This window comes from Grus americana, chromosome 1 (assembly GCF_028858705.1).
Source record: "Grus americana isolate bGruAme1 chromosome 1, bGruAme1.mat, whole genome shotgun sequence".
In the NCBI taxonomy this organism is placed as follows: Eukaryota; Metazoa; Chordata; class Aves; order Gruiformes; family Gruidae; genus Grus; species Grus americana.
Window position 1 is genome coordinate 49430017 of NC_072852.1, and position 72089 is coordinate 49502105.

Consider the following 72089-nt stretch of genomic DNA (forward strand, 5'->3'; position numbering starts at 1 on the left):
GCAAAGGCACCAGACTAAGGCCATCTCTGAACAGTTTCTTGAAAATACTGAAATGTGAACTCTATTGTGTCCTTGTAATTGGTTACAGAAGTCATGTGTATCATTTTTGTTCCACTGACATAGTGGTGTAACTCTAATAATTACACTACAGTTACAAAGATTTTTTTCTAATTCAGATAAAAAGAATTTGATCATTATTTTTTAGAACATCCTATATGTGAGGATCCATAGCCATTTACAAGTAAACAAAAGAAATGAGGCAGGGACAACTGAAGCCAGGTCTTTTATATTTGCATTTATATAATGTTTGCAGAGATTGCTAGCTAAATATCTAGAGGATGTAACTCATAAAGTGCCACGGCATATTAAGTCAGGTATTACAATGCCTGTGCTGTGTTTTACATACCTGGTTCCCAGAGGGAAATCCCAAACCCAGAGTTGGGCATTTACCTCTTCTGAGCAGCTGACATTCATTAAGACGAATCCCAGCTCTGATTAGGCAGTTAGTTACATAAATACAACCAATTAGAAATTGCACAGAAAAGTGTCTCAACTGACTCCCTTTTCAGAAGTTGAGTTCCCACTTCAGAGCTAACAGCAAGCACCTCCAGCCCCTTGGGATCTGGAACCCACATCTTTTCTCCTACAGATCTCTTTTACAGAGCTGGAGAAAAATCACTCTTTGTGTCTGTCTCCCTGCAGGAGTGTGAGATGAAGATCCCTCATCCCACAGGCTCTCATCTAGGAAGTGGGAAGCTGGGACATCAGTCTCTCCTACTTTGCCACGGCCAAAACCTCACCACTCTGCTCGAGCTCCTTTTTCTCCTCTAGACCCCCAAAAGTTTCCTTTAAAACAGGAAAACAGCTGTGCCACTTGTGCTTTCCGGGAGGTGCAGTCAGGGCATTAAGGCTGGATAGTCCAGGTGCCTGGAGAAGACAGTGGGTACAGGGCTGCTCCTGCCAAGGCTGCTGGGGACAGCCTGCAGGACCAAAGCATCTTCAAAGTCACAAAACCCGAGGGCTTTGTCCTGTAACTTTAAGTGTTAACGCAGGTCACTTGACCTCCTGACACCAAAATGGCAATTTGAGTTTTTTAATTAACACCCTCCTACACTCTAACCAGTCAGAGGGTAACCACTGAATTTGATTCTTTGTTTTGCATCTAATAGGTACTACTGGCAAGGTTTGGGAGGATTTATTTGGGTTGCCATAAAATCTAAGTACTGTGAGAAATTAGGAATATATCTTTATTGCTTCCAGATCAAGCTAAAAATACACAAAATCTTCCCAGTTTGTAAAAAATTATTGCAGGTTTTTCATTTCTTCCTAGCTTAACATAAAAGGAAACACAGTATAAAATCTCTTATGTGCACCATTTTATGCTGCATCATTAAAAAAGACTGAGCAGATTCTGCTCTATTTGAATTATACTAAATTTTTATGCATGTGGTCCAAGCAGATAGATGAATAAATATAAACAGAGTGAATCACACATGCACAAGCCACTATTTTTTTCTAGTCATAAATAAATCTTCCTTTCAGGACTATTATTTTCTTTTATATAAACCTAGTCCCCAAAAATATACAAATTTTCTTTAGGTAATCAGAATGACATGGAGTGAAATCCTGAATGATTTAACAAACTGCATAGAATCATTCAGTCTGATTCTCCATTGTACACTGCAAACGATGTAAAATGAAGGTGAGTGAAATCTTAGCCTGAGTTCTTCACGCTTGGCTTGTGGAGAATGATCATTCAAAGTGAAAAGTCAAAGACATTGGGCTTTTGGCAGAATGAGGAACATGGAAAGGATTTTGCCCATTATGTCCATTATGATATTGGTAAACATATACAATCTCCATGACTTCAGCTGCTGATTGGACCAGAGTTGCAATGAACAATAAAGATGTAATTTTGTGTTATCTGGATCTGCAAGAAATTGCCCATTTAAGGGTCTGGGTTTTTTTAAGTATAGAGTAGGAGAAGGTACACTCCTGTAACGTTTCAAAAGATGAGTTATACACTACATTTCTCTTGTTTCAATGATGATTTCCCACTTAGATCTGCAATATATTTGAGTAATACAGCCACTGTATAATCCTTTAAATTTATAAATATGTACACTTACCTATGTATCTGCCCAGAAATATAAATATGTCTATCTATAGAAGTATCTATCTGTGCATAGACAGATAGGCACAGCATTTACAGAATGGCATGTACACGTGTATCTATCACCAGGCAGGCTTGAACCACACACATCTCCTCAATCATTCACAGAAAACATCAGAAACCTCATTTCCTGGAATCTATGGTGTCCTGGGTTTGGTTGAGATAATTTTCCTTATAGTAGTCAGTATAGTGCTGTGTTTTGGGTTTAGTATGAGAATAATGTTGATGATAGCACACTGATGTTTTTAGTTGTTGCTAGGTAGTTGTAGTGTCTACACCAAGTCAAGGACTTTTCAGCTTCTCACTGTGCCCTGCCAGGTGCAGAAGAAGCTGGGAGAGCACAGCCAGGACAGCTGACCCAGGCTGGCCAGAGGGACATTCCCTGCCGTATAACATCATACTCCATATGTAACTGGGGAAGCAAGCTGAGAGGTGGGATTGCTGCTTGGAAACAGACTGGGCATCGAGTTGTTTGGGGTTTTTTCCCTTCTGCATGTGGTGAAAAATTGCATTTGTGCATCACTTTATTATTATTATTGTTGTTATTACTATTATTACTATTATTATTCTATGTTATTACTATTATTATTCCCTTCCTTTGTCATCCTATTAAACTGTCTTTATCTCAGCACATGAGGTTTTTTCCATTCTCCTCCCCATCCCATTGGGGAGGGAGGGGTGAGCGAGTGACTCTGTGGTGCTTAGTTACTGGCTGGGCTTAAACCACGAAAAATGGGAACGCTCGTCATTTCAAGCTTACCATGTCACCAAAACTTACTCTTCATTTGAAATTATTTCTTTTTATCACAAAATATTTGCCATTTTTAGCAATAGATGTAACACAGTGGCTTTATTGTAATTACTAATTATTCATACTATCTATCTAGTGCAAATACAGTGATAATAACCACAGATTGGCCCGCTTACATCTTACCTTCATCTTGCAAGACACTGGGCACTTCTTAACCTAATAAAGCTGTTATACAATTCTGTATTTCTCACAGATTTATAGGAGCCCAGTAGTACTACCTGATGGCATCATTCTAAGGGCTTGCTGAACCAACTTATTCAAACCCCCATTCACAGTAGTTACTATTAAAAATGCAGTAGGAAAATTTCTGCACTCCTTTTCCTGGGTCTAAATCTTGTTTTCCAGTTTTGCACTTTTGTGAGCATTCAATATTTGTCCTCATTTTTCCTCTGGACCAAAGAAAACAACAGTGATAAATAATATTTAAGGTTTGCTCTTAAAATCTTACACCTCCTTTTCCTGGGTCTAGGAGGGTCCCAGTTTAGCTTAGGCTGTCACAGTGGAGTTACAATGGAGACCCGAGGGAAATAACATCATTTTATAGAAAGGAGTGTTTTTGGAGCAGTGCAGGAGTTGGTTGGTGAGCATCATGCTGCCCAACATGCTGAGTGATGTTCATCCCAGAGGAGGTCCCTTAGGCACGGTTAGTTCCTGCACTGTAGATTAGTGGATCACAGCAGAAATGGTAGGTGATGCACTGTAATCGGTGCCAATAATTTACCACGACTTGAAAGGACTGCCTTCTTTCCTGAAGGAATCAGGAAAGACTTCTGTTGTGACCTGAAATGCTTCCGTGCAACCATAAGCCACCTTCTTCATAACCTGAAAACAGCCTGTATCATGGAAGCTTTTCAGAAGATGGGGTCGTTCACGATGCACTCTGTACTGTCAAAGGCACCAAACCAGTCCTGAGTGGCCAGCTGCATGCCAAAACATGAGCTGCACAGTGCCTTGACTGTAACCTAGAAATTTATGTCAATTATCATGGAGGTTTTTGTTGATTCACACTCAGTCAAGCTGCTCTGTCAGCTCTCAGGTTGTTAGTTCAAATGGGAAAGAAAGGAGGAAAAAAGCATTTAAACTTTATTCAAGTGGCTGCAGCCAAAAGGACTGAAAATGTTTTTATTTTGCAGGCACCACTTGTTAAGTGCATGCTTTGGTGGCCCTTTGGTCTCAGAAGACAGGGCTGTAGCGGAGAGACATCAGATGGCTGTGTACTGTTACACCAGGGGCTCAGAGGAAACACACAATTGCTATGCTCCCCCTCAAAAAATAAAACCCTCCCCAAAAAGCCCTTTGCAAGCACAGAACTTAGAGATACAATAGAGACCGTCACAAGGAAAATCATACCCACTGTTCGGTGCCACTAAACCAAAGCCAGGTCTATGCCTGCCAGACCACATCTTTACAGATCTCCCTTCTCTTTGTACAACCCTTCTATCCATCGTGTCCCTCCTCTGTACCTCCCCACTGTCCCCTTTTCCCAGTTTGATTCTTGAGGATTTTCCACTAATCTCTCTCCTCAATTTCAACTTCAATGCAATTTTCTGTAATACTTCAGTTCCTCTCTTGGGTCACCTGGCAATAGCAAACACAGAGACACCAGACTTGTGAATCATTGTGGAGACGTGCGGAGTGCTATATACCTGCTCTGCTAATCTAGTTCTTTCTAAAAGCAGGCTGAGATAGTGATACTAATAAGGATTCGAACATCTGAATCATCTGAAGATTAGAAGCTGTGCATAATTCAGTGTTCACCTCTGAAGAAAGACGAAAGGAATTGCAGGGTTATGTCCTGACATGCACATTCACACCCACACATCACACATCTCATCCATCTAATTTCAGATTTAAGAGATTAAAAGGGCAGTATTTAGCTTGAGAGATGCAAAATTGGCCTCTATTTCAAGTACCAGCATAAGGTATTGCAAAAATGAGTGAGTGTAATTGGGATGGAGGAGATTTTCCTCTAAGAGAATATGCTTGTGTTATTGTTTTTCTATGATTAATGACAAATCTGTCAACTTGGCTTCTTAAGCAGCTAGTAATAGCAAGTCAGCATTCATATGTGATACTGGACAAAATAAAATTCAGCAAGGAACCAGAGGATTTTTCCTGTTTCTAAGTGGAAAATTATTTCAAACATTCTGGAAAGTACTTTTACGTTTTCCTTTTCATTTGCTTTGACTGATTTTGAGACTTTCATTCTCCTAATGATGACCAGAGGCAAAAGCAGATGACAGAAGATTCTCATGTCAAGCAGAGCAGGTTCTGCTGATCACAGAAGAGAGACTTAATTAAAGCCCTGTCACTAGAATGGTGCGGTTATTTGTCACACAGGAGAGATTCCTCTACACAGAAATATTTGCACAGTCCGCTGGTGGAAGTTCAGGGACAAACACTCAGCCCTGCATCTGCAGGCAGTTTTCACAGCAACTGTTGATGTCAGTTCATTGTGAAATTTGAATGCACCAATCAATGAAGGAACAAATTCAAGTCAGACTATTGTTCCCAGCAGAGAGAAATTTCTGGCTTGAAGGAAGATAAATATTATAAATCCAAGATAATCTGATCCTGGAAATATTTTTATAACATGCCTGTGAGGCTTTTAACTCAGGTTATCATTTTCTGATGGAGAATGAGATAGTTCCCACTCTCTGAAGCGTGAATTTTAAGTTGATTCTTGAACTTAAGTAATCCTGCAATCAGTTTTAACTCTTCTTTGAATTTTAAAAGTTTATTCCCAGTGATGTATTTGACACCAATTTTGAGTAGCCAGTTCAGAGCCTGGAACAGTCAAAAGTTTCTGCCTTTGGAGCGGTGGAATACTACATTTATAAGAATTGCATATTAAGTCTGTGTAATACATTGTTCTAGTTACCATGACTACCTCTAATAAATGTTTGTATACCTCAGCAGTGTCTACATCCAGTTAAAAATCCTTTATTGACATTCACTTCCTGCTGCATTTGGCACAATCAACTGAAGCCAGGAACAATTATGATTTTAAAGGAAACAGATATCGCGTGTTCACACTTTCAAACCTGTTTTTTCAAAATCCCAGGTGGTTAGAGTAGCACATACACAATTAGAGCATGCACAATGATTTCAGTCATTTATGGAGCAGCCAGTAGGAGGGCTGATGCCTGATTTGTGCATACAAACACATGCTCAGGCAAGCTTTAATACCCAGCTCGGCTGTGTTAGTTGTACAGATTCCTGTGCAACCTGGAGCATGAAAGGTTTTACAAGTCCTACTTCATGTCTAATTTCATTTTGCCTGAAAATATCACAGGCAATGGATACAAGTTGAGACTGAACTACAACAAAAACCTCTTCACAAGAAGGGCAGTGCAGCACCAGGGCGAGACTGTCCAGAGGAAAATGGGATCTCCATCCTTGGAGGTTTTCAGGACTTGGCTAGGCAAAGTCATGGTTGACCTGATCTGGTGGTGGCTACAGACAACCATTTGGTGTGGGAGGCAGTACACATTGACCACCAAAGTTTCTTCTAAACAGTATTTTAATGACTTCTGTCTGATTTTGAAAGTTAAGAGCCTCTATATGAACTGGATGCTGTAAGTTTAATATTCCCATACATTTACATGCACACATACAGCAATTGCAAGTAAAAATACAACCTGTACCTTAAGAACACTAAATATGCACACATTTTCATTGATACCTCTGCAGACAAGTAAGTTCCAAAACAGGACTTCTAAATATCTGCTTGACATATGTGTGGGTATTATTTTTGCTCAGATTGTGGTTGTGGCCTCCGTTGGGGTTTGCAAGATGATTCACGGAAGGGAAGGATTGCAAAACGTAGAGTGCAGCTGTCAGCAGCAGCTCAGGTCCTCCAGGGTGGAGGCATGAGTGTGAACAGCTGCTGCAGACATTTTAGCTGGTTCTTACTCTCCTGCCCAGGAGGAACTGAACATCTGCTGGCTCAGGAGATGGCACAAAGATAAGATGGAAGTCTATCACATTTTCTAGGAGTTTGAGAGTTACTGATGTTATCTGCCTCTTGCAGTGCAAAACTTCTGAGTTTTAAGGTTAGATGCATTGGCCAGGTTTGTTAGCATTAGAGTCCAAGCCTCCATAAGGGTAGGCTGGTTTTGACAACTAGACCAGGCTATGAGTAAGGTGTGTTCAAAGTGAAGCAGCTCTTTTGAGCAACCTCAATAAATCTTTGGGTATCTGGAATGCAATGAGAAGGGGAGTACACCTCTGTGGAACAAGGCCAATCTTCCATTAAGTGAATTTTGCTGTGCTGGACTGATGCTAATTTTCAGTGTACATTTTGATGGGAAGAAGCCATCATTTTAATTGAAGAATTGGTTTCACTCTAAGTCTTTCAGGCACTGCAATGCCACTTGCAGAAAAAATAACCTTTAGGCCCCAACGTCTTGTACTTTAGTCAAAAGTAAATACTTCTAGAAGTTTGATAAAATTTAGTTTAAGAAGCACATAGAACAGGCATTTTATCTGCTTTCAGAAATACTTACTAGCCTCAAAAGACACTTAAATTGTAGATTAAATCACCTGTGTATAAAGTTCACAGGAAAGGAAACAAATCCTGCAGATCTGTTTAGCCTACTCACTACCCACAAGACTGGTGGCCAATGTGTCTCTTTAAGGATCTGGTTTAGAGTTTCCTTATGTAGAAATCTTCCAGCAGCCAAGTAAGAAGCAGTGGCAATGCAGCATAAAAATTGTTCCAACACTGACTAGCATTTGCTTTTACGACTGAACTGCAGTACTGGATAGAAATATATTGTTAATATATTTATAAAATTCAAAATTTACTTACTATTAGTGTTGTCATTCTAAAAACTATTTGCTCCCATCTCTAAATCCTTCCTCACAAATCCTTCTGTTTCCTGTCCTCTATTCTCAGCCAAAACACCCCTTTGCAAAAGTGAGCTTGGACCGTCCGTTGCACACCAAATCACACACCTTTTCATTCACCTCTCCCTGATCCCTGATATTTCTGGCTCAGTGCAGTTCTTCCTCTTTCCCAGACCTTAATTTTCCAATACATCCCACTTACCTCAGCTGGTTTTTGGCAGAAGGGGGACAGTGGGAACTGGCAGCTGGCAAGCAGCAGCTCCCAGCAGATGCACAGCACAGGGAAGGAAGGAAATTCTGCAGCAAATGGTGCAGATGGAGCCTGACCCTATTGTGTTCATTTGGCCCTGCCATTCAATGAACAAATCCTTTCCTTAGCTCTGAGCAGCTTTTGGTGGCTGCTGCAAACCCAAGGCTAGTCAACAACTCATTACACAACCAGAGGCTAAGAGTTTGCTTTCTTAAATGTTGGACTTGCCACAGGTTTAAACTCTCATGAGGAACAATAGCTTCTGCACGTATGAAGAAGTAACCCTTAGAAACAGTAAAATAATGGGAAATTGCTAAGAGTTACTTTAACAAGGTGTTAGGTAGGAGGCATTCCAGATGAAAATACCTGAACAATTTTTTTTTTTTTTTTTTTTATAAACACAGATATGGCCACAGATTCCTGGCAAGCAAGGCGCACAAGCGTATATTACACATAATATGCAACAAGCTGTGATAGCAAGCAAAAAGTAAACCAAAAAGTGTAAAATCTATCTTCAAAAAATACTAGAAGAGAGCTTTTATATTAAATTGTAGTGTTACACCCTCATAAAACTCCCTCTAAAACAATTTCTTAAATGATGTTTTCTATTCAGCCTTAACCTACAGCTTCCTGTTTACTTGCAATTGTATTATGTGGTTTATTTTCAGTCTTGTGTTTGTTTTCCTTTCTTTTCTTTTTTTTTCCAAATTATTTCAATGACTTGTAACGGCTGATAGGGAAGTTCATTCCAAGAACGAAGTTAATGAAGGCAGCAGATCTTGATTCCATACAGAGTTAGAAAACTGTGTCCATGGAAACAAAAAGAGAAGTAAAACCTGAGATTCCCCTTTTCTTCTCTGCTGTATGACGTGATGAGAAATAATCGGTGTAGTGATATCTGAGGACAAATATTTTGTTGTAGCAACTCCAAGACATGATGTGCCAGGAAACTAGCATCAGACAAGCTCCAAATGATGACACATACTAAAAGGTAACACCTGCCATTTCCCCAACTACCGTGTTCTGGCATGCAGCTTTGCCATGAGTATCCCTAAGCTATTGGTCTGTGAGTTTGTATTGGCTTTGTACCTATTGGTTCTGTATAAAAACAGAAATTAGTTTTGCTGCTGGCCCATGGAAATATGTCACAACAGCTCTTTAAACCACAAGTTAATGCATTACCATAACTTTCATCTTGCTAATGCCCCAAACACGGTTCAGGAGATTATCTCCCTCACACAGCTACTTACGTTTTATTTGTTATTGTAATCTAGAAGGTTACAGCACATTTTGTGATGATATGTCAGCAAGTCTGATCTGGGGTGGCTTTTGGCTCCAACTATGTTTTTTATCTTCCCAGATTTTTTCATTTTCTATTGAGAACTGTGTGCACATACTAGTTCTCTCTCTCAGGAGAACGCTATTTATAGTACATATTTTTTAAATCCTTCTTTAAAGAAACACCATCTTAACAGGGTAATTCCCCTCTCTTATTTCCCTCTGACATGACTCCCAACAGCCTTTTAACCTCTTCCTTACCCTTCATTTAGAAATGTGGGCCTCCCATCCTTTTACTTCCCCAGAGAATACAGACCTGCTTTCCCTACTCTTTTCTAATAGGCTGGTTTTTTTCTGTATTGCTCTTGGAGCAGTCTACTGAATCTTCTCTGTTGCTACAGATATAAGTTAACTGCCTCTACTTTAATAACTTGTAGCAGCCCTTTCATTTTTAAACCTAGGAAGGCTTATATCCATTTGGGAAATTTGGAGGAAGAATTTAGCAAACATAGTCACAGCTATGAAACATGAGTCACATTGAGGTAAAATACACACACACCCCCCACACACACGCATACTGGTCACGAACAGAGCAGTTTAGTTTAATTTTAGTGACCAAAAGCTAAGCCTCATCACCTTCTCCAGGTAGAGTTTTGCTCTCAAAATTTTCAATTTTTCCAAAATGAGATCGCAGGGACAAAAGGCCCGAACTACATTTTGACCAGTAGCAAGAAACTAAATGCTCGGACTCCACAAGACTACTACAGAGCTACTGTTTTTCTCTTTTTCAGCTAGTCAACACAGTCTAGCCATTCCTTCCTTCCTTCCTTCCTTCCTTCCTTCCTTCAGCTGTCTTTGTACCTCCTATAACAGCAACCCTGCTCGTTTAAAATGCAGAGCCCATTTATCCAGCTGTACTCCCTGATTGCCACCCCAGTAGTGATCTGAAGCTTGACTCTATGTGAGAATAATCTGAATGACTAAATGAAGTACAAGCCCAGCAAATGGTCAGCACAGGAACATCAGTAAGGTCTTCTCTGATTTAAAAGTCAGTCTGTTCTCATTCATCTGCCCAACTGACTAGAACTGAGCAAGAGACACGGAGCTATAGCAAAAGCGATGGTAATTTTCCATTAAATTATGCCGGGTAGCTTGCACTAACTAACTTAGTTGGAAAAATGCCCTGTTACTTCGTCCTAGTCTGAAAAAATCCCTAAAGCTGAGTCTAGAATTGGCAAGGCTTCAGAAGTATCTTCTAAGTGCACCAAAAAACCCTGTCTACTCCATGGCAGTGATTAATTTCCTTTGCGTAGACTTCAGCATACATCTTCTCCTGAAACAAATGAGACATATACTTATGCTGTAGCAAAAGCATATCTGGCTAAAAATGGTCCATAATCATATCTCTTTCAACTCTGAGCAACTTCATCTTTTAGATGTCTTTGGGATATCTTCTGCGGGAAGGTTGATATCTGTCCTTTAATGGAGATTATTCAAACACTTCTTCACACCATTTGAACATATTTCATTTCTAATCTCAGAGGGTCATTGCCTTCATTGCAATGTCAGAGATAACCAGAGTGGGTACTAAACAAATATCTCCCAAACTGGAAGCAGTATTACTTATGCTACTGTAATGCTCACTAATTAGCCCTGATTCAGGGGCACAACACTGTGCTAACAGCTGTGCTGGTCCAGGGTCTCCAGATAACTCACACGCAGAACTAGCTCACATACCTGTGCTGTCTAGACAAATCCACAATGTGGTTTTTTCACTTGCACTCAATAGAAAACTTTTCAGAAGTCCAGGATTATGAAGTCCTTGGCTTCCCTTTAAAATTCTTTCTGGCAATTCCTCCAATTAGTCATGCGTGACTTCATATTTAATAGCTATAATTAAATCATAATTTATCCTGTGCTTTAACTGCGATCTACATGAACAGCTTTGCTTTCCCTAATAGGATAGCTACTCAAGTCAATAGTTTCCTGGCTAGTCCATAGAAGCGACTCACATGGTAAAAGCAAGATTAACTTCTGGAGAGTGCTGAAACATCCCTCATTTCAAAGGACGGTTAAAGCATTTGAACTTGTTTCTTTGCCTGGGGACAACAACAAGAATTCTTCCCAGCACAAGAGCTTTAACATTCCTCCTAATTTTTGCTTTTTTCAGCTTGCTTCTGGTAACATATCAATTTCTTTGAGAAATTCTGCTTCCTATGGAGGAAAGAAATCTGCTGTATCTATTCCTTTTCTTTACCTTATATGGTGAAAATTACTGTAATGTTTTAGCAATGTCTTTGCAAACAAATTGCCACCTTTTGGAAGTCTGATAGCCTCTTTCAGATGTTTCCTGTTTTTCCTGTGCTAAAAGTGACTGATTTGCTACTGGTTTCTGTGCAGTCTTGCTTTCTGTTAGTACCACCTGCTTTACAGCTATGCCACCACGTCACTGTTAAGGTGACACTCCGCTTAGGCTGACTGTGGGAAGGAGAGACTGGTCCTGCCTCAAGAAGTGCAAAGAGACCACACACATGGCGTACCAAAGGCCAAACACACTGAAGACTTGACTGTGACTACTCAGAAAAGCCCACTCAGAGCAAAGGGAGTGGAGCCGTGTCTCAAAGCATACCTAATACCTTAACCTATAGATCAATCTTTCATCGTACTATTGCATTTTTTTTTCCCATTTTGCTATCTTTAAGGTCATTCCAGACAAGTTCCAATGCTTCCCTTTATCCTTTGACATTTGAGCCCTGAATTACACCAATCTGAAAACCAACTTTCAAACCTATCATTATTAATAATTTTCAGCAAATGTACCAAGCACATGGAACACAGAGTAAATACAAGAAAATATGAGTATTCTTGGGCTTTATTCTTGGTTTTTTTGTTTTGTTTTGTTTTGTTTTTTAAATCTTGCTGGCCTTTTAAAATTAATCTCAAATTACTCATCTGTCTCTCCCCTGGCTGCTGGAAATGAGTCTTCTCCTAATTTTTTCCCTCCCTGCCCAGTTCTGCTGCTTTTAGAATTCTCTTTCATCTTGTTTTCCTCATCCTTGAACAGAATAGTTAACACTATTAAGTTAGAGATTTGCTTAGGCATGATTATCCACTATAATCTTGGTTTACTGGGATACTCTTGATCAAGGTCCATATTTTTAACTTTCCTGCTGACTTCCCTAATATCCCTTTATCTATCTAACTGTTTAGAATTCATCATGATGAAAAAATTATCAGTTCAAATGACACTTATTTCCTAGTTTGTCATAAGTTCTTTATTTCGAGACTGCATCTTTCACTTTTCAGTCTGCCTTTTTCTACATTTTCTTTGCGAGCTATAAAAACATCCAGTTGAAATTGTTTCTTTGGCAGGCAAGAAGCAGAACATTAAAGTATAAGAACTAATGTACTTTAGTTGACCTAAACTCTATCTAGCCCAATCTACCAATTTTGATAATGGCTAGTAAAAGTTGTTTAAAGAATAGCAGAAACATATGCAATTAACATGGTGATCTTTCCCTGAGGTATCCAACCTGCTTCTGACAGTCAGCTTACGGACTTCCTGAGCCAGAGGTTCCATCCAAAATAGTTGGCAAGGGCTGTTCTTGCAAGAATTTGTCTGATCCCTTTTTGAACACATGTAAACTTTTGGCTTCCAGAATATCCTGTGGCAATGAGTTCCGCTATGTATGTATGTGCTGCTTGAAAACAATTCCTTTTTTGTGGGGGTTTTAAACCAAATCACTTCATTGGGTATGCTTTCATTTCCAAATTGCTATAAATAGTGAATCATGGTTCTGAATTTTCCTTCCCTTCACCATACATGATATTAGAAGTTCTTTCATAGGCCCCAGCTCTTTTTTAAGCTCAAATCCTCATCTATTTTATCTTTCTTTATCTGGAAGGAGGTGAATAATGATTTCCAAAAAGCATCCAGGAACGCTTTGAGCAGACCCGCAGAGTATTTGATTTGGGGACCAACGCTCATGTTCCAAGCACAGCCTCTCAGTTGTAAGACAGGTGGTGGTGCTCTGCATCACTCTCCAGCCATCTGTGTGGCTCACTTTTGGACTAATTACAGTGGCTTTAAAGTCTGAAAAGTGTGGGGTCGCTTTGCAGCCTACCCTGTCAGAGGAGACTTGCAGCTGTAAGCTGTGCATCAGAGTCATTTAGCAAAAATTTGTAAAGGGAGAGCATGGCACAGCATGGCAAGATCCTTCAGATCCAGCACATCTGAAGCTGAAATGAGCTTTTGGGACATACAGGTAAGCAGCCAGGCAAGCACCTACTTAGTACTCAGCCATCTCTCTGTTACCACATTGCTTAAGAAAAATGTGTAATTACTCCAGCAAGCAGTTTTACATGATATGTAGGCAGACTGTCTGTGCTACGCTTTAACAGCCTCTAGCTATAAATAACATTATTAGGAAAGCACATTGCCTTAGATGGAGAGAACAGAGATAATCACCTTTCTGACTGTCTAGAAATATATTTAGATTTCATGTTTAAAGATTAAAAATAGACTCAACAAATGCATTCAGTTTTAGACATTGGGTTAAGCTTCTTACCCAAATGATACAATTGACACAATAATGCCAACAGTTTATTAAGAGGTTTTTAACTCATTAAAACGCTGGTCAAAAATCAGAGACCTTAAAAGGCTCTTTAATTGAAAGGTGAAAATTAGGGCTGTGACAGATTCATTCCAGTAGGTAAAACACAGGTGGTCAACACAACTACCCCCCAGCTGTGTACATGTACCACCCTCCCGATGGACACCACTGCCCTGAACCTGGGACAGCTGAACCACCACAGATTTCAGCATGGGTTTCCACCCAGTACTGAGGCTGGCTTATGTAAAATGTCAGCCTGCAAATTCTGGCTGGTTTTGAGGACAACATTCTGCATGACTCCTTGCCATGACAGGAATGATACGGGTTAAAGCCGTGTCCCTGCTGTCCCTGTCCCAGGATCAGATGGTGGGGCTACTTGGCATGTCCTCCACTGTCCTCTTCCTGGAGCAAAATAGAAAAGCAGTGGCTGCAGCCTATTGCTCATGTATGTCTTGTTCTCATACCTTTGACTCCTCCTTCTTTATGTGGTGGGAAGACCCTGAGCTCTGTGCCTCTGTTTCTGCTGTTACACCACTGTGCCCATTCCCCACTTCAAGCACCACCAGCCCATAGACGTGCTGGCCTGCTGAAAAGGCTGAGTGTCCCATCTGGCAGAGCCTAACCTGGAGATCCTGAGAGCCATTTGCCCAGTGAGCATCTCCCCAGGAAGCTGTGTAACCACACAGCACACAGCTCCCTAAGGGTAGCCACTTTAGCATACTTTCTGACCCAACAAAGTGGATATAACTTTGTGGTAAACTAAATGAGCAAGTTTTCACTTAAGCCAGATTAACCCAGGCACCCTGCCCTCTTGCATTGTGTGGATGTTGATGCCACAGCTTTCACGAGCATTGTGAGGATGCACAGAAAGGTCTGCGCTGGGTGTCTGTGGTGGACACCATCGGGACCATTAAAGCCCTGTACATTGTTTCTTTCAGTTTGGTCCACTGAAGGTCCGAGCAGCCTCAGAAACAGCATCATTGCTCTGAAGCCTGCCAGCCTGACCTGTGACCAGTTGTAACCAACAGCAGGTGGCCAGGTGGAGTTTCACCAAGTGGATATGCATATCTCTGTGGAAAAAATTAATTGTCCAGACTTATTGAACTAGTGAACTACCTATCAAACTAGGCTAACTAGGTTGGACTTCCACTTTCTGTTTGTAAAGATGCAAAATAAATACATGCATACACTGAACGACAGCACCTTAGCAAATGAGCGGAGGACATAATTGGCCTGCAGCCCATACAGGATATTCATTCACGTAGGATACCTGCTCTGAACACTCCTTGCTATAAATTTTGTTTTGGTTCTTTTCTTGACAGAAGGGCAATCCCACACCCAGGCACTCCCCCTGTGTTCTCAGCAAAGTTGTAAAACAAGCTTTCTGAGTCAGGAGTTACACATTGTGGGTAAATACACCTGATAACGACCCACAGCCTCCCCAAAGGCTTACGTTCTACAAGGGTATCTGATGTGGGAATTCATTGGCACGCATGATCTTGTGTTAGTGCCAAATCCAGATGAGATCTCCCATGTGGAATAAATTATTTTTAAGTTTATGAAGAGTATAAATAAGGTAAAAAAAAAAAATCTGTATTTTTGTCTTCATCACTTGGTTCATCTGAAATCAAATATTTGCGCCTTCTGTTGATTATCACATACTTGCCTCTGGTCATTATCTGTTTAACCTAGCCAGAATGACTGGTCCTTGATCTTCATGTCTTTCCAAACTTCATAGTAGCTGGCTTATTATGGTTGTTCATCTCAATTATTTCTTGAGAAGGAGAGAATGACCACAAATAGAGATGTATCTTAAAATAGAAACACCAAAGACATAAAAACCACCTTTATGTTAATAGTTATATCACGTGTATACAATATTAACTGAGTATCTGAGAATACAAGTGACATCCAAGTTGAAAACAAACAGCTTCATTATAAGCTGGGCAGTAAACAGACAGCTGGTTTCTAAAGGATATTCTACTTCCTGCTGCTTTCCACATACGTAATGTTTGTTTTACATTTCAGCAGGCTTATGCGAACTGGACAGCTCCACAAACTTCTGATTAGATTGTTTAACTTTCTGATGAATGAGTGGTACAAATCCCTCTTTGTGACAAAATCCAGCAGTCAAACATCTTGCAGACTCTTGCCATAGAGATTTGGCTCCTTAATTCGAACTGCAGCAGCTCAAGACCCTGGTGTGATGGTGAAGAAAGAACGATCATCCTTGCTTACACAAAACATTCAGCCAATGGATAATATTTGATATGTGAAACTTTTGTTTGTTTGATTCTCAAAACATCCACTTTGCAATTGCTAAACAGGGAAATTAGAAGTTTCATAATGAGATCTTTCTTTAGTTAAAGCAATTTCTCCCCAGATGATGAGTCTGTTACCACACATTTTGATCAAACACAGTGCTTCTAAAGCAAGGTGAGTTAAATAGTCTTTTTGTATAAGCATTTCTTATAGAATTATTTTAGATTAGTTTTAGTTGCTATTAATTCCCATGAATATTCCTGATCTAATCACCTGTCCCACTAGAGGAATGACCCAGCTCTTAGCAAAAAAGACAGGAACCTTTCCATTAATTTCAGTGGGAACTAAAATGATCCCTAAAGATCAATTAGTGGATCATTGTTTAGTTATGTACAAAGCTCTGCTAGGGATGGATTTTACAACTATTTTGTAAAGGAGCCACCCAGAAAGTGGAAGTTTGTTTCCTGTAATTCATGACCCCACTGGACAATACAGTAGAATGCATTATGAGTGCTAATGTGAGCACCAATATCTAGACAAATATCTCATTTATTCACTGCCATGAGGGCTCTTGAAAAGAACCATAAATTCTTAATGATAAGTACCTAAAATAAGTGTCACTGAGACATACTGGATCAGAGCAGAAAACAAACAAGGTATCATATTCTGAGATCTTTTTAGTAGTGTTTAATTATTACACCTGAAGAGAGTACTGTCCTTCTTTTTGAAAGAAGTATTTTTCTAAAGATGACATTTACATAGATCATAAAATTAAGTCTCCCAATTAGAGCAGATGTGGGGAAATCAATGCAAGAAAAAGGTTCTCACTGTTTTGTATTGTCTCCCAGCTTAGAGAGTTAAAAACAGATTTCAATTTCCAGATAATCCGCCGTTGTCCAGAATGAAATACCAACACCTCTTGGGTTTTTTGTTAAATCAGTAACACTATCTAAATAACATTTTGAAGAAATATTAGTTAGAGATGTGGAAAAAAATGAAGAAATCAAATAAAGTGCAGCATGTGTTTACCATGCCAGGCTATCCAGATATCTTCCTGTGATAACTGTCTTTCAGGACAAATGAAAGGTGGGTAAGTCATTTGAGGAGCATCACTGGGAAATTATTAATACAACAAAGAGGTTTATTGCAAATATAGGAGAATAACGAAGAGAAGACAATGGGTAATGTTGAAAGGAGAACTTCTGGCTAGAGGAAGACTAGCAAAGGAGTTTCTAAAAGATCAGTCAGGGGCCATCCTGTTCAATACTGTCACCAGAGAAATTGGCACAGAAATAGAAATGAGCTAATGAAAGCTGGTGACAATTCCTACTTGAAAATATTTGTCATCACAATGAGAGAGCAGGCTATTTTAAAGGAAGAACAGGAAAACTTTGAGGTTTAGAGTAACAGAAATGGCATAAAATGCAACATTATGTTGGACTGGATAATCTTAAAGGTCTTTTGCAACCTAAATGATCCTATGTTTCTATGATTATGATTGCAAAGTCTCTCAGTTACTAATAAGAAGATTTTTTTTTTTTTGCTAGAACACACTGGTTGGAAATAAATGAGAGGGAGAAATAACTGAGAGCATCAGTTGCTCACAGGATTATTATGTTCCATCAATGTGATCTGTCTGTGAAGAAGGCAACTGCATTCCCCATAAATCCTTTTTCCAGGAGAGAAAAGAAACTATTAATGTCATTGTAATTGTGAAAACTCCTCTGTATATAGTTCTGATTGCTTGTGTTCAAGAAAGATGAATGCAAGCTGAAAGAAATATAGTGAACAAAGTAATGACAAGCAACTGAAAGCACTTACCTTGTCTAGCAAAACAAGAACTGTGAGGTGATATGTTTGCTGCACCTCAGGGGTAAAACAGAGGAGAGAGAAAAAATAGTAGAGCTAAAGGACAATGTCAGGATGATTAAGACCAAGTGTAAACTGGCCAAGGGTCAACATAACCTAGAACTTAGGAAAAATTTTGTAACCATCAGAACGTTATGACCTGGAACAGCTTTTCTCCTACAAGTGTGAGGCCATACTTTTTCAGTGGACCTTCATGAGTTTGTAAAGAACAGAATATAACATGGCCACCTGAGATAGCAAAGATTTGCACTTCCATGCTAAAGTTTTATATACATTGATTTCAGTCATCACTTCACTTAAAATCTCTTGGGGTAAAGAAGTAGATAGGTGAATCTGGGTCATTCAGGGGCACAGCTGTAGTTTTGCCACCAGACCTTGAGGCTGATGACTGATTATAGCAAGTTCAAGAAGAGATTAGCAATCAGACTATGAACCAGAGCTAGGATGGATGTAATCTTTGCCAGAATATTTTCCCTTGCTGCGGCACCACACGGTATGAAGTGCATTGAAGAGATGGAACAAATTCTTTTTTCGTTATCTTCCCCTTCACCCCCTATTTACCTTCATAAATGTAGCCCGCTACACTGACTGATGCATAAATATTCCCAAAGGAGAGAATTCAGGTAATTCATATTCTTGACATTCCTGCTAACAGTTGAACCCAGGATTATTTTCTGTGAACATTTAAAAAGCTTTCCACAGGTAGAAACGATAGTGGTAACAGTGTTTCTTCAATAAACACTTCTTGGTATCACCAAGATTTCTGTTCAGATCTATAATTCTTCTAGGCATCTGTGTGGCTTAATAGTAAAAGCAAGAACTGTCTCAGGTTGTTGGAAGAATTCAGATACCAGCAGTAATTTTTGTATGGTTTACTTTCATTAGCAGTCTTCCGTTTTGCTGAAGGAAAGTCATGTGCTAACCTTCACGGTGTTGTGTGAAGTGCTGTTACCTTTGTTTTACACATGAAGACCTGAGAGACTATATGACTCACTGAAAAAAAAAGTGTAGAAATGCTGTGAAGAGATCACAATCCAGATCTCCCAAGGCCTGGCATAGAATTCCAGTGATTGAATAACCCTTCTTTTTCACCCTAGAAAACTTCAGCTGAGGTTACCAGGGGTTCCTGCATGTGAAAGGCCAATGGGATTCATGCCTGGAATAGAAAATACACAGTGAAGCCACATATATTTCTAGTCTGTGCAGCTGAAATGACAAACAAAAAGCCATCAATACTTCCTACAACATAGAAGAGATGACACTACAGAAGGACTCTTGGCACTTAAGCCCGTCAATTTTGGCTCTCTGAATAAAGGGTTGTGCTGTCCTGCAAAAAAAGGCATTCTGTTTCTGTTGTAAAAGGGGCCATGTAAGAACGGAGACAGGCAAATACACAAGAGAGCTTAAAGAAGGAAATCTCTGACGCACTATGTGTTTCAGATCTTTATCATTGATTTAACTTGTCCGTGGCAAGGAGCTGTTGTTTATAGACCTCGTGTTCCTCTCTGACGAGTGATTTGGGCTGTGTTGATTTATAGAGTGAATGGTCTGACTATGTTTTTAAGTTATCTGTTTTGCCTACTTGCCGTGTAGAAGCCACCAAGAAGTTTTTGCAGTGAGATACTCTCTGTGGCTTCTCAAATTTTGGCCTATGTCTTCTGTTCAGGCCTAAGCACCTATTAGAAATACAGGATAAAGTTACACTCGTACTGCTTTACTTTTAGGGATATGAGTCTGTCAGACACCTGAACATCCAGTACCAGCTGCTAGTTACACACCTCAGACAGGTAATCTAAACAGCCCACTTACTGAGGCAGTCATTTAGAGTTAGTCAATAAGAAACACTAAGATTAGGGTTGTGTTTGAAATCACTTTTCTCTTTGAGAGTTAAGGTCTCTGAGAGACATCTGCAAGGAAAGGTCTTGCAATATCCTTGAGGTCCAAACTCCCAGATTCTCATCTCTGGAAAGGGTGAATCTGCACTTTTTCCTTACATGGTATCCATAGAGAAGGAACCAACCTTTTCTATTACATCCTAGTGGTTGTAGTGTCTTTCTTTTGCCTGCAGAGGATTAGAGCCATATCTCCCCTGTAAAGTGGGATTACATGGATAGGCAGGTTATTGATTAGCCTGGAACTGAGGAGACTCTTCTATCCCTCTGCTAAAGTATGAAGCAAAGAGGTAAAGACTGGTGAGAAAGAGAAGGAGTGACTCCATGGTCCTAGCCGTCAGCCTGTCCCTTATAGGTGAGCTCTACAAAGCGACTGCTACTAAGGCATTGCAGTCCTGGCCCCTTGTTGAACAGTGGCATTACTGACAAAATAGATGGGTCTTCCTGTGAGCTGGGTTTGAAATCTCTCATGCTGAGAAGGGCTTCTAGAGAAGAAATATAAGCCATTACACAAAAGTTGGACTCCTAAATCCCTAGCTTTTCAAAAGAAAGTGTCCAGCACTACTTTTCTGAGAGGCTTTATGCTACCAGCCTATATTAAGGATGCTCTGAGCATGAAATGTCTCCCAAGGAACTTAGATGATGGAATAGCTACTGCTGGTCTCAGATGAGACCTGCACATCCTTTTGCTCAAAAGAGATCTCTGTGACAAAGCACAGACATATAACTCTAGGCACCAGGAAAATTTCAAGTTAAAGAGTAAGCATATACTGAGGTTAGCAGCTTTTTCTACAAACAAGGTTTTCTATCATGGTTTTAGATTTAGGCTCCTCAGAAACACCTTCATTCCTGCTTTTGGATTAAAATCCTCTGCAGTATATAGCCCTTGGTTGAGTTACATGTGTTAGCTGTAAAGTCCAAAAGCAAAAATTAGCATGAATTGCCAGACAAAAATACTCACCAAGAGTGCAAACATAAAAGGTCTCTGGAGGCTGTTACTCTGGATATGCACTGTGTCAGATTTTGGACCCTGCTGATTTCAGAGGCACATAACAGAGCAGATCTTCACAATCTGTATCCAAATGGCTTTGCTTTATATGCATTATCATCAGTTAACTCATCTCAGGTGACTTATGTATTGAAGGTGTAAGTGAAGCTAAAGTGGTAAAATAATGTGTAACACTGCTTTGTTACATAGCCAAAAAGCCTCTCGGCTTGTTTTAACTCTGCCTATTGGTATTAGTGATATTGTGGTATTGGTGTCTCCCAGACATTGCAGTGACATTCCGTGTGAATACAGCAACCTGGCAAGAAGGCATAAGGAAATCACATTTAGAGGAACTTCCTTTTCACTCTGGTCACACTATGTTTTGAGAAAAACTGGTAGAAACTGGTAGAAACCAGCTTTGAGGAACAGCTTTGCCCTGCTTGGCAGCTGCGTTCTCTGTGCCGGCTGCTGGTGGAGCTCCAAGGTGATTTCACCATCACCTTCTCTTTAAGCCTCATTTCCGGAGGAACCTGAACTTCTTTATTCATGCTGTCTTTCCATTTGAATCTCAGTTTGTCTGCTATTCACCTCCTACCTGAGTAGCTTTTAAATCCGACAGCTGCTAACAATCATGTCAGACAAAAAGGGAGAATTTCCGATGGGAGATGAGTTCCTACAAGCCTTGTGAAAATCAACAGGTGGGCAAAGGAAAGCAACTAATGCAAATTAGAGAAAAGAGAAACAGAGAAAAGTTTCAGTAAAACCTTCTGGCTGGACAATCACCATGCATCTCTGTTTTCTGATCAGCATGCATATGGGTCACAGCATCTGGAGCACTGTGCTACCTCAGCCGCAGTTAAGGGACACGGAGGTGAAATGAGGTGAAGAAAAAATGGGAAATTAGAGGAAATAGGAGTGAGTAAGGATTAATGTGCGGATGTGTAGCAGACCTGAGGGGACTGGGGAAGTCTTACAGACTTTTGAGAGAAACTGTGATTATTGTGGGAAGGTCAGATGAAAATCCATAGGAAGTTGGGCTTCCTTGTTCTGCTTCTCATGAAACAGGATATGTGACATATTTAAAACTGAACCAGCTCAAAGTATAGTGGCAAAAATGCAGGCCTTCAGACTACAGACAAGGTACAATTTCATTAGATACTGTCTTCATTCCAGATTAGGCCAAATTTGACAACAGATGTAGCTGCACCTGTGCGGTAACCGTATTCAGAGTGAAAGGGGACTTGCAGCTAAGCTTTCGATAAAGGCCTTTGCTGTGTAGCTCTGCTGCTGCAAACTGAGTATCTGAGTTTAAATGAAGAAAACATTGGCCGCATCAAGTACTAAATGCGGGTTATTTTCAAGCATAAACGATACCCTTGCCATGGATGAAACAGGCCCCCATCAAAGATCAACAGACGTCTCCACTGTCACATACTTCAGCTTCCTGTTTGCTGCCAGCATCTGATCCTCTCATCATTCATGCTGCATATATGCTCTCTCACTCCCAGGCTCCCTTCAGAAGCAAAATGACTAGTTTCCTTGGAGAGGAAGCCTGGACGCAGTTGACAGAATAGTTTGCTCTAGGCTCTGCTCCAGACAGACAAAATGGACTTGGACTGCAGCAAGTTTAACTCCCTCAGCCCATGACAGTTGTCTGATGTTATTCCAATAGGCCTTGTGTCCTCAAATCCCCTACGTGCTGTCATGGCACACCACAAGCAGGCAGTACATTCTTTGAATTAGTAAATCACAAATGCTTAATAATAAGTTCTCAGGGCCGTATGGGACCAGAGGAGACCTGGGCCAAGCACTATCCCGAATCTGGCCACACTGCCCTAAAGAGAGCAGTTACTCCTGAGCAACATGGATGGGAGTCATCTTGCACCACTTGGCCTGGGGTCAGAGACTACCCTTGGGGCAGCTGCCCTGGTAGCACAGACACAGCCCTGGAGAAGCCAGGGCAGACTCCGGAGCTTCCAACAGGAGGACTTTGCTGGGCTCGAGTCAGGCTTACGGCTGGAATTTGAACTATTCACACTGATAGGTGCCACCCCTCGCCGCCAGTTTTCACTGGGGAGGCTGGGGCGGCCCCTCCAGCCCTTCTCCTCAGAGGCCAGTTAAAGTATTCTCTCAAAATAGATAATGAGGTAATAATTTTATTTTCCTAGTTGCTTAAGGAGAGTGTTAGAAGAGTTAATCCAGGGATCAAAGGTCTTTGTTAGCAGAGAGTCTTTTGAATCCCATGTGTGCTGATCACAAAAATAACACAGAAAGTGTACAGATCTGAAAATGACAGCCAGGATGGAAACCAAATCAGCTGCTAAGTTCTAATGGCATTTAGTGTGTTTTAAATGTTTGGGTCAAGTCTGATTTCACTGGTTTATGTAATTTGTTGTGGGATTTAGCCAGCTGCCGAATATTTTCATGCAAGTAAAACTTTCCAAAAGGGCCTTAAACTCCAGTGACTAGTACAGTTATTTGTATGTCAACTGCAGCTTCTATTTATAGGATGATGAAAATATCCCCCAATCAGTAACTCTCTAAGAGACAAGCATTTCATAAAAATAGATTAAAAAACAAACAAAGAAGCAAGCATGTTTTAGGTTAACAAAACCATCGATAGTCCAAACTCTCCTCATAACCCTTATATTTAACACATTGGTAAATGCAGATAGTAAACCCATTCAGACACAAACACACCAACTTCACATAGGATAAGGAATCCTGGTATTCAGGGAAAAGGAATATTAATATATCCTATGGTGAATGAACACAAAAATAAGCGGAGGTTTTTAATAACTTACATAAAATTAAATTATTCACTTTCTGTGATACCCAGTAGAGCTTGCATGAAGGCACTTACCAGAGGTGTATGTGCTTTTAAAGGGTGTTGATTTAAGACCTGATTTGTTTGAAGATTGACTTGAAAGAATTTCAAAGGATGTAGCTTAATTAAAAATATTCCAAACTTTGCATTCCTCACAAAACCTTTTGACCTCTCATGACATTTAATGCTTGAAGGTGAGGAGTTGACTGACTGCTTCTCACTTCACCAAAGGCACTCCTGATCCTTCCCCCCCGCCCCACCCCCGTGCAACAACCATCATTAATTGTTGATAGGTGCTCATTACACCGACCTAAAACGAGCGTCTAGAGAAGTAGCAGGTTAGCAGGCACCTACTGCTCCAGGGGTACTTTTTCCAGCTGTGAGTTAAACATGGCTCATCCTTTCAAAGACCCCAAGAGCAGAGCGTGCACACGAAGGTCTGCGCATTGCAGCTATCGCAAAGCCTGGCATTCCCACCAACGGAGGAATCAAATGGAGCTATCCATTAACAGGCCAGCGAGGAGTCATTAGAAGGACTCCTCTGACCCCCGCTGCCTCCCGTGACGGATGGCCTGCTGTCACCCCCTCCGAGGGGGCCTCTCACCATGCAGGCTGTTTGCATTCAGTCAACACTTTGCTTTTATAGGCCTGTGGAGCCAAAGATTGCTAGACTTTTGAACCCCAGGCTAACTTCTGTCTGGCTACAGCCTCATTTTCTGGAGCCAAAATCTTTTTTAACAACTACACAATAACAAGTAATTAGGGTAAAGTCTGCTAATCTTCTCCTTTGGGCCTAGAGGTTGTGTATTCAGAATCCGTTGGGGTGAAGGTAGAATTACTGCCATCAAAGCCTGAGGTTACTTTGTAAAAGGGGTTGAACTCTAGGTCAAGGAAATGTTAACTGGACAAAGAGAGATCAGGGCAGATAGTGTTAAAATTAAAACTGTCCTACTGAGATAATGCAGAATTGACTGCTTTTGCTCTGGAAACTAGCTGAATGCAAGAAGCGAAGGGAAGGCTAGAGCATTTATTTCAAAAGGTGAAAGCATACTTAGCAATAAAGGATCTATTGACTTACTTTCATTTGGGAATTTATTTTTAGCCTCTTTATTCAGTAAGGCAAAAGTAAAAGATCTTGGTTTTTATGTCACCTGGTATTTGGGCCACCCTGTTTCCTAAAGCTGTTTGATTTACTAAATTAAATAATCTATTTCTTAAATATCTTCTCTCTCTCCCAAAGCCCCAGTGCAAAATTCATTAGAAATAGAGAGGTTTCTGCTCTTGGCTTACGAGTCCTGAGGACAAATGGGACTTGCTGGGTGGCTGGACGGATAAACAAGCCCAGACTCACACGTACAGTGGAGGAAACGTGCTCCAGAAGAGAGTGGTGTCCGTGCAGTGTCCTGGATATAGCACAAGGCTGGTTTTCGTGCCTCTGCTGCTTGCACATAGCATAGGTCAAGGAGAGATTCCAGTTTTTCAAGGGATTAGAGCCTAACCACTGAAAATCTTTAAACATTCAAAATAAGATCACAGATTTTGCCTGGAAACCCATCACGGAGCAGGGCAGCCCTCATTCCACAGCATGGAGTCACTCCAAAATTAATTCGGCTCACTGCTGTCAAGGATAACAAATACGCTGCTACCCCCTCGCCGCTATCAAAGCTGACAGCTCCGACAGGATCGGCGGCACTTTGTTCTCCCTCGTCGCTGTGAGCAGGCCTTTGCCTGCTGCTGCCAGTGGATTTTGAGTCCCTATATGGGAGCGGAAGAGTGGAAATGTTGAGGCCAGCTATTTCCCATGCCAGGTCCCTCTGGGCTCTGCCATGGCACCCTGGCCACCTCCCTCACTTTTGGGAAATGGATGGAAATGCTTCAGCTGAACCTAGGCAAGGGGTATCTTTGGAAATCCTCAGTATGTGATGGCAATTAGCACAGCAGTGGAATTGCCTCGCACTTCAATTCTCAGGGCAAAAATACATTTAATGCTGCTGCAACTGCCAACTGGATTAAGCCAAGCACAGTAAAGCATATACGGCTTTGTGCTTCCAAGCTGAGCTGTCAGAAGCATCTTCTCATGGGTCCTCTGCAAAGCTGAAGGCTCCCAGAGTCGCTAGTACAGGTACCATCATGGCACAATAAGTGTTTTGTACAAGCCTAATGGTAACAAGAACAACTCTCAGCTCTCTGTGGTGGGACACTTGGGAGCACAGGGATGGATGTCTCCAGCCCCACACCTTCCTCCCGAGGAGGTGGCATCCTAGAGCTCCCCCCTGGGCTGTGGATAGAAGGAGACTTTCCAGTCTCTCCAGAAGAAAAGGCAATAGCCAGTCTTCTTTAGTTCCCTGTCATTTTGTTGGCATTTCCCAGGGGTTTTAGGAACCCCAGACTGGCAGTACCTTCATGAAAACGTAAACTTTCTCCATACATGAGCTAAATGAAACAGGTCTCATTAGTAACAGCTTTCTTTTGTGATGGGTAGGTTTTGAATATATTTTCTTTTAATTATATCAGAGTAAAATAAATTACTGGAGATGACTAATCATGGACACAAAGCTTTTTTTTTTTCTTTTGAAGCATTCTTCTGACATGGAGATAGAAAATGACAAGTGCATTTTTATGTTAATTATGGCCATGTGAATTATCCTGGATGGATGGCACAAAAACTCTGCTAAAATCCACCGAAGTGAAGGGTGCCTTCTTTTCTGAAACCTAGGAGCACTGCCCATGGTACAACAGACACTGGGATATGTTTCTTCAAGGATCAAATTAGAAGTAACTGCTCTCTGCTACACGAGCAGCAACACGAAATCTGTTTAACTTTTGTCTGGTTTAAATGCCTCACAGGTTAAACCAACCAGTGTAACTGTACCATGAAGCAATTCTGTATTTGTGTGAATATAACAAATTGGTCTTTATTCAGATACCTCTCAGACTGAAATGCAAACCTGTCTCCTAATTCAAATGCCTCCATCCATACTCTTTTCTGTTTTAACTCTGCAAAATGGTATTTTGTGGCTGTCGGTGAAAACTGCCCATCAAAACACCACACAATACTTCTTCAATTAGAATAGCTTTTGATTTTAGAATATGATCTAAAAGTACATGTGGCTGTTACACAAAGGTCTGTTCAAAATGGGAAGAAAAAGTAGACAGAAAATGATGCTGCAGAATAAAAGCTTTCTTCCTTGAGGAACTCGCAGTTTTGCACGTGGGTGTTACCCTGTTGGGCAGATAGCAAGCCAGTCTGGGGATCTTGCAGGCTTGTTGCCTTTAGGAGAGAAATCAAGTATGTGAGTCTAGTGTGCCCTCTGGTACCATCCCATTTTAATTCTTGAAGACTTTTTCCATGAACCTAACAGAAGCAGACATCAGGAGGCATTTTCCTTGTCCAGAAACCCCCCAGCCTGTCTTTCCTATTAATTCTAAGCCCAGACACTGGGGTCATAGTTGGATTTTATAGCTAAGGCAATCTCATATCAAGCTAATGCCAAAAGATTCAGTTCTGTCTGTCCCTCTATTGCCATTAATTGCATCCTCTGATTCCCAGCATTTCATTGTGTCTGATGCTTTTCTGACTTCATGGTGTGCTACATCGGGGCTAGATCACCAGAAGAAATATTGGTAAGTTTTGCAAAGTTTTACAGACAGGCAAGTGCTTTTGACAGCAAAGGAAGAAAGAAGAGGACCCAACTGAAAACTGAGAAGAAGGAGAAAGGGAATAGACTGCCTTTTCAGAGGCATCTGATCATCTGATTGCCTGGCCTAGCATCAGATTGTACCCTGCACCCTGACTGTCTGCTCCATCTCAATTTGATGACCATGACTGCTTCCCTTATAGTCTGGTGACTTTTTTCTTTTCTGTACAAACAACAGCTTGCCCATCATATTCTTGTTCTTGCACACACAGACCAAGCAGTTTAGTACTGCTCAAGCTTTGTCATGCTCTCCTTGCCTTGGGCCATAACCCACGTCTGCTTCCTACCATCTTTGTATAAAAGAGCATTTATTAAACTCTCTCTGGTACTGAGTCTGAAAGAAGCAAACCCACTGTATTTAGCCACATCTGTGATTACCAACAGATCAAAGACCTGCCTGACAACAACTGTGACTTCTAGGCAGACACCCAAGATATGAAAACAGCTAGAAACTTCTACAGGGAATGAATCAATCGTCGTCATCACTGTAGGTAGAAGGTACAAGGAACAGAATCATTTGACATTCACTTTGGAACAATACAGGTTCCTTTCTATGTTTCTTCAATAACAGTAAGTCACATTTACAAGAATACATTAGAAAGTCTGTTTTTCCTTTTTTCCCTTCAAGTAATGGCACTCACACGCACAGCTCCTGGGCCTGATTCATCACTGTATTACTTCAGCTTTATTTCAAGGGCTCCATTTATAGAGCTGCAACAACATGAACTATGTGTCCTGTCTGTGATGCTCTCAAAAGGAAAAGGGTAGGATGGACTTTTAAGTGGCTTGTGACTTAGGACTGAGTTGCCTAAGTTCCCTGTTTGATGGTCCTCTGTGGGACTAGCTCCCCAGGGTGTGAGGGCTCTGTATTTCCCAAACAAACTGTTTCTTCCTCCTTTATGCTGAGCAGCCAAAACACAAGGGCGTTTAGCTCATTAGTTAATTCAGAAAATTCTAGTAATGTGAGAAATTGCCCTGTGCAGGAATTCCTGGCTTCTTCAATCATTAGTCGATATTATCAATTATTATGCAGCCTGCAGTGTGCAATGTATTTTCACAGCCAAAAGAATGCCCCAGTGTCTGATTTAGCCAATAGTTAAGCATGTGAATAACTTCACTGACAGGAATAAGCTTATTGAACTCTGTAATAAGACTCAGCAATCCAAGGATGTAGATAAGAACTGTCATTCTGGAATATAGCAATATGCACATTATTTAAGTCAACCTACCCACTGTACCTGGCTGTGCAGGACTCAGGAAAAAGGGAAATTTTCTTTTGACCACAGATAACTATCGTATTTATTAATAACATCACAATAATGCCCCATAGCTCTAACCAGCTCTCATTAGCCAAGGTACTGTATAAACAGACCAGATGATTAAATCCTTGCCAAAGGAAGCTTACATACACTTTGAAGCATAAAAAATGAGAGTCCTATTAATTTTATTCCACCATAATTGACAGGGTCTTTTAAAACCTTAACACTGTAATAACAAACTGAAGGCTTGAGTGTGATCTCCGCTACTCTTGTGTAAAGCCATAGGAATGCCATTCATTTAGATCTTGTCAGAGAGGTTGAAATATGTATTGCTGGCATGAAGTAAAAAACACTATTAGAAGAATATTATTAAGGTTGCAATGTCAAGCACTTTGAAGCTTACAGAAGAACTTGTGCACCTAGCTGCCACCTGAGATGCCTCAAAGCATACAAAGTTTAACTGCCGATGAACCCCCAAAAAAGCTACATTTTCTCATCTCTTGCCTTTTCAGCAACATCACCATGGTACCCTGCTTTCTGTCAGCTGACATGCATTTTCTCCTCTCTCTAACCCCCAAACTCTTCTTAGATGACTGATCTCACCCATACTTTGCCGGGGGAAAACAGGGATGTAAAGAGTATTTATACTGCACAGAGCGGAGGCACTCGAGCTAGCTATGATCGGTACTGCTCAGGTACAGAAACAGCATAGCTGTGCAATCAAACTTACCAATTTGGGGGCAGACTTACTGCACAATCCTCTACCCCACTGACAGAACATCACACATCTCTTCCCTCCTCCCAGGGTGCTGTGTTGCAGAGGCAGCAATGACTGGGGAGTCGTGTCCCCCCCCCCCCGGCGCTGCCCCCCGGTGCCCTCGCTGCTGCTCGGTGGGGCTGGCATTTCCGCAGGCTGCTCCACACCAGGAGCCAGCTCAGCTAAATTTTATCGCTGCTAACTTATAAAGAAAGTTCAAAATGCAGTTGCTTGGCATGTGCAAATCACCATCTTCCAACTGCTCACATCTTGGGCAAACTGAGCTTTTCAGGGAAGCAGTGCCAGGCACATTCCCGACACACCCTGCCAGATTTGGTGTCCCTTCCTCCAGGCACAGAGTGCCGAAGCTGTTCAAAGAAACAGTAACAGATTTTGTTACACAGACAAAAAACAAGGCATTTTCTTTAGGAAAAGGGGCCAAGTCTTTTAGGATGACATTTTCAGAGGGATATTCTTTTCTTTTCATCTTTATGGATCAGCCTAAGGCATTTATATTCGAGTCCAAACAAAATCTAGCAAGTTGTAAACATCTGAAAAGAAAGTCCTTTTAGAAGAGGAAGCATTGGTCCACCTTAATAATAGACATTGCTGTCTGCTCTGCTGGTAATTTGCAAATATTAAAAAGCTTTTGTTCACATACAGTAGCCTGCAAAATTTCACTTAAAACAAAAAAATTGGGCAAGGGATTGTAAAGGTGTGTGTGTGAAAGACTAATTTGTTGTTCCTGTTTCGTATTCCCAGAAATCAGACACATTTTGTCTGTATTTGTAACAAAAACATCCTGTAGAGGTTCTGAGCATTACTGAATTCCTAATGCTTAAATGGAATATCAGCTCAGTGCTGGGCTTCAGCATGGGCTGAGTCTCAGCCCAGATGAGAGGAGATGCGCTACATTTCTCCACAGAGAGCAAGGTTGGCCTAGAAACCTCTCAAACGAATGTGAAAGAAATACTGACACAGAAAATGCAATTTAGATTCGAATCAATCAAGCTGAACTCTCACTGATTCTGAATTATTATTTTTTTATGTGTTAGTAGGTCCCCAGGACACTAAAATTATCATTTTTAAAAATAAGGAGAAAAGTTCTCTCTCACTGCATTGAGATGTTTTGACTTTCTAGCTCTATGCCTAGTTCAGAATCCTATAATATTACTGTATGCAGGATAAAAGGATCTACAAAAATCAATAATGTCCACAATGGTATCTATACAGAGGCAGATAATGTCTTCAAGGGGTTCAAGACAACTAGTCTGTGGTGGAGTCTGCACTGGTAGTCTCTGCTGCTATGCTGACTGACATCATTTGAGTATTCAGCCCACCAACTGAACAATTAACGTGTTTTCAGAAATGCTAAATACTAGTGCTTCCAGTCTGTTTTTGTAAGGACATCATTTCCCAGCAAAGGGGAAAAATGCCACCTTTAAATGATAAAGAACTTTTGCCCTGAGTAAACCAAGTGTCAGCCATCAGTCTGTTTTTCAGATGGCTTCACTTGCAGATGGGAATTTATTTCCTACAGAGTTGAGGTCAGCAGGAAAAAAAGATGAAAAAAGAGACTTCCGTAATGCCCCAAAACATGGCTTTAACAGAAAAACAGAGAAGTTCATTAAAATAAAAGTCTTGGAGTTAAGCAAGGACATTGCCCATTTGGGAAGGTGGAAGTTCTCGGCACCAGGACTTTCCAAAACACTTGTGCCTCTGGCAAAATGAGCAAAGTGCTTCACCATGGTCTCCACATTATGGTAAACAGACCTCCCACGTAGTATCATTTTATGTCGCTGGTATCTGCAGTGCTGGAACAGCCTAGGGATGGGAGAGTGCCAGCATTTCTGCGTGCTTCCTGCGTCCTGGGGATCACAGCTGTGAAATAGAGCAGGGCGCACTTTCCGTTGCATCTCTCAAATATAGTCCTGAATGCAACTTCTGTCATTAAGAAATATTTCCTAAACAGACTCCATACCCCCACTTTCCATCTGATAATCATCTCCTTGTGTTTCTGGTAAGTCAACATCCTTCATCTTTGCCTTATGAGGAAAAGCTATGGCTGTGAGCACTCCAAAATTCCCTCAGCGCTTGCAGATCCCTATGATAACAAACAACAGAAAGCATCTAACATGCTTTTTTCCTTTCCTTACACAGACAAGCACTTTACTCAAAAGAGCGCAGCAACTCCCATACCAGTTTTCTGCCTGTGCTATCTACTGACTTACAGCACATGCTTATCTCTCAATTTGGCAATGAAGACAGAAGACGCATGATGCAGCGCCATCCATTTCTGGCTGTTGGTGGGGGGAGGAAAGGGCAGAGTTCGTACACGCCAGTGTCACCACACGCCATGAGAAGACACCAGTGGGCAGCCTTTATTTCCTTTTGGCTGCGAGGTGTTTGGAGCAAACTCAGCCACCCTCCTTGAATGCAGCATCTCACTGGAGGCCCAGGAGTCACTCATATGCACCGCTGCGTGATGGAGGGGTCTGGCCCCATACTTGTGTTCCTGGGGTAACTGAGCAATGCTGAACACGCACACTCAAGGTCCAGGGGGGCACTGAACTGAGCTTAGCAATTTGTTCCACCACCTTCACTCAGGCAAAGCCTTTGGTGATTTATAGCAGTGTGGAGAGAGGACCTAAGCCATAGCCTTGTTTAAATGTTCACATGCAATTATTTTTCCTAGAGCTCTGAATAAAGTGTCATCATGCTTCTCAAATGGGAAAAAATTTTGGATAAAGTTTTCAGAGAAGCTGACGAAATGCTCTCCAAACACAATTGTTAAGCCCGGATTCAGTTTTGCTAGCAGAGCTGCCTTTGGGGGTCACATTCACAGTTTCTCCCCACTTTCCTCGCCAGTCCCCGCTTGTCAGAGGGAGTCAGTGCCCTGTGACGCTGGACGGGCCCCGAGGAAAGGCTGCTTCCTCATGCCCGCCTTCCCCGTTAGCAGTAGCAGAGTGGTGGGTGCTATATAGAGGACTCAGGGAAGCCATGTGGAGCCAAAGCTACACAGCGACAGGCAACGGAGATGGGGAATAAGGTCATCTGCTAGGAAGTGTCAAGAGGACAGCAGTGGTATTCTCTTACGTCTTCCTCTCATATACATCTTTCCTATAGCTCACTACAACTGACCAAGTCCATGAGACTCATCCTGTTTTTCACTGTGAAAACAAAGGGGAGCAGGGAGGGTTCAGGCTGGGAGAAAGTGGAGTTGATTTAGGAAACATGAGATTGACAGTGAGACAGTAACGGGGAAAAGAAAGAGGGTAAGAAAACAAAAGAGAAGTAAGAAAGGACCAGGGAGCTTAGGAAAAGGCCCGTGGAGGAACAGAAGGCATAGGGGAAAGAGGAGCATTAAAAAAGGACAAGAAAGAGAACGGGTAAAGAGAGAATTATGGCTGCAACAACAACAAAAAACAGAAAGAGTTGGAAGACGTTTCGAAGGTGGCCATAGAATGGTTTGAAAGGGTGTGAGTGGGAAAGAGGAAATACAAGAAGGGGAACCAGAACAATGAGCTACACAATGTAATTGCACAGAAAATGGAAAGCAAAGTGCTAATGCACACCCAAACACTGAGGGGAACCTTGGCCTTACCAGAGCAAAGGGGATTTGGATGCCACGGGACACAATTTCACCCTTTGTGTTAAAGGCACAGATGGGTCGTGTGAGAAAGTTCTGATCACTCCTGAGGGTACGGTTTTCCTTCCTAATATCTCCATAGCTTCTGAAGGAATTCAGTACCTCACACTCCTACATTATACTATGAAGCAGGTTGTGATTTTTAGCTGCAAAGGGGGAATATTCCCCCCCTTTCCTCTATACACATCGGGCCTGTCCCTACAGGCACAAAGGATTTATTCTTCCCTTTACAAATTACTTTACCAGCTGAGGAACTGCAATAGCTGCCAAACTCGCCAGAAGCCTGAGACCTCTGCCCCATCCCAGCAAGGACTGAAATGAGGGAGGGGAGAGAGGAAGCGAGTTATTTTGAAACAAGTGCTGGGGGAGGACTGCAGGAGCAAGCAAATCCCGGCCTCAGAAAAGCTGGCAAGTGCTCACGGAGCGTGAGCTGTTCCCTTCACCATGCTGGGGCAGAGTTAGTCGGGAGCCTGCGTGGGAAGGGCAATCGTTGCTGGTGAGAGCCCTCACCGCTTTTCCCTCCAAACCATTTGTAATTCAGAGCCGGCACACGAGCGAGTGTGAACACCCCCAGCAAAATCAGTGGAACCAGGTTTTGGTTTGGCTCCAGTTCTGGTTTGGGTTTAGCCTGTGACCAAAGTTGTTCTCACCCAGTCCTGGTTCAAGTTCAGCCAAGGTTTCTGACTAACGGCCCTGGTTCAGGCCTCGCTCGAGGAAAAGTCTGGAACAAGTTTTCTGCCCAACTCAGCTCTGTCTGTGTGCACGTGTGAGCAAAGCTGGTCGTCTTTGCTTGCTTGTCCCAAAAAATGATGAATTGCAGAAGTACCCATTTGGTGTTAGTCATTCGGTGAAGCAGGAAGGAAGCAGGAAACCCTTGTGAGCACTAACTTTTCAAAGCAGCTTGCAAAGAAAGCCAAGGCCCTCCTCCCCTGGGCTACATCACTGTTCTTTACCTCCTCACCTTAACGGGCACCTAGTCACAATTAACATTTGCAACTCATTCAGCCGGAAATATTTGCCCGGTGCAAACAGCTGAGACATTCGGCATCAGCCCTCTCTCTGTGCGAGGCGTATTAAAAAGGGGGAGGGAAGAGGAGCCCTCCACTTGCTGAAGGGGAGAGGCCCAATTGCGCTCAACAGGTTCAGTTCACGCTGTGACCCTGCCCGGCTTCCTGCTATTCAGATGTGTTACTTCCCCTTTGTGGTAATGGCCTGTGGCAGCCGGCCAGAAAACACTATTAATTTCAGAAGCGGCCTGACAACAAACCCACAGCGAAACGGGAGGAAGTGGCGGGGAGGCCATCTGTTGACTTCAGCAGAACAGTAGGGACGCAGCTATGTAGGTTCTACAAGGAAAGCAGATTAATAATCCACAAAGAGGAAACTGGCTAAAATTATCCGCAGACCATATTAAAAAAAAAAATTAAAAAAAAGAAAGAAAAAAAAACAAGGGAGTCACTTGAGCTGCAGCTGGACAGGAAATTGCTAGAGCTGCTTGCAAATCTCCACTTTGAACAGAGCAGCAAAGGGAATGCCAAGAGCGGAAACCGTTCAAAACTGGATTAACACAAGCCAAGTTTAACTGCAACCCACTTCTACTTTCACAGTTTATGCACTCAATCTAGGCCACTACTGCATGAGACACTGACTCACTTTTTTCCCATGTTTTGTTTGCTTTTCATTTCACACACTTGCAGTTTCTAAAATTACTTTAAATGTGCTCCGGCTGCTAGGAATTCTGCAGAACTCCAGCCGACAGCCACAGCTGCAGCATCAGCCCATCACTGTGGTACTGCTCATAGATTTTGGCATCATCCTACCTTGGGCCACTTCTCATCAGGAAGGACATTAATGAAAATAAGTTGCAGCAGGAAGTTTTGCAATCTGCTATAATCCCCCTTTTTCCTTCTGCAGAGAGAGGACTACTTGAAGGGTCTAAAGAGGAAATGAGGTGACTAAGGGTATATAGAGACTTCCTCCTTGCCTTCACCTGCTAAGTTGTAACGGGGCTGAACAGCAACAGAAAAATCATTTACAGGCTGCAGACTGCTGATGGATCTCTGAAATGAGTTCCTGCCAGAAAGATAAGGAGAGCATGAACCCATCTCCTAGCATCTGTAATAGAGTTGCCAAAAACTGTAAACAAATCCAGAAAACAGCAGCTCCTTACTCAAAAAAAAAAAAATTAAAAAAATATCCTTATTGCCCAGGGTCAGGTGCATCCCTGGAGTAGCAAAGGGATGCTGGAATATTTTGCAATTAACCTAAAGGTCTTCTAAAGCATTCCCTTCACTAAAGCAAGACAAGAATCCAGCACATGCACTGTTTATTCATTTAGGCAAGAGTGGACCGAAGGGGAAATCAACGCTTTATTGTCTTAGGGGCTGTACAAAAGCTATTGAAAGCAATCATTACCTTTAAACATAACCGTATGCGTATGTGCAACTAACCACGCCCACACGGAGGGGAAAGGGGGAATAAACCAGCCAGGTTCTCAATAGCCAAAAATAGTTATTTATTTATTAATAATTTAAGGTTTTACATTCTTATAATAAATTCCATCTTAAAACTTTTACACCGTGAATTAGACTCTCCCTTATTGGCAACCATGTGCAGGTTCACTGTGCGTACACACAGGTACAAATGCTCACACATACTTCCAGTTTTATACAAAAAAAAAAGAAAAAGACACAAAATATTGCATTTGAGGTGAAGCTCCCTGAAGAATTTGTACAGAGGTAATGCACCGTTTAGCACATCTGAAAGTTTTAAAAAGTGATCAAAAAATCTTTCTCATTCAAAGACAAATCTCCTCCCAGATGATCTATTTACAAAAGGTAAGGCAAAAAATTAATTTAATTTAAAAAATATATATATATCATGTGGAAACTACATCAAGAGCGTGAGGAAAAAAAATCACCACAAGGAAAAGAAAAATATATGAAAGAATAGACTGTACTTGCCCACAAAACATGATTTGCAAACTTCTTACCGTTGCCATTTCTCCCTCAGGGAAAGCTTGCTTCAACTGAACAATAAAATTAAGCATGCTGCAAATATATTCTTTGCAATTAAAAAAATAAAAAGAACAAACAAATAAAGCAGAATTTATGAAGAGAACAAAAACATAGATGTCCCTTGGATTGATTTCTTGAATACATGTTAATTCAAAAAAAAAAAAAAAATTGCAAATCGATTTAAGATTAAATATTTACATTGATCAAGTAGAATACTACCGAGCTCCCGGCAAACAAGTACTCCAAATACACTAAGCTGAAGTCTCTTTCTTTGGCTCCTCTAAATTAAAACAAACAAAAATAACCAGTCTTCACTGAAGACAAAGATGTGTGTCACAGATCCGAAAGCCGAGGGGGAAGCAGGACAGTTCCAGTCTCTAGAGAACACGTGCTCAGCCTGTCCAGCCTTACCCTACCTACCCCCCCCGGAAGTCCTCAGACCCAAGCCACTGCGCGAGCAGGGATGAGCACACTGCCCACCTGCCGCCTGGTCACCACGGTCCTTCCCAGAGAGCTCACCACGTTCCCTCCCTTCACAATAGCCGATTCCATACTGCGTAACCTTTCCTAGCCTGCACTGGCAGCTGCTTTTTGATAGCAGAGGCCAGAAAAAGAGAAAGCTGCATTTTCTTTATCACTGCCAAAGAGAAACCAGTGAGGAGTGATCCCATGAAACGGACAGGAGAAGGGAGGCAGTGGGAGCTCACGTGGACTGCAGGGAATCCACCTGGAAGACGTTCTGGTTGGAAGGAGTGGTGAAATACAGCTGCTGGTTCGGCACTCGATTGTCACAGGGGCTGCTCAGCCCCAGAGTCCGCTCAAAGTCCAGCAGCTGACCCATGAAGTTGAAGTTGGGCGAAATGTTGGACTTCTTCATCTTGACGATATCATAGGCATCGTTCATGGACAAGTTGAGCTTCTGCATGAGGTAGGCCACCGTCACTGTGACCGACCGGCTGATCCCTGCTAAGCAATGCACCAGGACGCCACAGTTCTTTCCCCGAGCTTCATCTGTAGAGACACAAAGAGGCAGAGAAGGACACGTAAGACAGGGGATTGGTAACTGATCTCTCAACACAAGTGAGATTAGTATCAGGTAGGAAGAAAGGACGATTCTGATCCCAGTGGCCAGCAGTGCAACGCAAGAGTTAACTTCACTGGCTTAAAACCAGGACAAGAGGAGAATCCACCCCCCCCATGTATATGTACCCGAGTCCAAGAGCTGAGAAAACTAAGAATGAGACAAAGGGAACAGGATACGCTGCATGACACTGTTTCAAAAGTCAGTTTTAAAAGACACGCTTTCGCCTGGAGATTTGCCTTAAATTCTTACAGTCCCCTTGCCCCAGCATGGAAATCCTGCAATATGTCACTGAATGCCTTTTATACAGACCAGCAGACTGCAAAGGTCTATTAAATTATTCTCCAACTGTTGTGCAGCTAACAATGGAGGTATTCAGGCATTTTAAAAGAATGAGGGAAGTCACAGGGGACAGCCCATTAGGAGGAACAGGATGTCAACATTGGTTGAAAATGGGTTCCTTTGTAATAGGAAATGCATTACAATGCCTGGAGATTAGTTTCTTTGTGGCTTCCAGCCCACATTTCTTCCTGCTGGGCTCAGATTACCTACATCTCCACTATTACCGGTATCATTCAACCGGATTACAGCACAGCTTCCCAACAGATAATGCAATGCCCACCCCACTGCACCCCGACGGGGTGATTTTAGTCCTCCCCAAAACGAAGGACAGTGCAAATTCTAAGCAGAACTCCTTGAGCCCAAGGGGACGTGTTTCTAAAGCTGACGGGTAATGCCTAAGGGCTGGCTAACCGAGGCACCGAGCCCGAGAGGTATATCATTATTACCAAGAGATTTAATTAAAGCTCTGACTATACATATGCCAGGGATACCGCTTTTGAATAACTTGTATTTCAAAGCTAAAGTTAGCTACCCTGATCGTTTCTTTTTATTATACTGTTCTTCAGTAACCTCAAGAGGGACGAAAAAAAACCCACAACAAAAAACAACAACAAAGGACAAATAAGCCATCAACCCCGAGGTCATTTACCTCCCCACACACACACCGCCAAGAAGAGATTTAAAAAGATCTCCCATCCTGCGCGTTGCTCAGTCCCCAGCTCCGACACAAACGGCTCAGGGAAGAATCCCACAGCCAGCCAAACCAGGTGTGTGCTTGCAACCTGCAAACGGCGCTTCCAATTCACCAGGGCTTCTCAATAACCCCCCAAAACAGTCCCCCACCTGCCCCTCAACTTAAGCCGGCTTAAGAATGCGGGGCATCCCCTAGAGACTGCCAGAAACGCTGCTACCGTTTCTCGCCTGCAATCTCCTGAATTCTGCAAAAGAAACCGGATTGTGCCACTTGACATATAGCTGTTAGCAAATAACCGGGTCTCACCTATAAAGGAGATGGCCTCAGGAAAGAACTGAGACAGATTTTGGCTCCAGTGGTCAGAGATCGGAATCTGCTTGTACTTGAATTCGCCGGCGTTCTCAAAGAGATTAGGCAGGTTGGGGGTAACATTCAAGATGTATTTAATGCCAAACTCTTCTAAAACGTCCAGATTAGTGGAGTCCTTGGCACAGCCTAAGTAGAGGTAGGGTAAAATCTCCACCGGGAAGGAAGGCTGGTTGTTGGAGAGAGGGCTGCCATCGGAGTCGGTGGCACTATTGGGGTCTCTGTCAATGTCAGATTCAATGTCTGATGAGGAATCGGAGCTGATTCGGAGGCCTCCCAAGCCCAGGACTGGCAAAGGAGGAGAGCTGCTGCTACACGAACTGTCTAGGTTAGTTTCGCAGTGCAGGGCGAACTCGGCCTGGAACTTGCTGAAACCACCTGGAGAGAAAAGCAAGGGGGGGGGATGCAACCTGATATAAGATGGCAAGCCGATTTACCTCCCTAGTACAGCCCTGCATGCAAAGGGGCATCTGCTTCCCATCCTCTCGAGCCCCAGAAAAAGAAAAAAAAAATGTCATACACTCATGCAGATGAACTAACCTAAGAGAAGGTTTAAGGAAATCACCCGCTGCGGCGGAGGGCTCATAATATTCAGGATTAAAGCTCTGTGGCGCTTCGCCCTGCGGGGACCTCTGGAGAGGTGCCCCGGCGGCAATTCCGTCTGCCCTCCCCGGTTCATGCCGGGCTCCCCGTTAGCCCTGTCCTCCCCACACTGCTACAGCGACTCCAGTCCTCGAAGTCTCTTTAAACAAAGCGAGGACAGGGATGCTGGCGGGCGAGAGGGCAAGGGGAAAAGCCCCCTGCCCAGGTTAGTGTCCTCCCGGAGCGTCAGCGCGCAATGCCCGGGGGACGCTGCGGACACCCACCCTCCCTTCCCCGGGCAGAGAGCCGCGGGGCTCGCCTCCTCGTCACCCACAGCCCCGGGCCCCCAGGCAAGCAGGCAGCGACCTCCCCCCCTCCAACCCCGGCGGCCCTTCTCACCTTCCAGATAAAACGCCTTGCAGCCTTCGTCTTTGAGGCGCTTGAGGAGTAGCCCCAGCACGGACTCGCCGCCCGTGTTCTCGTTCCAGTCGCGGCTGTGCTCGTCGTACAGCACCACCGTGTCGGTGCCGCACCGGCGGGCGAAGCGCTCCCGGTCCTCCTCACTGCTGGCGACGAGGGAGCGCAGGGGCAGGTTGCCCTTCTGCAGCCGCCGCAGCATGATGCCGGGGATAGCCACGTTGATGGCCGACTCGATGTGGGACGACTCGTACAACTCCTGCGGCCGACAGTCCATCAGCAGCAGCCGGTCGTTGCCCATCTCCAGCTGCTCGTTCAGCCACGCCACGGATTTACTAATCGCCATTTCCGACGCGAAAGGGACGGGTCTGAACGTATCTAGCATGAGGAAGGACGGGGGGAGCGGAGCGTGCTCTGGAAGCTCCCCTCTCTCTCACAGAGGCATGCGGCTGGCTCGGCGGGCGGGCTGCACCCCTCCAACTCCGCACAACTTATCTCTCTCCGCCCCAGGAAAATGAATCACGCAGCCGCCCCCCCCCCCCTCCCCCGCGCCGGGCGGCGGCGGAGTCACGGGGAGGGAGAAGCAACCCCGGCCCCGGCGTGCGTGTGTGTAAGTGTGAGCGCGTGTGTGTGTCTGTGCGCCTGTGCCTGCGTGCGCGCAGCCAGCCTGCCCGCTTTTTTTTTTTTTTTTTGTCAATGAATCCCTGAATGAACCTGCCTAATCGCCGCTGCAGCCCGAGCCCTTGGGCTTTTCCTCCGCCCCGAGTGAATGAAATCCAATTAACGTGCCGCCGAGCGGGGCTCCCCCGCTCAGCGCGGAAACACCGCGGCGGTGCCGGTGCTGCTGCCGCCGCCGATGCTGCCCCTTCCCCGCTCGGCGCCCCCACCAGCAGCGCCCCTCGGCCGCAGCCCCGCGCAGCCCGGCTCCCGGCGGCTCCTCAATGGGTACAACCGCGGGACGTCTCAATGGATACATTCTCCGGCGCAGCCAATGGGGGCGCGCGGAAGGGGCTGTTGCCGCGGCGACGGGCCGGCTGGAACAGGTTGTGTTGATGAATCGTTAATGAGTTTGTCATTCACAAAAACGGAAAGGAATTTCCGCTCCGGATAAGCCGAGTGCAAACAAGCGGCAGCCGCGGCGCGGCGGGCGGGGGCGGTGGGGGCAGGTGAGGGGGCGCGGCCCGGCCCTCCCCTCGCCTCCGCGGGCACCAGCGGTCGGCGGAACGAAAGGCACCTTCTGCCTCTCTCCATGTTTTCTCTCCCTAAATGCGACGCCCGCGGGGGCCGGCCGCGTCCCCGTCCCCCCGCCCCTAATTCCCCAGCGCTGCTCCCGGCCCGGCTTTTCACTAGGGCGTTCCGGGAATCCCGTTTTTAGGGAGGCGGGTAGCCTCTGTCCTCAGCTGATCCCTACACGGGTGAAGGGTAAACTCCGAGCTAATCTCTTCCTACACGGCCCGGCTTTATTCGCTGCACGAAGCGCAGTCGGGGAGCCGGCACCGCCTCGGGAGCAGCCTGCGGGCACCCCAAAAACGTGACCGGGGAAAGCGGCCCGCCTCGGCGCGGCCGGCCCTTCCAGGTAGCCGGGACCTGAACCGCGCTCGCCCGGCTGCAGCGTGGGGTCGCCGCCAGCGCGGAGCCCGCAGCCACCCCCGGCGGCGCGGGGAGCGCCCTGCCCGCCGCCAGCACGGCGGGGTCCGGCCCGGCCCGACGGGACCCCTCGCACCTGGCAGCCCCCGCGCAGGCGGCTCCCGGCCGCCGCACCGGCTCATCCGGCGGGGCGGCCTGCGGGTGGGGCCCTGCCGCCGCCGTCCAGCGCTTCCCCCCGGCCCCGGCCGGGCGGAAGGGCACTGCGGTCTCCGTCGCACCGGGAGGCGGGAGGGGGCAGGGGGCTTCGGGTTCCGGCCCGGCGGCGCGGCGCCGGGTAGCTGGGTCCGGGGGTAACCGGGCGGAGCGGCGCCGGGTGGCCGGTGGAATGGGGCCGGGGGCCGAGCCGGGCGGGGTTGTTCCGAGGTGCGGATTAGCAAATGGGTAAGTGAAAAGCGAGGAGCGAACATAAATCGGGAGAAGCCTGGCCTAAATGCTAATCCCGTCGCCAACATCTGCCTGGGAGTAAAATTGTTCTGAAGAGGCTAATCTCGTTTGCACTGCTGCTGTGCTTCAGGGCTGATTATTTTTAACCCCAGCTGAAGGAGGTTCCTTAGGTAGCGAGTGGCTGGAGAGCGTTGACCCTGAGAACAGGCAGTGGCATGGGCAGTCCTGTGTATTCTGCACACAAAACATCCGTGATGTTAATTGAAGTTGGCACATCAGTTGCTGCAGTTTCGAGCAAGGCTGGCACCCAGATGGTATTAACGACATCCTCCCCAGGAGAGATTTTGAGAGGATCCCAGCTTGCTGCCTCTTTCAGAGGCTTGCTTGAAAATGGGACTGAAGTGTCACAGAAACCTTGCCCCCTTCTTAAACGCGGGGTTTGGCCAGGCTGATGTGCAACTCACCGGACACGCACCACACATACTTTGTGCCACTGCTCGGTGGGGGCAAATTGTCCAGTCCACCTTGCCCACCATTAAAGAGTTTCCAGGCTGTTCTTACCAGGTGCTTCACTTGCTATTCAGCTCCATGTATTCAGGGTATGGTGTTTAAATGTTCAGAGCAGTGACAGATCAAAGAAGGAGCCTTTGATTTTTATTTATTTATTTGTTGATATTCCCTCCCCCCTGCTATATCAAAATCTGCTGTTTTCACCCATGTCAGGGCTCAAGCAGGACAGCAAATTCTTTGGGGCTGGCACTGTTGGTCACTCTGTATTAGTACAGCAAATAGCACAGTCCTGCTAGAATGAATAATCGGGTCATAGTTTAAGTCCTACTTTTTTTTTTTTTTTTTAAAATCGGCACCAGATTTATTCTTTACCCTTCTTCTCAAGTATATCACATCAATGTTTGTTCAAATTTTACAAAATAAAATAACCCAGACCTCAGCCTTACTAGCCATGGAATTCAGTCTTGAGAAATGGAAGTTCTGGAAATGGAAGTTCTGTAAAGCATGAGCAACTGAAATAGAAATTCTCAAACCACCTCAACTGTAGCTATCTCTTAAGGTACAGTATAATGCGATGCTTGTCTTACAACCATCTCAAACATTTCTTATTACTCATTTATTCTAGTAATAAGCTGTATTCTCTCTGTTAACCTTCATCCCAACAGGAGCCACAGCCAGAAGAATCCTCAAATAATCAATTGTCACCTAAGGGTCAACATAGAAAACATGCAGAAGGAGTCACAAACTATTGTGAATGTGACCTGAAAGTTAAAGACAGGGACAATTTCAGTATGATATTGTAACAATTCCCAGCAAGCTTGACACAATGATAAATACAATTTGTTCCTTGTAATCTATGTTATTATTAATTAATATTGTTCTTTAGGGTTACATTGTACTTTGATCACATTTTTTAAAATGAAGATGCACAGCAAAACATCAGCACATTGCAGAGTTAGGATTCGAAGAAAACAGGACAAGCCCCAAATTACTTCCATCTAACACTTCCTTATTCATACAAGGTAAAATTGCCTCTCTGATGACTAAAATATTTTAGGCAGAAAATATGTTCTGATTATCATCTTCAGGGCATTTTCAGTGACGTTTTATGGCAGTGGTTTAAAATAAAAATCTTAGTCATTCAACATTTTAACCGAAAGCTACGTATTATGCAAGCAGTTTACCAAACCCACTGAGATACCTGCCTAGTAGTAATGCAACAATAAATAATGATAGCATTTAAAGAGATTTTTATCATTAGTACTGTCAGATCTGATTGAAATGTTCTGAGCATTAAGGTTAAGTACATGAAGGCAATGCAATGTTAGATGAAGCACACTCAAGAGAGTTGTATTTCCCAAGTGGAGCTGGGGCAGAGACTTGTAACGATGATGGCTATAGCCAGCACATTGCATGGCAGCAGTCTGACAGTGGCATTTGGTGGGTTGGGAGCCAGGCAGGAGATTTTGCACTGCAGCAGAGTTAAACAAGTAAAATACAGATTACACCCTTTGAATTTGTAGCAGTACCTTCATCAACACATACCAGCTGAAGAACTCCAAAGGGGAATGAAAACTATGTGAGACGCTGTTATCTTTGTGTTCACATGTGTGTATGTGCTCACTTTTCCTCTCTCTCTCTGAACCGCTCTGTCCTGTCAGTTGCTGAGGGATGCAGGAGTGGACTCAGTTAACCACGCTACCATTTGATGCTTTGTCAGAGATCAAATCTACAGCCCAAGCCTCACCAGGAGATCACTTACCTTCAACTTCCAGAAGTTTTTATAGTACCTAGGCAGTAAGAAAAAACTATTCCTGTTAACCATGACCCCCTCATTCATCCATTCATTGGCAAAATTAGCTTTTGAACCATGAAATGTATATTTCTGGGTGAGGTTTGTCTTGTTTGTGGTTTGTCTGTCATTTTATACCTCCCTGGCTTCAAATGAAACCTCTTCCACCCAGCTCAGAGCATATTCATCACGAAAAGACTATTTTACTGGTTTTTGGACTGTAAACCTTCTGCTCGTTCTTAGCATGTGTAGAGGCCTGAATAGATCTCCATGAGTGTTTATAACCTGAGCTTGTCTTGGCCAGAGATGCGGACACAGAGGACAAGACTCTGGCACGGAGGATGGAGATTAGAGTTCAGTGTTGCTTTGCCCAATTCCTTCATGTCTCTCCCTGTAATAGTAGCCCTGGCCCTGAATTAGGCAGACAGGCTATCTACATAGTGTAACGGGAGAGAGACGTACCAAAAAGGCAGGTATCTATGACATTTTGAAACCAGGCCAACTGGGCCACTGTGAGATGCTTCACAGCCTGGGATACTGAGGCAGCGATGCAGAGGCAGCAGGAGGCTAAGTACTGACGAAGTTTCTTCTTGCATTAGACATCAGGGATGGGAAAGTTTTTTTCCTTATGTACATGCTTTCTTCTTCTAAAGGTGCACGTTCACTCCTCTCTTCTACTTGATTTGGAGCAGAATTCAATAGGAGCCTGTCTTTGTATGAGAAGATGGGGCCTAAAATAGGGAAGGCTTTTTGGTCTGACCTTTCCCATGTTGCATCAATCAATATTCATGAAAGCAGGGACTCCAGCCTTGGTTTTCCACATCCCGCTGATGACCTGAATCAAAGTGGCAGAGACACCTTGTCTCGGCACTGTTTGATGTCAAGCGAGTGAAGTATGCTCTGGGATTGCCTGCTGGAGAAGGCCAAAGAGCATGAAACATGCTGGCGTCAGGATTTTGGTTGAGAGGCCAACTCAACTCAACTCTGGAAATGCAGGTGCTTTCAAAATGTCATGGAGACAGGTTTCTCCACTGACAGGTCACACTTAGGCATGAATTTTGCGGGTCTTGATTGTCACCTTTGAGTGAACCAGCAGATGCCTGTGATTCAGCTTAGTAGTCAGATATTCACATTTTAGTTAGTTATTTTGCTTAATAAGCACTTTCAAGGGGTCTTCAGAGAGGACAAACTGCACTCTGGAGCTGCTCAGTTACTTTCGCTGTCTCTAAATGGTGCCTTGTGTAACTAGCCCTTACTTTTAGGTGCTTACCTTACAGTCTGGGATTCTTACCTCTAGGTTTATCTGTAAGTCCCTCTCACAGTTCCTTTTAATTTCAGTAAAAGTGAGAATTAATGGTCCGTTTGTGTGAATGATCTATTTGAAAAGAGAAATAAACAAATCATCCCAGACCAAACTGGCTGTAAAGTTCAGTGCCTTTGGTGCAGAACTGGTCAGTCCAGGGTGCCTCGAAGGGAGAACAAAACTGCCCTACAGAGCATTTTACTTGTTTTATGTAAAGCACAAACAATTTATGGAAATGGCATTTAACTGATTATTCAATGTCCAATTATTTGCATCTGAAATAATTCCTGAAGTTGGAGAAATAAACCACTGAATGACTCCATTTAGGAAATCCTTTTGACTCAAGTGCTTTCCTTGAAACAGCAAATAGCTGGATGACTTCAAGCACATATTTAATTGTGCCTTGTAATAAAGTAATGTAATTAGCAATTACTTAGGAATGATGCTTTAAAATACTTAACAGCTACTACAGGCATGCATTTATTCAAGAGGTTTTGTTTGCTTTTGACTTCTTGTACTATAAACTAAGTTCCCTTCTGACTGTAGCTCATAGGTGAGTTCTCCAAATGGTTCCTTGGGGTGTGCAAAGGTGAGCAGTTTCGTTTGACAGCAGATCGCTAATGGCTGTAGGGTTCTCCTTTCTTAGAGAGTAAAACTAAGCTTGCAGGAGGGCAGTGCAAGGCACGCATTTAGCCAGGCTCACAGTGTATCGGTCAAGCACACAGGCCGGCACTCTAACCTTTTTTTTTTTTCTTCTTTTTTATTTTCCTTTTTTTTCCTCCCACCAGGTACTGCTGTTGGTAGTGGCAGTTTTGGCGGCACTGACCTGTGTATCACTTCACAGTGGTTTACATTCTGTTGGCAACAGAAACATAGCACAGGTGGGCAGCTCTGTCTTAAAAATAATAAACATAAACAGAACAGAAGGCTATGTGTGTGCATCCTTTTCTTATAATTAATTAATTTGCATTTGAAAACTTTCAAATAAAAATGGACTGTATAATAGAGGCAAAAAAGAGAAGCAATTTTTAAAGTGGTACTGAGACTGTGATTGCATAAAAATACTGATATGCCCTTAAATTTGGTGGCAGTGATTAAGTTAATAATTTAGCTTACTCACTGGAATCCAGATTCATATGGTTCTGTTACCTTAGCTGAGGAAAACAGCAACTCCTTATTCAGAAGTCCTGATCCGTGGTGCAGGTATATCGTGCTATTTGTATAGGGGCAACGGTGTGCTTATATTCTTTCTTTGCCAATACCAGGGTTCAATAGTGCCCAAAACCTGTTCTCCTGTTTCGCATGCTGGTGTGTTTCTCTCCGCTGTTGCCTGCTATTCAGGGACAGCCTCTATCACGCTATACTGGGCACATACATCACAGCAGATGAGGCTGCTGAGAAAATGCTATAATCTCTTTAGTGCTGCCCATTTTGATGTGCTTGGAAGGGCTTACTGGGCACTAACCTGTGGGCTTACCTGGGGAGGCATTAGTGCTATCGCTAAAGTATGTTCCTTCAATAGCACTGTCCCATTTTCATCTCGTTCACTCATCCTACACGGAAGCAAACCTGACAGCATCAAGCAAGTATAGAAAGCAGCTCTCTCTTCCCAATGCTAAAGATTTATTTTCCTCTGCTTTTATGAGGTCCCCCGATCTCAAATCTCTCTCTTCTTCTGACCATGGGAATAAAGCCTGCCCATGGGATGACTGAAGGCTTGTTCCAGACCGTGGAAAGAGTAAACAAGGACTGCGTTTGCACAGTGCAGGGTAAATCAGCTGTGCAGAGGGCAGAGCAAGGACAGCAAATTACATAAGAAAAAGATCTTCATCCTGGGACAGGCATATTCAGGAAAAGAAATGCTGTGCAGCTATCTTATGTTCTCATTCCAAAGAGAGGCAATTAGGAGTCCAACCCAGGCATGAACAATTCACTTTCCGCTGTTTTTTATATGGCCACTGGAATGTGTCCTGGGGACCCGATGGAGCTGAGCACACAGTTTGGCTCCAGGATGTCACAGGGGGAGAGACATGGATAGATAGACGTCCTGGCACCTGCAACTCCCATTTAACACATCTGCTTTACTTTTCACAGCTGTAACCCGCATGGGGACCTCTCCTGGGCCAGGCAGGACCTGCACCAAATAGGGTAAGTGCATTGACAGAGACAAGTTTCTTCATTACTGGGGCTGGGGGTTTCCCTGGTGACGTGCTGCTGTCACACGCAGTTTGGGAAAAGTTTATCGAGGGGAAAGCACCAAAGTGATGGCCCAACCTAGGTGCTAAAATGTCCTACTCAGTTGAAAAACCGAGCTCAAACCACAGGCTGGATTTGAAGCACCAGCGGGGTTGCTGCCTTCCAGGGGACAGCATGTGACAGAAGTCTTGGTGTCCTACCATCCGAGGGCGTAGCTTTCTGGTTTAGTTTGCTACATTTTGCACCACCACCACCACTCCCCCTGCCACCACCCCGCCAAAAAAAAAAAAAAAAGGAACAGGAGATAAAAAGAAAACTGACAAACTGCAATGGTCTCAAGGGGTCAGTCACCACAACTCCTAAATCCCACAGATCACCCTAGTAATTTCTTTTCATCTGGAAGCTGAAGAGACATTGGTCAGTGGGAGAGGGAAGAGAAACCAGTACAAAGAATTTGGTGTAAATAGAACAAATGGGGAAAGGATAATGCCCTAACCATCAAGCAGCATTAAAAATGTCCGGGGCAGTATTGTGTTGTGCACATTACTAGGAAAGTATATATTTAAGGTGTACAGTTCTTTTGAAAGGCATACATCTCAAGGCATAGCCATAAATGGGGATGGTAGTTATTTCTTCGTCTTTGATTCAGCATTTAAGAGTTTTGCAGTATACAACACACCTTGAAGATTGGGTGTGTACAAGCGTAATCTCTGCAAATATTGACAAGAGAATTACTGCTGTTAAGTTTATCCCGGCTTTAGTATGCTTAGATATTTATGAGGACGTAATGGTAGAACCGTCCCATCCAAATACCAAGTTGTCACTTGATATGCCAGAGCACAATGGTGTGATGATTACAGTACTATTTATGGTCACAATTTATGTTATTCATTTGGTACATTGGTGCCACCAGCATATACCACAAAGGTAAATTATATGAAATTACTACTTTCTCTGAGCAGTTCTGTAGTATAGGCGTGAAGTATAAACCATTTTCACAAAGTTTCCAATTCTGGCTAAACCATGCACATAAATCTCTGTTCAGATGTTCACAAGAGGTTGTTGTAAAGATGCTTACACCCCTATGCTTTCCAGTGATGCACTGGAGTCTCCCTGCTCTTTCTTAGCGGTTTTCTCCAGTAACTAATAAGTGTTGGTTTACTACTTTGTTTTTGCTTCCAGTCCCATCAGATTGGAGAAGTTAAGGATTTCTAGATCACATCGGAATTTGAATGGGAATAAGCCAGAAGCGTGCAGGAAGCAAGGACCAGGAAGCAGTGCCCTGTGCCAGGTCAGTGCCTCCACGCAGGGTTAGGATGAACTGCAGGGAGGGGAGTGCTGTCCTGCAGATAAGAGGGTTCATGGCCAGCTGGAATAACGAGATTTGGAAAGACGAGCATTACACAGCATGGAGGTCAAAACTGAGTAGGCTGCAGGTACAGTTGCTTCTGTATCTTGTTTCAGCAAGGAGAAGACCAGAAGACCACAGCCAGCCACATCTAATCCCAGCCCTGCCCTTATATGGGGCTCAGGCAGGTTTTTGGAGAGCAGATACCCTCCGCAGCACTGCCATTTTTGGCTGCTTCCTCCGTGATGGGTGGGCAGGATCCCAAAGATACAGATGATCCTTTTTTTTTTTTTTCCCCCGTGAGTGAAGTGTAACTTTATCGAATCAGGGAAATCGCACTGGAATTACGCTATAGATGATGTATCCTAGATGGTTAGGTCTTCAGATATGTAGAGGAACGCTTAGTGAGTCAGCCCTGCAATTTTTGGTGGAGTAGGTCTATTCCGGCGTGTGGGTGTTCACAGAACAATTACGTAAGTGTCAGGGTAGTGAAGAACTTTTGACATTTCTGGCAGCTTAACTGAGTTCTTTTCAGTCAAAAATATACTAATTGTTGTTCTCTTGCATTAAACACACATCATTGCCTTAAGTGGATTTGGGGGGCATTTTTTTAAGCATCAGTTGTCAGAGCATGATATTGGAGTGGTTTTATTTTTGAGAAAACAGGAGATTTTTCGCAGTTACAGTGAGACAAACATTTGTGAGAACCGTTTTAAATCATATAAGAGGGTGCGAAAGTTGCCGTGCCATATGCCTGGAATTTACTATGGTAAAGCTAATTACTGCCACTGAATGCAAGGGCCCGTCAGCATTTTCATCATCACACCCACCCTCAACACCTTTTCTCTTTTTTTTTTCTTTTTTTTTTTCTTTTTTGAGTTTTTGGTTTGCCTGACTTTTTTGCTTATATAGTTTTTGGGCTAAAGAATGATCATACGACCTCCAAACTAACCCTTGAAATGCCTTACAGCCTATATTCAAGGTGCGTAGGTTTGGTACCCCACTGAAGTATGGTGGATTAAATTACGAGGCAACTGCTTTTCTACATGTATTACACAGGGAAAGAAGGAGAACTGGTTTGTTTCCCAAGAGCAAGATACCAAAATTAGTCAGACTAGGTCAGTGTCCAAATGGCATTTTCAGAGAAGACTTCACTCTAAAGATTAAATATGAAAGAAACAAAAACTGATAACTGTTTTCTTTCTTACTTGTTCTAAGTTGTGCCTTTGGTACCAAAATCCTTCAGTCAAACTAGCCAATGGCTTTCTTTCTGATCTGGATAAACATGAAATCTTTCAAATGATCATGACCTTGATATACTGTCTCTTCTTCTACATTGCACAATTAATAAGCCAGGTCACAACTCTGAATGGTGCTGGACATCCAGCTGGCATGCCTGAGTGACTGTCTAGCAAAACAGCATTTGTTCATGGCTCTTGGAGAGTCAACAAATGTTTGTAGGATGTTTGTCACCTAAGAAGTGTATTTTCTGAAATCAGTCAGAGAGAAGGACTCTGTTACGTTCTCCGTGGATTCAGAGGGAGAACTGAACCTACCAGCTGTGTGGGTGCTTGTCCACACACAGCACGTTGGCTGTGTTAGCAAGTCCTTACCGAGACTGGAAATAGGTAAGATGAGGACTCTACCAGTGACAGCATGTGGTGAGGAATCACTGGGATAACCTGTGTTCTTTGGGCTCCAACCAATATACTTTTTCGACAGGAATTTTCCTAATTAGTAAGGACAACTTCAGCCTGGATTTTCTGGCTTAATGATATGTATAGTATGCCAGCTCTGACTCTTAACATAAGGGGGTACATTTTATCACTTGTCTCTGAAAATAGCAGACTCAGTTTGAATCTGAAGTTGCTGCAATCATCCAATTGCTTCTCCAAAACTTAGAAAATTCTGGAGATCTGCAGTGTGAATCCACGGCCTTATATTACGCACAGCATGGTGGACTGAAGGGATTCATTGTTCTGATGTGTGCAAGAGGAGTTGCTTAAGTCCAATGAGCAAAAACAAAGGGACTCTCAGTGCCTCATATTTCCTCCCCAGGATTTATGCAAAGTAAATAAAGGAAACAAGTCTTCTGCTTTGAGTGCTCAGGACGAGAGCACTCTTCACTCTAGCCCAGTGCTTTCAACTGCCACCCGTGTCAATTCATGTCGTTACTCAGAGAGAACTGGAGGCAAATAAGCATGAGTTCTTGCATACCAAAAGCTCTGTATGCTCACTGATAAAATTAATCTCTCTTAGATTCAGACATAGACTAATTATTTAAAAACAATTGTTCCCACTCCTTTGAGACTCATTAACAACACACGTGATGCCTCTGCTATGTCGGGTGGACAAGAACTCTTACGTACAGGTAGGGAAAGCTCACCCACCTGTGTCATTCACCTTCAGGGCAACTCAGAAACCTACAACAGGATATTTCCTTTGAAAGGTTTTGTTAGCTGGACTTCTTTTTTTTTCGAAAACCTACAAAAGTAAATGTATGAATGCTGCATTATTGATTGGTAAAGCTAAGAGATATATTGCTATGGGAAAATACTGATTACAATCTGCTAATTGTCAGATGCACACTTGTCTGTCTCTACTGAGGAAGTTTTGCTTGATTCAATCACTTTGATGGTATTTATCTCATCTGAATAAGATGATCAGTATTCTTGAGCTAGAGACTGAACTGGAAACAAATGGAGCAGTAGGTATTCTGGTTTTAGTGGCAAAGCAACTGTAGGTAAATTGACCCGAATCTCTTCATGGATATGTTCTACAACATAACAAATAACAACTGTAACATTAAAATAATATCAAGAAACAATAGGAAAAACCAATTCATAGCCATTAGAATAACAGCTGTCTGTGCTGTGAAAACCATTTTAGGTGTAGTGCCTCACCTCCCTGTGAGTGGTGGTACAGCAGTTTTTCCAGCTAGGTTAGCTGACATAGTAAGGCAAAACCAGCGTCTGACGTAGGAACCATGATGTTGACTGTCTTTTTGCTCTTATAAGCATAGTACATATTGATTTTGCGACTGATTCCCTGCAAAAATATATTGCATATTACTTCAGAAGGTAAATGAGGCCAAAATTGTGGACAAATTAACCAAGAGCTTTTTATTCTCAGGGCTTGGAATTGATCAGTCGCTCTGATCATCCATTAAGCTGCATTCAGCACGTTGCCTTTAGAAAAAAGGGGAAAATGAACTTCTGACCATAGAGACAGTAGAGCTGACATGGGAACAATATGCCAGAGGGATCAGGTCCAGCAGTGGTAAGCTCCAAGCAGGGGTTACAAGTAAGGTGAAAGTGACCCCGAAACCTCCCTTATGCGAACAGCTGCCCTGTGGATCTGCGCAGCTCCAGCCCTGTGCCCCTTGTCTCCTTTCCTCCCAAATTCCCACCTGACCTTCATACTCAGGCCTCCAAAAATGTGCGAGCTGCCTCCATTCACTATGGGTTAAAGAGTTTGCCTGTGAGCAGTTCCTGGGCATCTCACGTGTGTCCTGCAGGCACTGTCATGAGGCACACTGATGAAAGGGTTACAACGGGCTAGCGAGGAGGGAACTGAGCATTTGCTGAGGTTGTTTTTGCCTAAGGCCACCCCTTAGAGCAAGAGCCTGTTTGGGAGCAGCCAGGAGACTTTTGGCTTGCTGGGGGTGGGGTTATGAACTGTGGCTGAGGTCAGGGAGGAAGGAGCAGGGTCTAGACAAAACGGGGCCACTGAACCTGAGATAACAGCGCTCCATGAAACGTGGTCTCTCTGTCTGAGAACAGGCTGCCCACCCAGTCAGGTCTCTGTCTGAGCTCTTCTTACCGGCATGAGGAGAAAATGCCTTAGCTGATGTATTCGTAGACAGAGACTGTTCTCTTTAGCTCTTCATAATCTGTCCAGCAAGGGCATTTGTTGAAACTCAAGGTGTTTGGTTTTGTTTCTGCTGCTGGGTGAGAGGACATCTCACACTTCATTGTGGCCATGGTCTACCTCACTTTCGGAGGAAGTATGAAATGCTTCTTGAGAAGTGGGAGGGAAGACTTTGTTCTCTGCCTCCTTTCCTTCACTGATGTCCAAAGAAGGATTTCTAGGAAGCACTCTGGGGTTTTTTAGAAGACATAGCACTTCTAGGAACCTACAGTCAGTGTGTACTTGGAAGAGAAGAGATGGGTGTATCATTTCAAAGGAATCAAAATGAATTCCTGAGATCTGTATGTCAAAGATTTCTTCCAAGTGTTTTCTTAGCACAAGGTCCACATTTTTCTGAAATTTCCCATATATTTTCAGGGCTTTCATAAGAACATGTGGGCTATATTTGCTATGGAGTGGCCCTTGGACCAGGGTGAATTTTACCTTCCAAGAATCAACTTCAGCTGAAGCAACCCAAAGTTCACGTCAAATTTTTTTTTTTTTGCCCTGCTGTCAGTGATATTTGTGAATGATGGAAAACTATCCATATGGCTAAACAGACTATCTCCACTCCCCCACAAGTAGTGACTTAGAGGATGAAAGTAATATTCATCCTGATCATCTGTTTTGTAACAGGATATTTATCTCAAGCTTTCAAGAATGTCATTATTATTGAGGGAGGAGGGGAATGGGCAGTAAGACAGGATCTGTAACAGATTATTGGTGCTGGGAGGTGGGTAAGCCGGAGGGAAGGAAACCTGCCTGAACCCCACCAGCCCTGCTATTGCCCAGAAAGAGGAGCTGTGGGCCCGTGATAATATGAGGAGGAGGAGGAGGAAGCGTTCTCACTGTGGTCAATTACGAGTCCAAGGAGCCTAAGTGGGGTTTGAAAAATGGCAGGACCCTGAAAGGAGAAATGTCGGCGACACATCTAATGCATGTGAAGAGAGGACTGGTTAGGACAGGGACTAGGGACAAGGCTGTAAATCTGTTTCTGTGAGCACATCCTTTAAAGCTGATCTCGTTGCGCTGCAGGGAGGCTGGTGGTGGAGGAGGCTGAATCTCAGCTCTGGGACTCTGGTCCAGTTAAGCAAATGGCATGGTTCTCATTGATACTGGCCCAGAGTATGGCTCGGTTTTTGTGGCCACCTAAAACCAACCTAATTTAAACTCTGTTTCTGAACTAAGGAGCATGAAAATTTCAAAGCTTTTTGCTTCCAGTCGGGACTTCCAGGGGTGGTATTAATAGCTTTGGTGAACTGTACTCCATTGATTTAAAGCACCTTCTGAAAGTCAGGATTTTATCAATTTTTTATCACTTTTACACAGGAAGCAATGCTGGGCTTAATGCTGTTTATCCAGCTGGACATATTGACTTTGACTTAGGAGATCAAAGCATTTGGGTTAGGGATTGTGTAACATCTTCCTATAAGAACTGTCAGGGGTAAATTTACCAAAGCCTGAAACTTTGATTGATGATGATTTTGCATGAGCGTTCAGCATCAGGAAGCACACAATAGACCCTTTCTCTTAACAGAGCTGCGGGCCGTGGCACCTTTAAACATACATATTTTGAAACACATTTCATCACCTCCTGGAACATAACAGTACACAAAACCCTGGAGGTACACTTGAAAGTGAGCTTTTCCTGGACTTCAAGGAGGTGACCCAAGACCCTTTAAGATATGGCTTGCTGTAGTGCAAACTGGGAACCAGTCAGGGGAATAAGTTATTTGTCGTCTTTTTTTTTTTTTTTTTTGCCATTGTAATAACAGCATTTCCCAATAGGTAGGAGGCTGGAAAGTGCTAGCTCCGGAGCTCAGAGATTCAGTCCTCTGCTCCAGTGAGTCCTCCTTGCAGCACTGCAGGCAACAGCACAGCCGGGCAGATAGAGCAGGACCTTGCTCCGAGGACAGATAAAAGAGACTTGACTTCTTGTCCCAGCTTATGGTGAGATACATCCCTTTCTGTGAACTGACTTCCCCCATCTATTTAGATGTAAAGGGTACTAAATACGCTTGTTAAACACTTTGGCATCTTTTATCACCAGTTATTGAGGGTTTATTCACATCCTCTGACTTTTAAAAGGTAGGACCCTGGCTTCCTTCACTAGGGTAGTGAGGAGAGATTCCACAGCGCAGAGCTCAGCAGGGCATCCTAATTTAGGGGTACTAGCTGCCCCCCAACAGAGAATAACTTCTACCTCTGGCTATAAAGGGAACCATGGAGAGTAATCTCCTGCTGCTGTCTCAAACGAAGCCATGTAAAATATCTGTCCAGCCTCAGTGGAATTAAACCGACAGCGGTCCCCTCATCACAGGAGGTGGTGTCCGCACGGATAGTTGTCCTTGCTGCAGTAGTAGGGGGCATGTACAGAATTAAAATAGATGAAATATGACTGAGTTTTTCTCTCAACATAAAATTTAAACCCAACAAGTTCCATAGCATTATACTGGCCCTATTAGAGTCCATCCATGGGTTTGAAAGCCATGCAGAGCTTTGATCTGCTCTGAAATTTATTGTCGTTGTATGAGACAGCGTCATCCTTTTTTTTTTTTTTTTTTTTTTTTGGCTAGGTGCTGAGAGTGCAGACTATGCCCAAAAGATGGGCCAGCCCTCCTTTGGTACGTCCCATCTTTGTATCTGTGCCCTGCGGGTCTGTCCCTGGGGCCGAGCATGGCTGCAGGGAGCTGTGCTGGCCAGCACTTACCCAAGAGTCAGGCATCTGCAGCCAGCTTGCTTCTAACCCAGAGCAGCAAGGGCATTGTTAGTGGTGGTAAAGGGGCTTGTTGCTGCCGCCGCCGTTTTGTCTGCTAGTCATAGCCTTTGTCCTGAGTGTGCCACCGCCTGTGCACAGCTGGCCTCTGTCACTGCGGCGTGCAGAGGTCTCCTCTTCTGCAGAAGGGCGGCAGTTTGAAAATGTTCTGTGGGATTTCCCTTTTTTTTTTTTTTTAGCTACAAACAAACAAACAAAACCTAAATGTTTGGAGTGTGGATTGCATGGCTCAAGGACTCAGGATGATTAAAAGCAGGAGCCATACAGAGACATCCAGAAATGACTGTTTTTAACAAGACAGGAACTTTGTCTGAAAACAGGATGACCTGCTGCAAAAGACGCCAACAAATCCCTGTAGAGCTTTAGAAAAAACAAGCAGGCGCCTGAGTGTGCTTTAAAAAAAAAAAAAATCCCGCCTAGTAATAAAAAGGGATGTAAGGGTAAACAGGAAAAGAGCACTCCACACTGCGAGCAGCCCGGAGGAGGAGAGGCCGGGAAGAGCACTGATCTGAAAACCTGATATGGAAACTGAAGGGAAAGATTTCTTAATATTCCCCGGGACAAACTCCCTGTGAAAACACAGCCTCAGTGCAGCTTTGAGTGGCAGTTGCCTACTGGTTCCTGTGTGCCTTTGTACCAGTAGTATGGAGGCTTTGGGAGAGTAGCACGGGCTCTGCAGGTTTTGTTGGCTGGATTCAGTGGCTGTAAAGAAGTGTCATTTCAGACTTGCATGAAATACAGGCTTAGGAGACATTTCTACTGCATAACTGTATTTCCTGACGATGAGGTTCCTGCAGTTCTGCGGTTATACTGCAGTATGGCTCACTCTCCCACTTTTAGTGTGAATCGCATGTTGTATGTTGTGCTTTCCACTAAGCCCTAGCTCCTCAAGTCTTGTAATTTCATTACAATCTTGGTTTTCATGTATCTGAAACAAGTCTTTCTAGCCTTCATGCCTAACAAAGAAAATCTTGAAATCGTAAAGGCAGCTTACCATAATGGGTAGACCAAAAACCCTACTATTGCTGTTTTCTGATGGTGAATTTTAAAACCAAATACTATTTTGAGGAATCAGGATATTGATATTAGGCTTAATCATGTTGACAACTTCTGCTCGTTGGCAGAATTTGCAGACTTAGATACTAAGCAAGTTTCCCACTGCAATCCGCACACCATCAGTGAGACACCCATAGCAATAAACACGATGAGATATGTATGCAGCATCAGGCCCAGGGACAGCAAATTCCTTTACAGCAGGTTTCTCTTCGGTGCCGCTCCCAAGTCAAACACTTCCTCAGAACTGAAATAACAACCTATTGCAGCTTGTGTTCATATGTTGCCAGAAACGGATTCAACAGGTTGTAAAATCCACCGACAGTAAAAGATTCATCCTCTCAAATAAAGGGCTTGGCCCCTACCAAAAGGCAGACAAGCAGCTGGGGTTGGTGTCGGTGATTTGGCTTCGTGTCGGGGCTTTCGGCACAGCGGTTGCTCCCCGCTGGGCAGCAGGCAGCTCTGTGCAGTCAGCTCGCCGTGGCAGCGATGCTCCTGCACTCGCCAAAAGAGCACAGCTTTTCTGCTCTGGTGGGTCCTGCGGAAAACGCTGTAGTTCAGAAAAACATCTATGGCCTTACAGACGCTGATGGGAATTACAGAGAGGCTCTTGGATCGTCTCCCCTGGATGCAGCCCTAAATCCCTGGTGATGCACATCCGGTGCCCCGGCGCTCCTTTGGCTCCCTGTGAGCATTCACCAGCTGTGGCCTGGGAGTGCCTCCATGTCCCTCTGCACCAGGCCGCCTTCCAGAGAGGCTCCAGCCCTTTTGGGTGGGGGAAGCAGGGGAGAAAGAATCATAGAATCATATAGGTTGGAAAAGACTTTTAAGCTCAAGTCCAACCATAAACCTAGCAGTGCCAAGTCCACCACTAAACCATGTCTCTAAGCGCCACGTCTACACATCTTTTAATTACCTCCAGAGATGGTGACTCAACCACTTCCCTGGGCAGCCTGTTCCAGTGCCTGACAACCCTTTCGGTGAAGAAATTTTTCCTAATATCCAATCTAAACCTCCCCTGGCACGACTTGAGGCCATTTCCTCTTGTCCTATCACTTGTTACTTGGGAAAAGAGACCAACCCCCACCTGGCTACAACCTCCTGTCAGGTAGTTGTAGAGAGCGATAAGGTCTCCTCTGAGCCTTCTTTTCTCCAGACTAAACAACCCCAGTTCCCTCAGCCGCTTTTCATAGGACTTGTTCTCTAAACCCTTCACCAGCTTCGTTGCCCTTCTCTGGACACGCTCCAGCACCTCAACGTCTTTCTTATAGTGAGGGGCCCAAAACTGAACAGAGCACTCGAGGTGCGAAGAGCTGACACTTGTTTGTGAGCTCTTCAGATAATGGAAAAGACATCAGTCTCCACCCTCTTCTGGGTATTGCTTTAAGGTTGACAAAGAACAGCTTCTGCTCACCCAGGAGGAGGACAAGCACTGGGAGCGCTGCGGGCGCAGGGCTGCTCTGAAGCTGGGCATCTCATATTGGGGGCCCAGCTCTGCAGCTGGTCACAGGGGTGATGGCCACCCCTGCACGCCTTTTCAGCCCCTGCATCTGATGCAGAATGCTTCCCGCTGAGGAGCTGTTTGGTTTTGATTTACAATCAGTTCACCTGCACCATTTGGTTTTGCACCTGTTTTCTCAGGTGCCTGAGTCCCTTGGACACGGGGTTTTATGCATTCACTTTTTTACTACATAACAGACATGGAGTTTTTTTCTTTGCTTTAATAGAAATGAAAGGTGATTTGCTTCTATTAACATATATGACTGACCGTAGATCAAATACTTATGCATGGCCTGTGGCATCCTTCAGCACTGCACTACTTAAGTGTTACATAATAGACGCTATGATCAGAAAAATTTTCAATTTCCAAGAAATGAAATTAAAATAGAATTAATTTTTTATTTAATCAAGATGGATAGAAATAGCAGCTGCTTAGTCTGCCGGTTACCTAGTTATCTGATCCTCACACGCACGCTCACAGGGACACAAACAGCTATAGCAGCACGCTTTGGTTTGCCTCTGTAACTTCCAAGCTCACTATGAACGCAGCACACAAGACCTACTTGCAGGGTGTAGATAAGCATGTCTGTGAAAGAATCCTGAGAATTTTATTCTTACAAGATGTTCTTGTCCTCCTCGGACAAGCAAAGACATGTTATCACTTATAGTCTAAGAAAAATTAATTCTAAATAGACATGTCAAGGCGGTGACAGCTTCATTTAAAAAAGATTGTAAAATAAGTGTGCAAGATAGTTAAATACATCACTGGGGAAAAAAAGTTAATTCCTTCTCCATAAGCAAGAGATGCTTTAAACTCTGCCTTAAAATGAATACAAATTGGGTGAGATGTCCCAGGTCTCAAATTCATCTCACAAATTGTCAAAGGAACACAGCAGAAGCAGCATCACTGGAGACCTAACATGGAAAAAATGTTTCATTTATGTTAAAAAATGGTGAGTTCAGGGTGACTGCTTAGATTTCTGCAGATTTTTTTTTTTCCCCTAGCTCTGTCTTAAGTAAGAGGTAGTGGCTTTTGTTTGTCACTTTTTATTTGAACGGTGGATCTCATGAGCCTTTTTTTTTTTTTTGCATTTGCATTTGAGGACAATTTAACTCCTGCAAATGAGTTGTTTACCTCAGTCTCTTGGAAGGGAGTCATGGAGGACTGATGCCATTAGTGCGGGATAACTTTTAGGCCATTCACTCTTTAATGGGCTATGAAGTTAATTGGCTATTTTGGTGCTGCCCAGTTGGATCTCCGACTTGGCCAAGTATTGCTCCCTCAGTGGCTGCCATGCCTGTGCCCTGCAAACGCACTGACCTTCTTCACTGACAAGAAAGGCCATTCAAACCAACTCTTTTGCTGCAAAAAGCTCACTGGTTTGGGCGGTGAAAACACAGCCTTTTCACAATACCACCCTCTCTCCAGGCAGATGGTGCCATTTGCAAGGGCCAGCCAGGCAGCAGGAGGACGGTGCTGGGCACAGAGAGGTGCAGCCTGATGCTGGTGTCCCTGGCAGGGCACAGTCATGGCCACCACTGGCCCCCGAGCCGGCTGTGGGGAGGTGGCTCCTGGAGAGAAGACAGCGGGGAAGAGAGCAAAGGGGAGGCCGGCTGTGATTAAGATTTGTGGAAAGTGGCTATTTAAGCAGCAGGCCAAGGTTGGCAAGGACCTCTGGAGACCATCTAGTCCAAGCCCCCTGCTCAGAGCAGGGTCAGCCAGAGCAGGTTGCCCAGGGCGAGATCCCACACCTCTAGCTGTCGGTGCTGCAGAAGCAAGCCTGAAGTTTGAAACTTTGAAGCCAGAAGTTTGGCATAGCACAGCATACACCAAACTCATTCTGAGAGGTGCTGAGCTACGAGGGATGATGCTCTGAAAAGATCATTTCAATGAAGCTCTTTTTCTTTGTGTTCCAGCTAGTCACAGATTATTTTTTCTTCTTGCTCCAGATATTATTTTGCATCGTCCCTGCCATATGGAAGAAAGGAATGATGCCGTTCTGATCTGCTGCCATAAAAATATGATATGTTGTTTGTGTGATCTTCAGAGTAGATTAGAACTGGGAATTTCCACTTTGGGGAGATTTTCAACATGTTGAAATTCGTTTTCATTTCAATCTAGACAAGCTACAGTAGTGTCAAGTTTTCCTACAAATTAGAAATCCTGTCACAAATGGATTTGTAAAATATGTAAATGTTTTATTAATCTTTATAAACAGTGCTTCAAAGCAAGATGTTCATTGATAATTTCCTTTTATTATTTTAGATAATTTGATTATTAAAAGTCAAATTTGAGGTTTTTGGCCACCTAGATTCTCAAAATAATCCATGAGGAAGGACTCTGAGAGAGTCAGCACTGGCATCGCTGCTCCCTCTGAAGTCATCATTGACTTCTGGGAACAGAACGTGACAAAAACACAAGTGCTTTTAGCAAGCCCAACGTTGAAGCGTGCTATTTAGCACAAGGAGTTTAAAAAAAAAAAAAATACTGTGAAGATGGGAGCTGCGGGTAAGCATCTCTCCAGTGGTACGTGTCATCTATGATCAGTTATACCTGAGTTGCGAGGCGTGATGATGGAGCACCCAGTGCAGGGGTTACTGTGGTAAGTGCCTGTTTTCCTAACATTATAAAACAACATATGGATTTCCTTTACAGGAGGTTAGCTACTCCTGGAAATGGAAATAATACAGACAACACAGGTACAACTGCTTTAATTCTCACAGAGGGTTCCCAGCACTCTGGTTTCTGAAGAGATGTGTTGGCTGCGGCGGCAGCGAGCCAGCGCTCCCCAGCCCAGCTAATTAATCCTCCGGGAGCGGGGCTGGGCGCGCACTGGCACTGCAGTGGCTTGAAGAAGAGCTGGCACGGGTGTAGGGTTCATGCTCCAACAGAGCCACACTGGAGACAGCCTGGGTCTCCCTGCCCCACGTCCCAGCTGCTTCTCCGTGTCGCGAGGCGGTGCACCCATGTCCCAGCCAGCTCTGCAGAGCGCTGATGGGTTCGGGCTTAGCCCCGTGGGGACACAGCCGTCCTACTTCTTGCCTCCTCTGGCTCTGGAAGCAGTACAGGTATGTCTGCGTGGTGCTTCCCCGGAGCCAGGTCCCGGGTGGCTCGAGCCATCATCCCAATGACACTGTTGGCCCCCAGACAGCTCAGCAGCCCAGACACTGGGATAGAAACAGACGTGGGGAGACCATGTGGCATAATTATACCTCTGCAAGGATTAGCCAAGTTTGTTATTCTTACAAGGGCACTTGCAGTACAGGGGAGATTGGACTTTGCATCACTGAGTTTACGTGCGCTGGCCTGGACTGCGCCAGCCCAGTCCCACACAGGGATGGCTTCTTACTGCTTATCAGGCATAAGCAGTGCAACACTGAACTGTGCAAAGCAAAATGTAAAATGATTTATTAGGGTACATTATAGCAGTGCTCTAAAACAATGCAGCGAAACCCACTGTATCCACATGTGTTTTGGGTAAGAGTTTGCAGTAGCACAGAACCAGTTTCTGAGGCATTTGACATACAAAGTGCACCTTAGGGCCCTTCCTGGTATGAAATCCAGAACAGTTTCAAAGTTTCTTGGCAGCGCAGACGTCAAGTTACTGTTGACTAGATGAAGCGATGCCACAAGTGGGAAGTGATAGATGAGGAGACAACAGCTCTCGGGGCGCGGACGGATGCATCTCTGCTGCAGCGCAGAGACAGATGCATCTTGTTGAGTCCAAAATTGCTTGTAAGTTGTTATTGTCCAGTGTCACTGCTGAGTGAAATAAAGCCGAACTGATTACTAATACAGACTCTCCAGTCCTTTTCCTGTAGTCTGAATCTGTACATCATAGCTGCAGATTAAATCATATGTATTAGGAGCGAACATAAAATAGCTACAGAACTCAGAACTGCTGATGACTGGGGAATCATATGTTAATGAGATAAAAATTGTATTTTTCCTCCCAAATGCAAAGGGGCTATTTAAAGAGGAGAATTTTCCTTGGGGGAAAGACCATTTCTGAGGGGTTTTTTTCCATTGTTTTTCAGCATCATTCCAGCCCAGCTAAATAAGCCAAACTACCAAGAACAGGGCAGTATCCATGAGTGATGCAAGAGCAGCTGGGGAAGGGGAGAAAGACCATCGGGGACGAGTTGCTGGCATGAGGGAGAGGAGGAGACAGGGCTGGATTCTTTTTCCCAAAAATGATCCCATGGTAAAAGAGGACCAATAACTATAAGGAGAAAAGAAATACAAGGGACCAGTGGAGAAAATGCTTAGTAAGGGACAGAAAATGCCAGGCCTTCTCATGGTCCACTGACTCTCTTGCCAAGCAGTTGTGTCCTGCAGCTGATGGATAATCCTGGACAGGGAACAGCCAGCCAGGGAAGGCATTTCATGAGTGGAGTGTATGTGAGGCAGTACTTCATTTCCAGGCTTCAGTGGAGGAAAGGGAGCAGAGATAATGTCCTGATGGGTAGTAGTAGGCATATATGTGATGTTCTTTCATCATGCTTGTTTATGATGTGGCAGCTGGGCTGAACATGCTCATTTATATTGCATTGCATGGTGTGTGAGTGCTCAGCAAACAAAGAGGCAGGTATCTGAAAACAAAGTATTTCTAAAGGCTGCAGATCAAGAGCAGGGTGAACTAAACCTGAGCACAAATAGACTTTAATATTGCACTACAGGACAGTAGCTCCCGCGCTACAGCAAAGATGGGGGTTGAATGTGTAAGCTGCTGGCTTCGTGCCCTCTGGCAAGGTCCGGTCTTGTTCAACATATTCATCAATGACCTGGACGAGGGGACAGAGTGTACCCTCAGCAAGTTTGCTGATAATACAAAACTGGGAGGAGCGGCCGACACACCAGAAGGCTGCGCTGCCATTCAGTGAGATCTGGACAGACTAGCGAATTGGGCGAAGAGGAACCAAGTGAAATTCAATAAGGGCAAGCGTAGGTCCTGCACCTAGGGAGGAATAACCCCAAGCATCAGTACAGGTTAGGGGCTGACCTGTTGGGAAGCAGCTCTGCAGAGAAGGACCTGGGAGTCCTGGTGGACAACAAGCTCTCCATGAGCCAGCAGTGTGCCCTTGCGGCCAAGAAGGCCAATGGTATCCTGGGGTGCGTTAAGAAGAGTGTGGCCAGCAGGTCAAGGGAGGTTATCCTCCCCCTCTACTCTGCCCTGGTGAGGCCACATCTGGAGTTCTGTGTCCAGTTCTGGGGTCCTCAGGTCAAGAAAGACAGGGAACTACTGGAGAGAGTCCAGTGGAGGGCTACAAGGATGATTAGGGGACTGGAGCACCTCTCTTGTGAGGAAAGGCTGAGAGAGCTGGGTCTGTTTAGCCTGGAGAAGAGAAGACTGAGAGGGGATCTCATCAACGCTTATAAATATCTAAAGGGCGGGTGTCAAGAGGATGCGGCCAGACTCTTCTCTATGGTGCCCAATGACAGGACAAGGGGCAATGGGCACAAACTGGAACACAGGAAGTTCCATCTCAATATAAGGAAAAACTTCTTTACTCTGAGGGTGACAGAGCCCTGGAACAGGCTGCCCAGAGAGGCTGTGGAGTCTCCTTCTCTGGAGATATTCAAAACCCACCTGGACACCATCCTGTGCCACCTGCTGTAGGTGATCCTGCTTTAGCGGGGAGGTTGGACTAAATGATCTCCAGAGGTCCCTTTCAACCCCTACCAATCTGTGATTCTGTGAATCTGTGACTATCACGGTGATGTTTATAAACCATCCCAGAGGGTGTCTGGAAAGGCAGACAAGTTCTCCAATAATGCATTGCACTTGAATTTAGGGGGTGAGGTAACTGAGCTGGGCTTTGGCCACTCAGCAGCAGTCCAAACCTGGCCAGCCATGCCGGGCTGCACACCTGTGTAGACCTTGCTTAAGCAAAGTACTCCATTGGGGCTATTTTACTACTACTGGGCAGCCATTGCTGGTGGGCCTTTTGCTTTGTGGAGGAAGTAGGATTAAAATGAGTTGGACAAGCAGGGCAAGCAAGCAGGAGAGATTCCAGACTCCTCTGTAAAGTAACCAAACTGTAGCAAAGGGTCTGAAAATGTGCTTCCTGAGAGCGGACTGTTGCACATGAAACGCTCTGCTCTGATATGGAGTTGAAGAAAAAAAAAAATCAGTGACTTTGCAGATGAACGACCAAAGTGCTGAGATGACAAAATGAGCTCTTGATTTGCCATAAAGGCGTTTGTTAAGCTGCGAAGTGTTGGGCAACAGGAATGTAAAATCTCGTTTGGTTTGGTGGCAAGAGGCAGCTGCGCAGGAGGGGTACTTGTCTGAAGTAAAAATTGACTTTTGCTAGACTGGTGTTTCTGGCAGGTTACACCTGCTTCCCACCCCGTGCCTTGCTGCCACTCTGTCTGGAGCAACGTGCTCTTAACAATAGCTGGTGTGTAGAAGGTACAGTGTGTGCTACACTGCTCATTTCCCCTTCCTCCCAGCCTGATTGTTATTGCAGCAGTTGGGAGCAAGAGGGGCTCTTCGACACCATTAAGCTGTGAGAAACTGCGGCTGCGACAGTGAGGGTCTGACTTCATGCAATACAAAGTTGAAGAAAGACATTTAAAGAGAGAAGATGCCTTCCTGTAAGTACTTTGTACTGTAAAACATATGTATATACACAAACACTCACATGCACATGCATCCGGGAGGAGGTGTGTCCCCGTGGAGGGAAATCCTGCCTGCACCAAAGTCAATGACAAAAATTCCCACTGACCTTGGCAGGGCAGGGCTTTAGCAGCCGTATGTGCATGTGGTGGGACATTGTGCAAGCGTTCAGACACACCGTGAGCGCATTTACTCACTGTAGACCTGGGGGGTGGCAGTCCGAGCCATACTAGCGATGCACTGAAATACAGCTGGGCAGTGAGGGCTCGTCCTCAAGCCGAGCCCCACGCGCCAGCAGCGGTATGTCGCCGTGTTGTCATGTCTTTTTGCGTCACGTCTGAGCTGGAGCAGCTTTGTCTGCCTGCGAGTCACGAGAGCGTTCCCAGGCAGTGACCTTGCCTACCTCAAGGGACTGACGAGGGTCTTTGGTTGCTTGTTTGGTTTTGGCTTGGGGACTTTTTTTTGTTTATTTGCTTCCTTGTTTGTCTTTTTAACATTTGTTTGGATTAGTCTAAAAAGTGGTGAAAAGCCTTCGTTTACTTTGCTCCCAAAATAGGTAGGATAGGTTTCAAGGGTCAATTAGAAGGGCCAGCAGGCTGTTGGATAACCCTGATCCTACACTCAGTGATTTCATCCACCTTATTTTATCCTTGGCTCTGCCTTTGGTAAGGCAGAAGTTCAAGAAACCTACAGCTGACTTTTTAGTGGTTACTGTCTTGAAAACTACTATTTTGAGGTTGATTGTAATTCTATTCCAGTGATTTTTTTCAATTGTTTTGAATTTGTGCAGCTCTAAGCATCTTTCAGTGATAATACAGATGGAAATTTAAGATCCTAGCATAATGAATATAAATCTTGGTTTCCTTAGGTACCTTTTAGCGATCCATTAAAAATAATTTAGGGGCCCAAGGTTTAAAGACCTGCTCTAGTATGTTTAGCTATAATGTGCCAAAACTTAAGCGGCTATTTTCACACCAATCTCTGCATGCAGTGGGCCAGCCACCTGATTTTATTAACATAAAATGTGTATTGTATTTATGGATTCCTCCTGTACATAACTATCATTTTGTAATAGCTGGATTCTCATTTTTTCTGTCCTTCTCTGGCACCACAAGCATCACAAACCAGCATCACCACTTGTGACAGGCACTTACCTGCCACCTTCATTCTGACCACACACCTCCCATCCGCCACCCTGTGGGGCACAGAATTAGGTGACTCCCAAAATCGGAGGTGTGATTCCTGCAGGAAAGCACTACGTATCCATGGCTGGGACCAGATTTGGGGCAGTATGCCAAGTTCTTTTGAGAATTTGCTCCTAGTTGTAATTGCCATAGCTGATGGCTGCCCACTTCTGAAAATCAGCTGCAACGTTATGGGTGCTGAACATTCGGAAAATCTGGTGATAAAGACCAGCCAGCCAGGGGAGTGCTGTCTTGGTTCGAGAGTGGCGTGAAGGACGGCAGAACAGGGGCCAGAGCTGCTAGTCAAGGAAAGCAGAAATGTGTTCAGAGCAGTAAACAGTGTCTGTTCAAGACTCCAAATACCTGGTGAAACCAAACCAAACCAAACCAAGAGTATTACTAACAAATGTCAAGCATACCTATGTCTGCGTAACAAGTATAAAATGCTAAATAATTTCCAGAACAAGCAGTCTGAATTACCTTTGCAAAAGACTCGCATGTCCTCAGCTCCTGCAGAAGAGCTCTGAACTAAGATCCTGAATCCAGAGCCTTCCAGTTGCTCTGGGCAAATGCGTCCTCACCTCCATGCAGAGCCGTGGCCCCTTGGCCATGCTCCGCGTTGCACTGGGAAAGCTGGTAATATCGCAGGCTGCTGATACTGCTTTGAAGCTCTGAGGTCTGGGTGGGTGAAATTCTTTACAATTCTTTTTCATTCATTTTAAAGATGTGTATGAACTACTTTCAGAATGTCATTATTATCTGTAATTTTTTTCAGTGAATCTTTACGCTGACTATTTACATATTCTTTACACTCTCCCTTTGGCACAGCCTGTACATGGAAGCCTGCACAGGATAACACATAGAGGATTGTGGTAACCACTCTATAAAGATGTAATGTGCAGTCATTGCCTCAGTACCTGCAGTCCAGATTCTATCAAATTTATCTTCAGCTAAGGTTCTCAGCTGCCCCCGAACGTATCTGGATGACCCCTACATGTGTTAGCAATATGCTACAATGACATACATGTGTTCCTGCGTGGCCTATTCCCGCACTGACAGCACAGGTTTCTTTGTTCAGAATCACATTATGCATGTGTTTGTTATTCATGTTTCTGCTTCCCCAACTTTCCTTTGATGTAAATTTAATACAACTTTTTTCATCATTATTTGAAACAGAAACTCTGGGACAAAAGGAGCATCAAATATAGGATATACTGAGTAACATTAGGCAATGTTTTATACTTTGTCTGCAAGTCTAAGCCATAATAAAAAATACATATTTCTCAGAAGAAAAATAGAAGTCTCGACTTTTATTCAGGAGGTACAGACTTAGTGTGAGGGTCAGGCTGGGATCCCATGGCACCGACCTGGCCGAAGTCTACTGCAGAGGGTTTGTGTCAGGGGAGGCAGGAGGAGACTGCGAGTCCCCTGCAAGTCCTATACTGTGTCATATACAGCTCTGGAAAATGAATGGAAAGATGTGAAGGCTGGGAAAGATGCTTAATCTTAAGTTTTACATTTCTCTTTAAATGTTTCTGAGCCACACCTTCACCTTTTATTAGCTTGCACAGTGTATGAAGATAACACTACTCTGTGCTTAACCTTTAAACAAAATTTCTGTGATTACTGGCCCTGGTTCCCAAAGCAACTGTGAGAAATGAACAGGGCAGATGGGAGCAGGCTTTCCCTGTGGATGCTACAGAACATTTCTATAATAATTTAAAGCCGTGTTAAACAATAGCTTGTTCACATTCAAATGCAGAGCATCCCAAGATGCTGCATGAGGCAGGGGAGAGAACTGAAATTGCTTTTGCGGAGATGCTCGGCGTAATTAAAGGCTTATGTCTGAATCTTACAGCTAACAAACTGCTGTACAACAAGGGAAACAGCTCCCCAAGTAGCTTTTTACAAAACACTAAATATACTATCATAACAATAAAACCTAACTATCCAGCTGCTGGTGAATTATGTGCATGTGGTACTGTGGACATCACGTCCCCTCTCTCCCCTTGAATCCATCCCTTTCTGCTGCTGGAAAATAGCAAAGGCCCTCCCAGGAGCAGCTGAAAAGTTTAATAAAAATAAGTCGGAGCTGCTTAATCTGTTTTTGCAATCTGGCTGCACTTTTTCTGAAAATCATGATTGTTCCTTTGGCAAAGTTCAGGGCGAAGTGAAAGCTGTTAGCGTGGCCCTAAAGAGGGGGGAGAAAAAAGCCGCTTGCTGTCTCCCCTTTTGACGTGACAAATAAAGGCAAACGTGTGAAGGTATTAGAGCCCCACTGCAGAGCAGGAAGAGGAAAACAAATGCACCACACCATATGCCCGTAATCCCAATTAAAATGCATTCAGATTCATTTCTCTTCTCCTCAGCTTCCCTTTTCCACACCAGTGAGCAAGCATGTTTGACAACAGAGTGTGGGAATTTCTAGTTCACTGAGCAGGTTTCCTTTCTCTTTGCCCCTGCATCTACCTGAGGCTGCTGCCCCAAACCCTCACCGCGCACTCCGAAGCAAGCCCTGTCTCCTCTCTCCGTACAGCCAGGCATTGCGCACCGTGCCAGGGTCTCCGGGAGAAAGCAAACTGGGAAGCAGCAGACACAGCTTGAGGTGAAGCGTTCTCAGTGGCAGGGCTGGACTTTGTAGGATATCAAACCTTTTAGGGCTCCCTGTTGATGCTGAGCTTAGCTCGCCACCTTTCCCAGGCGTGGAGCTTCCCGTGCTTGAGGAGTACGCACGGGGAAGCATCTAGCAGGCGAGCGGGACCTTCTGCCTTCAACAGGCACAGAGCAGCAGGCACGGCACACCAGGTGAGACCTACTCAGTGCCACCAGCAAAAAGGGGGCAGGGGAAAAATGCGGCAGGGTGCTTAGGAGGCTGGAAACTGCCTTGGAGTCAGCAGGGTGGTGAACACATGAGAGGAAGGCAGCATGGGCTGTTATTAGAGGCTGAATGGATCAAGGGAGGGAGAGGATGTTAGTGTGGCAAATCAATCTGCAAGCATCAAATTGATTTTAAAAAATGCAAAAGGATGCACTCACCATTATAAAATCGAATAGGAAGAGCAACAAATAAACATGGTCTACAGTTCATAAACCCATGGTTAGATAGATAGCAGAACTCTTTTCTTAGGCAGAATAGCAGGCAACCTCATCTGCAGCTTTTCACATTTCCACTTTTTACAATTCTAATGCAGAACTAATTATTTCCCTCTAAAGGCCCTTCCCTCTCCTCCTCGTCTTCCTATTGACATAAAAGCTATTGACTGGACCTGTAATCACAGCATTGCTTTTCACTATTTGTCTCTTGCTTCAAACTCTGTTCCTTTGTCCCTTGTAGCATCTCTCAGATCTAAACCGAGAATTCAAAACACTTGCTTATAACTTCACAGACTCCGGTTTTTGGGTTTTACATCCCCCTCCTTGCCAGCCTTTTCACATTTCCATCCCACTGCTTCCTACACAGAGTACAGCTGCCAGGTTGATGATACAGATGCAGAGATAAAATTCAATTGTCAAGAGCTGCCTTAGTAAAATGATTTTAACATACAGTTCCAGATTGTTTTCTCTGTATGTATTTTCTTTCTACTTTTAGGTTCACCATACCGACCATTGCCTCTTGAGCAGGTGAAGCAACTGAGCTGGTGTCCGTCCCACTGTATCTGCTTTTGGTCTGGCCTGGGTCATTCTCTTCGATGGCTTTAAGTGAACTGCCTGCCTGTGTCCTCAGAAGAAATGTCTCCTACACCAGTTCGCTCCCATCAGCTGTCCATATGCTTTCTGATGCCAGAAGGTCTCCAGGAAAGGTCCAAAAGGGGGGGGGGGGGGGGGGTGTCACATATTATCTCATTCTTCAAAAAGGCTGAAGATTTCTAGAAAATTTAATTCTGAAAAGGCTACCTAGCATGGAAAATTTCATTCAAATGTTGGGAAATTTGTGGGAATGGCCTCTTACAAACAGAAATGTAGGAAATGAGGGCTATTTGTGGCACTCCTAATGTGTGGTTTAAATAATTGTAGGAGCTCTTGCCCACCACTTTTCTAACCAGGGCTCCCAAATGAGATAAGTGATTCTGTATGTCAAGCCACAGTAGTGCTGTATGAACTGTAATATTTACTTAAACTCCTCTTGCAGACAATGTACTGATTCAAACTCGATCCCGTAGCTGCTGCAAACAATGTCATTTATACAGCTCGTTATCCCACGACAGCTGGCAGAAATGAGCTTGGTAATTCACATGCAACTTTGAAAATGCGCCTGTGCTTCTAACTGTGTTACCTATCGTGACTTCTTAATGGCCACTTGGACAGGCAGCTACCCAACAGTGTCGGCACCAACGCTTCAGGCCGATCAAAAGAAATGAGTGAACAACCCAAGGCAGATTCCTCCTGGCATATGCTGAGGTTATGCCTGGGGTCATTTTTTGCTGTGTGACTGTGGAGGCCAGGTGTGAGGTAACCCATGAGAGAAATCTGCAAGGAGGCACAACGTTTTGAGGTTGCCTCACACTATTCAGGGTTTGGCAGACTCATTGTTTGTACAACATTAATACCAAATTGATGCTTTTGGGAAACTCCACCCATGAGTGATCCAGAAAACTTCCTGATACGCCGAACAAGACTTCAGCCAAGTGCACTAATTGTAGGCTGCAAAATATTTTTTCAAAGGAAAAGGACGGGAGAGAAGAGAGTGTGAAAACAGAGAGAGGAAGAGATAAGCAAAGAACTGATGGGCTACAGCAGGACAGACAATATAGGCAGGGCAAAGTATTAGCACAGAGGGAGGCAGAGATTGTGGGTATATTTGGGAAGACCCGTCAACCTAATTATCAGAGGCTGTACTTAAGCAGAATGGGGTTCATGTTAGTCCCTCTCCCTATCTCTCTGCCTGCCTGCATTCTGCTTCTGCTGGTGTTGCCTCTTCCACACACACCTTTAAAATGTAAAGCCTCCTCTTCTCCTTGGAGGTTGCAGTGTCTGGAAGGGCTTAACAGCATTGCTTAGAAAATTACACTGAGGCATATCCCTTTCTTTCCCCATTCTTTCTGTAGCCCCTGGCCGTGCTGTGACAGCAATATAGTCTGATCCCGTTGGCTGCGCCAGCCTCTTGCACCAACCACTTTCGGATGTAATGGGTTTCCTGATTGAGAAAATATCATTAAAACTGAGAGGTCTGGAAAAAATGAGACAGATAGATACTCTAATGCTTAAAGAGAATATTAAAATGATGCTTACAGCTGGATCCTGCTGTTTGGTAACACCAAGACCAAATTACCTCCAGAGTTTATCACCAGATCTTCTCAATGTTGGCCGAATGCTTTTTCTCAGTCAGATGCTTTTCAAAGTCAAGTTAACCCAAGTACACAGACACAATAAACATACTGATGAAACTTAATGGCTGAAGGAAAAAAATGTATAGGAGGTTGCTAGAGCTTGAGAGTCTGGAGTACAAAGGCAGATAAAGTTGACTGCCTACAGCATGAGCCCTCAAGCGAAAGAGAAGTTATATCTACCTTCCCCAGCTTGCCTCACCTATTGAGCCCCCAGGACCCTGGGCACACGCCTGCGCCAGGTCCTGCCCTCAGATAACCCCACATTAAAGAGAAAAAAATGAAACAACCAGCACCCGCCGGGTGATTCAGACTGAAGTGCAGAGAAACATCTCTGGCTCCAAGTGAAGATGGAGCAGATAAACCAGGGAGCAGCAGCCAAAGCACAAGCAGCCAGCCGCTGAGGTGGCTTTCTAGGGTATATCTCTGTGCTTAACGTCCCAAGAAACCACTTCATGTCCACAATTGCAGCAGCCACGAGTGCCCAGAAGACACTAAAGAGGTTGATGCAGCCTCTGTACAAGAAACTGGCCTGGGAGAAGCACGTGAAGGAGACAGTGCTGAAGGGCATTGCTACTTCAGAGAGACCGCAGTGCGATCAGGCATTTTAGAAAATAGAGATGAAGAGACAATATCGGCACAGGGAGGTCACCTGAAGATGCTCAGAAGTGAAGCTCAATGTGGTACAAAAAGGATTTCACATCCGGGGCAGTTTAACCTGAGCAGCTTCTCTGGAAGGGAGGAAGGCTGCTCTGGATCTCCCACGTAACGAACCAAGGGACCGGGCTGTGCGAGGTCCTTATTATCAAAATACCTAATTCTGAACAATCAGAAAAAGCCAGGCAGAGCCAATGTGTATTTCTC

At 44.1% G+C, this 72089-nt stretch overlaps 1 protein-coding gene and 1 long non-coding RNA gene across 2 annotated transcripts; one reads left to right on the top strand and one right to left on the bottom strand.

Annotated features, from left to right (window-relative positions):
• Positions 1 to 35681: 35681 nt before the first annotated feature.
• On the bottom strand, positions 35682 to 40624 carry DUSP6 (dual specificity phosphatase 6). The gene is made up of 3 exons (XM_054813169.1): positions 39659 to 40624; positions 38618 to 39055; positions 35682 to 37205 (listed from the first exon to the last, which is right to left on the bottom strand). The coding sequence occupies exons 1-3, from the start codon at positions 40059 to 40061 to the stop codon at positions 36898 to 36900; spliced, it is 1149 nt and encodes a 382-aa protein (XP_054669144.1). The 5' UTR covers positions 40062 to 40624; the 3' UTR covers positions 35682 to 36897.
• A 391-nt stretch (positions 40625 to 41015) lies between these two features.
• LOC129210719 (uncharacterized) lies at positions 41016 to 48793 on the top strand. Its single transcript, XR_008578615.1, has 4 exons — positions 41016 to 41098; positions 46101 to 46193; positions 47407 to 47460; positions 48691 to 48793. It is a non-coding gene; the product is annotated as an uncharacterized LOC129210719 (long non-coding RNA).
• The last annotated feature ends 23296 nt before the right edge of the window (positions 48794 to 72089 follow it).

What these genes read in the sequence shown, in the direction of transcription:
- DUSP6 (XM_054813169.1), bottom strand. Translation starts at nt 40,061, where the DNA reads ATGCTAGATACGTTCAGACCCGTCCCTTTCGCGTCGGAAATGGCGATT. An exon ending in CAAGGCGTTTTATCTGGAAG is followed by an intron (nt 39,056 to 39,658) that starts GTGAGAAGGGCC and finishes TTTTCTCTCCAG; the next exon opens with GTGGTTTCAGCAAGTTCCAG. An exon ending in TGAGGCCATCTCCTTTATAG is followed by an intron (nt 37,206 to 38,617) that starts GTGAGACCCGGT and finishes GTGTCTCTACAG; the next exon opens with ATGAAGCTCGGGGAAAGAAC.